General features: G+C 40.8%; 1 protein-coding gene across 5 annotated transcripts; it reads left to right on the top strand.

Annotated features, from left to right (window-relative positions):
• Positions 1-10,346: 10,346 nt before the first annotated feature.
• Ice2 (interactor of little elongation complex ELL subunit 2) lies at positions 10,347-49,760 on the top strand. Of its 5 annotated transcripts, XM_042687393.1 has the most exons (17): positions 10,385-10,442; positions 11,829-11,965; positions 13,598-13,702; positions 16,754-17,003; positions 18,112-18,231; positions 20,505-20,642; positions 21,477-21,593; positions 21,753-21,912; positions 23,149-23,330; positions 28,957-29,248; positions 29,666-29,947; positions 30,879-31,054; positions 36,374-36,503; positions 39,903-39,987; positions 41,911-41,961; positions 43,894-44,152; positions 49,174-49,760. In XM_042687393.1, exons 2-17 carry the CDS (start codon positions 11,925-11,927, stop codon positions 49,300-49,302), a joined length of 2,517 nt encoding a protein of 838 aa, XP_042543327.1. In that variant the 5' UTR covers positions 10,385-10,442; positions 11,829-11,924; the 3' UTR covers positions 49,303-49,760. The 5 variants fall into 5 exon arrangements, with proteins under 5 accessions (XP_042543325.1, XP_042543327.1, XP_042543323.1 ...); XM_042687391.1 differs by having other exon boundaries at positions 10,347-10,391; positions 11,839-11,965; positions 28,957-29,947; XM_042687389.1 differs by having other exon boundaries at positions 28,957-29,947.
• Positions 49,761-66,656: the final 16,896 nt, after the last annotated feature.

Raw genomic sequence — 66,656 nt, 5'->3', positions numbered from 1 at the left:
CTGAACAACAGGAACCAATATACAAGGACACGTGCACCTCCATGTTTATTGCAGCACTGTTCGCAATAGCTAGGATATGGAAACAACCTAGATGCCCCACCACAGATGAATGGATCCAAAAATTGTGGTATCTATACACAATGGAATATTATGCAGCCATTAGAAATGACAAAATAATGGTATTTGCAGGGAAATGGACGGAGCTAGAAGGAATCATGTTGAGCGGGGTAAGCCAAGAGCGAAGAGACAAACGGTACATGGTCTCCCTGATAAGTGGATGCTAAATCCAAAATGTTAGGTGATACGACAAAACTAACAGGACTTAAGAAACAAAGAACTCCCGCTCATCTGGTTGAACCACTACTAAATATCCCCATGCTGCTGATCACATGTATGGTGAATAACATGTGAACACCGTTATATGTTACAGACTGTGATAGACAATTTGCTCCAGGAAAGTTAGAATGAACTTGTGACTTTAAATGAACATCATTATTCCACAATACTGTGAAATTCCAGAAATTATGTAATCACTTAATCACAATCAAAAAAAAAAGAACCTCAGGGAAGGTAGGGAGGGAGGGGATGGTAGGGGGAAAACAATGGAGGGGGTAACAATGTTCAAGAGGAAGTGTACTCATTACCTCACTCACGTAACTGTAACCCTCTGTATAGTATCTTTACAAAAAAAAATTTTTTTAAAATGAATACCAAGAAGCAGAAACATGTTTAGTCAGAGACGGGCAGAGCTCAAGGGAAGGGAGGACAGATGAATGGATAAATGGTGGGTCAAGTCAGTAATAATACACGTGAAAATGCAACCAGGTAACTTGAGGGGCTGGGTGGAATTGGGAGAAATAAGGGGAAAAAGAACAGGGGGTAACATCAAGATGTATTGTCAGGGCTGAGAATGTGGCTTAGTGGTAGAGTGTTTGCCTAGCATGCATGAAGTCCTGAGTCTGATTCCTCAGTAGCACATAAATAGGAAAAGCCAGAAGTGGCACTGTGGCTCAAGTGGTAGAGCGCTAGCCTCGAGCAAAAGAAGCTCAGGGACAGCGCCCACGCCCTGAATTCAAACTCCAGGACTGGCAATAATAAGTTTTTAAAAAGCTGTATTGTCAACTGACATGTAGACTTCAAACTGCTTTGTACAAATAATTAAATCTTCTAAATTGACTTCATTGTTATTACAGAGGCGCTACGCAGAGGGTTACATGTACATGGGGAAATGGCTCAGGAAATGACTCCATCTCCTGTTGCACGGTGTCTTCTGTTCCCTCGTTCGCCCCGTTCCCTCCCTCCCGGCTCTGCTCATGAATTGAATAGTTCCCTTCCATAAATGTCCAGTGAACTCCACTGCTGCACTTCACCCTTTCCTCACGTTCTGTGCCCTCCCTCCAACTTTCTGAAGCGAAGGAGCGTCATAGAACTCGCTTTACAATTATCTCACAGGACAACCAGAAAGGACATAAATGTCAGGTCATTGAGAAACTCTACAAAGAAAGTAAAAGTCATCGCCACAGATGAGCCAGTGAGAAGGTAACACAGAAATGTCCAATCAACTGCTCCTGCTCACTTCCTTTGCGTGAGGCAGGTAGAACATGGCAGCCGCCACAAGCAGACATCTAATGGGCACTGGGATCCCATGAACACATGGGAAGGCCTCAGCTTCTCCTAACAGGTGTCTGTGAGAACATAAGTCTGGGTTTATGATGACAGGGAGACAAACTGCTGGGCATCTTTCTCCCCTCAAACAAGAAGTGGAAGATGGAGCCCAGTACTGTCCAAAACCATAGTTCAAAAGAAGCCATTAAGGGCTGGAAGCATGGCTCCAGCAATAGCGCAAACCCCAGTACCGAAGCTGGATGCTGGTGGTTCACATCTGTAATCCTAACTGCTCATAAGGCTGAGATCTGAGGATCGTGGTTTGAAGCCAGCCCAGGGAGAAGTCCGTGAGACTTATCTTCAGTTAACTACCCTAAAACGGGAAGTGAAGCTCAAAGAGGTAGAACACTAGCTTAAGCACAAAAGCGCTGGGTCAGTGCTCAAATCCTAAGTTCAAGCCCATGACTGATGACAAAACAAAAACAACAACAACAACAAAAAGTACCTCCACAAAAGAGAGGCTAGCAATGTCATAACTAATATCATAAAAGTCCCTGGAGAAAGGAAAAAGAAACCCCATATTTAAGGGTTTGAGAAACCTGGGAGCAAAGAGGGGAAATTTTTCTGTCCCTTGCAATAATATGGATGAGCCATGGGGCACGAGGGGCGGGGGGGAGTTACAGAGTACCGCATGTTCTTGTTGATGTACAGGAGCTAAAATTTGATCTCATACAAGAAGTAGTGTTGTTGGGGGCGGGGCAGGATGGAAAGAATGGGTATCCAAATACAGTTAGGTGTAAAGACTCGTTGTACCGTTCAGTCTCCCAGTAGGGAAATGAAAGCTGACAATTGTTTATGATACAGTCTAAATAGCTAGAAGATGGACTTTAAATACTCCAAAAATACAGAAATGGTCAACTTCCGAAGTGATGGAAACACTCAATACCTTGATTTGATCAGTACACACTGTAGAGCTAACTCAATCCCACACCGCGCGCGCCCCATAAACATGTATAGCTATTATATGCCAAAACTCCCTCACCAAGAGAATCCTTCTGTATCCCAGGGGAATTATACCAATGGCACCCACTTCCAATCCTCTCTACCCTTTAACTTAAAAGCAAGCCAAGTGCGGGTGGCTTACTTCTGTAATCCTAGGTACACAGGAGCAGTGCGGCTGGAAGCCAGACAAGGCAGACAAGTCCACCAGTCTCTTATCTCCAATTAAGTACTAAAAATGCCGGAAGTGGCACTGTGGCTCAAGCGGTAGAGTGCTAGCCTTGAGCGGAACAGCCCAGAGACAGGACTAGGCCCTGAGTTCAAGCCCCAGGACGAGTACACATAATAAATAAATAAATGCCTAGACTCCCGACCCTGGGGGAACTCTCAGGCCAGCCAGGAGCGCTGGCCTCTCATCACCAAACGTGAACTAAGAAAAATTCTAGTTCATTCTGAGATTATTTACTTCTGATGTTGGAAAGAGTTAAGCTGCTTTTCCTGCATTTGATTTGCTTCTGGATTTTTTTTTTCCTCCTTGGGAGAGTAAATATTGATTTCTATAAAAGCCAGTCATCTCTCCGGGTCCATTTGTTGTTTACTTACTTGATGGACTTCTCAAGCAATACAATTCTAGGAGGACTTCCCCTTTGTAAGGGAGAAGTTCCTTCAGCTATCAATTGCTCTGTGCTCGGAGGATAAAATTCTAATATTAAGTTCACCTCCAATTAATTAGGATAGTGGTCTCCTCACAGACCCCCCCCCCCCAGCCACCGCTCCTACTACCCCCGCTCTATCCTTCTAGCCTAACGCAGGGCATTCTTGCTCACAGAGACAAAGCGTGCGTGTTTTCTCTATGTGGAAGTTAAATCTAAATTAACAACACTGTATATGAAAGTATATACAGAGCCAAATGCATAGATACACAAACACATTGACTAAAGCATGATGTGTGCGGGGAGGATTCCAATGTGTAACTCCTTTGACCAACAAGTAACTTGCAGCTTAACCGAGTGAATACCAGGAGGCTGAAACAAGTGTTGCTGGTAGTTGGGGAAGTCGGGGGTGGGGTGGGGGGGATTGAAGAGGAAAGGTGACAAAATACAGTCATAATATTCAAGATACAGATGTGTAAATGGAACCAGGTAAGAAGCCAATGGGTGGTGTTGGGTGACATGTTGTACAGCTACTTAAAAGGTAATAAACAAACCACATTGCATTCTAAAAGTATTCATAATAATCACTGTTATCATCCACCTCTCTCTTAGATACTTATGCATCACCTATAAAAGATCAGTAATCATATTACCAGTTATTTCTGGGTCTTTCTTGTTCAGCCCAGTGCCCATGTAATACAGAACACAATACAGCATGTGTCAGAAAATAACTCCTAAAACAGAAACCTTTAAACGCTTCTGCCATTGTGTTCTGATACACCATATCCCAAGACCCAGAGTATTTCAATGGATTTCAGGATTAACGACTGACCCTCTCCCCACTTCAAAGCATATTTAAGTCCTGAAAAGCCAGATTTGAACAAACTGCTATGAGCAACAGTATTTCCCACCAAATTTCTGAATCAATTACTACACAGACACATCTTTGCTAGAGAGCTATTTCTGGATTCTCATTTTGAGAATGACTTATGGATGATTGTAGATGCATGAAGTAAATTACTGAGTGAAGTAGTTACCAATCTATAAATACTACAAGGCCATTGGTTCATTCCAAATCAACCAAAGGAAGCTCGTTAGCTGCGAGGTAGAAAAATGACTTAGTACAGATAAAAAGGAAGAAAAAAGATGATCTGACATATTTCTCTGTCTTGATTTGCTTCACAAGAAGAAATATACACCTGGCAACGATGATAATTTCACTTTAGCCAGTGCTTGCAGTTTTCAGAGCTTTTTTTTTGACAGTTTAGTCTAGTGAAATATTTTACACTTAAAACAACAAGTACACATCATTATAAGTTCCTTAAATTTCTTAGCTTCACATTCAACTTCTAGGTTTGTTCATTAGCTTAGCAGAAATGGAAAAAAATCAAACATTTCTTCTGCTTAAAAAGATGCATATGCACCATGCACTGGTGGCTCACATCTGAAATCTCAGCTACTCAGAAGGCTGAGATCTGAGGATCATAGTCTGAAGCCAGATGGGCAAACAAATCTCTGTGACTCTTCAGCAGAAAGCCAGAAAAAGAGGCGTGGTTTACATGGTAGAGTGCCAGTCTTCAAAAAAAATGTTAAACAAGAGTATGAGGCCCTGTGTTCAAACACACAAACATACAAACACACACATACACACACACAAATCATAGTAAACAAACAGTACAACTTTGGAAAGCAGGCAGTTCCTTGATATGCTAGACAGAAAAATCATCCTATCATGTGACAATTCCCTTCTTACATGTCTACTCAAGAGAAATAAACACACCAACTTCACATAAAGATTTTATGTCAATATTCATAACAACAATATATTTATAATAAGAAGAATGTATAAACCATCTAGACAATTGTCCCATGTCAAGTGGTTAAATAGAATGGGCTCTATCCATAAATGAGCTAGCTTGAAGCAACAACAACAATGAAAAAGAACCAATACACACTGAAACAGATGGTCAAAAAAACACAAAACCGAAACCACATGCAGAAGACAACGTGTTACATGATTTCATTTCTATGCATATATTCAGGCAAGAGACAGCACGTAGATCTGTGGCTGCCAGGGGCTGAAGACAAAAACCATTGACCGCAAGTGGACACCAGGAACTTTCCAGGTAGTGGAAATGTTCTAAAACTGGTTGATGATGATAGAGGCAAACTCTACACACTGACTAAAAATCACATGACAGTATAGTTAAAAACAGGCACATTGTGGCTTGTAGATAACTCAACAAAGCTCTCCTATAGAGGGAATACCAACATCTCAACCATGCTATAAATATCATCCCTGCCTGCCTTCCCTCTCCTACTCCAAATGGCCTTCTGCTCCCCACCCCCAAGGCCACAGCGGCTGCTTCTTCCCCAAACACAGGGTCCTAGCTTCTATCTCACTACTCTGGGCTGCTTTTTTTTCTTTTACACCTTAAAAAACACTTTACTCTTCATTAGCCGTTCGATGTAAGCAGTACAAGATGGCGGAACAGACGCTCCGGTACTCACCCACTCCTCTGTGCACAAGACGCAAAGCAAGGGAAAGTGACTGCAGCAGTGGCACGCTGGAAAGCAACAGGAGAAGAAGAACCTTGTAAGGCCCGCTGTCCTGGAGCAACAGCCTAGAAAGAAATGCCACCGACATAGGCCCTGTCATGTCAGCTACCGGGCCAGGGCGGGGGTCCCTCTCCTTTTCAGATAAAGGGTAAAAGAGTCCCAGCAAACGATCATTGGAGGTACTGGCAAGCTTCTGATACTCCAAAAATCTTCCTACTTGGAGGTCTAAATGGACACATAATCTGAAGGCTGCACAGTAGCCCAGGTTGGGAACAGAAGTTTACATCGTCTCCCAGCAATACCCCAGGGTGCTGTCGCCAAGAAGAATCTTCAGAAAGGATCTATTGTCTGAATTTGGACTACAATGGGGGTTAGAACTTCCTGTCTCTCTCTCTCCCCTCTCCCCTCAGTCCTTCCCCTCCATTTCTCTCTTCTTTCCTTCCTTCCTTCCTCCCTCCCTCCCTTCCCTTCCCCCCCCCCCTCTCTCTCTCACACACACACACACAGAGGGTAGAACTCGGGGCCTGGGCATTATGTCTTAGCAGTTTTTGATCAAGACTGGCACTCTACCAACTGAATCACCCTCATCTTTCCAGCTTTTTTGGTGGTTTATTGTAGATGAGTCTCAAACTTCACTACCTTGAGCTGGCTTCGAACTTAAATCCTCGGATCTCAGCCCTCATGGGTAGTAGGATTATGGGCCTATTATGAGCCATTAGTCTGTATCTCTTGACCTCACAGGCCCTCCACTGCACACAGGGTAGGCAGCTTCTCTGCAAACAAAACTTGGCCTGCTAGGGCGGCTCTCATCCAAACCCAATGAGAGTTTCTCTCTAGCTACCAGAGGATTTACGCTGCTAAATACAACGGACACAGGAACAGGGGCGCTGCCCTCAAGAACAACCCTGGAGACTCTTCTCCCTGGTCAGGGCTGTGGTTATTCTGTGGTTTCATACCAGCCAGGACTAAAGGCAGTTGCCCATGAACTTCTGCTTATCACCGCCTCTGATGCTATGTCATTAACAGGGTAGTGAAAGCACGGTGGCCCACTCCTGTGCATGCTGGGGCAGAAGAACAACACTCAGTTCCAACTAGGCTCCTGTGATGCACAGCCTATGACAGTTTGGAGAAACTGGGCACTGATGACTGTAATCCTAGCTACTCAGGAGGCTGAGAGCTGAGGATAGTGGTTTGAGGCCAGCCCAGGCAGAAAAGTCTGTTAAGACTCGTTAGCCACCAAAAAAAAAAAAAACTAAAAGTGGAGCTGTGGCTCAAGTAATAAGAGCACTAGCCTTAAGCAAAAGACACTCAGGGACAGTGCCCAGGCCTAGAGTTCAAATCCTTGGGATGGGCACAAAAATTAAAAACCTAAGTTTGGAGAAAAATGCCTTTTTTTTCCCTTCAATACTGGGGTTTGATCTCAGGGCTCTGCCCTTGCTCAGCTGATACTATCACTCCAGCCACACCTCTAGCCTGGCTTTTAGCTGGTTATTTTGGAGAACTGAATCTCCAGGACTTCCCTGCCCAGACTGGCTTCAATCTGTAATCCTCAGCTAGGATTACAGGTGTGAGCGCAGTGCACTCAGAGAGAAACTTTACTGGGCCTCCAGCCATGGTCAGCTTTCACTGGCTCCCTCCAGCTCATCAACTGAGAGCAACGGGGCGGGTTCCCAGCTGTATCCACTCCTACTCATACCTAGCACGCACGATGACTGAAATAATGGAGGGGAGACAAGTCTGAATTGTGCTCTATCCTGAGGCGTGCATGGTCAGGGAGGGTCTGGTGTCTGTAACTGGGCGCGCACACTCACACAGCGAGATGAACACAACTCGACTACCACCATACCTATGTGGATCCCACTGCCCCGCCCCCCCCCCCCCCCCCCCCCCCCGCCTTGTCTGATCACACACTCCTGACAGCAATAGGCAGGAATGCCACAGAGGCCCTAGGATTCCTGCTCCCACCTCTCCCAAACTTGCACCACTTTCTAATCAGAGGCCCCATGCTTCCACGCTCTCAACAGGACAGGTGCAACTAGTGCTGGAGGCCCTTCGCAAGGAACAGAGCCAGTAAACGCAGCGCCATGGTGAAAACGATGCAGCCTCTCAAAACACTAAAAGCATTCTGAGTGTGGTGATACACCTCTGCTCTCTCGTCACTCAGGAAGCTGAAGTAAAGAGGATTGAGCGTGCAAGGCCAGCCTAAAGCAGAAGACCCTGTCTTGCTAGAAAATATCAAATGCGTCAAAGTGTTAACAAAAGCTCATAATGCAAAAAAAAAAGTAATCACAGAGAGTAAATGTTCAATTAGTAGTGGTTATTAGTGTAAACAAATTAAAAATGAACAGCAGAAGTTCACAGAAGCCCCTGGTCTCGCAGGCCTCGGAAGTGGAGAATAACTGAGGCTCGTCTCTGCTCCACCATTTCAGGTGTGGTGGGTGCTGGGCATCAGCAGGAGTGGACGCAGCTGGGAACACGTTACAATTGCTCCCAGCTGATGAGCTGGTGGGAGCCACTAACATGGCTGGGTGCTGGGCAAAGTTTCTCTCTAAGCTGAACAAAGGGGGCTCACTCCTGAGGTCCCGGCTGAGAACTCGAGGATTCCAATTTGAACAGCAGTATAGGCAGGAAAGTCCTGGAAACACCATCTCCAAAATAAGCAGCCCCAAACCAGGCTGGCAGCGTGACTCAAGTGGTAGAGCAAAAGTGGAGCCGTGGGAAGTCCTGAATTCCAACCCTACTATGAAAAAGAACAACCCATTTCTCTCCAGACTTGAAGCTGTGCTCTAAAGGGGGCGCTTGAAATCTGAAGCACAGTGTTGCTCCCTTGACCCCCAGGTACACTTGTGGGAGAGGAGGACAGCGAAGTTTTTTGGTCTATCCAGTTAGTGACATGGCATCAGAGGAAAGGATAAGCAATCCCTGGCCAGGCCCCTAACCATGGAGTCGCTTGGATTCCTCCAGTGTTTGAGGACAGCGCTTCTGTCCCTGCCTACTCCGTTTAGCAGCATATATCTTTCAGAAGCTAGGAAAAAAACTCTCCTGGTTTGAGCCCACTCACTAGGCCCAAGTTTGGTTCCTAAGGAATCTACTCCCACAAAGCCAGTGCATCAGAAGGCCTGTGGAGTTCAAAAGATGGAGTCCTGACCCCAAAAACAGTCCAAACTTAAGACTTGGTAACGAACTAGGCCCCACTTTTAGTCCTGCAACCAATACAAGTTTTATTCCAAGAAGCTTTTCATCCCTCACACTAGCAATTTCCCTCCCTTGCTAAATTTGAAAAAATATTTTCTATATTCCTGTTACTAGATTTTTGTTAGCATGAGAAAATTGCCAACCCAATCAGCTTCAATGGTGAAAGATTTGTTTAGGCTTACCGTTTCAGTCCATGGTCACTTGGTTCTTCTGTTTCTGGGACGTAGCAAGCCAGACACTGCGGAAGCAGCTACCTGCATAGTGTAGCCAAAACACCAAAGACCCAGGGGCCTGATAGCCCCTTCTAGGCCACTCCCTCAATGAACACCCCCAGTCAAGAGGCCCCACCTCTTAAAGAATCTACCACTTCTTAAAAGGAACACAGGCTGTGAAACCAAGCCTGGCCTATAGACCTTTGGGAAATATTCAAACATCTGAAACCTCACATCTCTCTTATGTAGCTCACTAGTTTCATTTCATGTGTCATACAGTTTAAAGAAGAAAAGACCTGTGGAAAAACCAACATTCAGCTGGGCGCTGGTGGCTCATGCCTGTAATTCTAGCTACTCAGGAGGCTGAGATCTGAGGATCACAGTTCAAAGCCAGCTAGGGCAGGAAACTCCCTGAGACTCATCTCCAATAAAGCACCTGAAAATTGGAAGTGGCGCTGTAGCTCAAGTGGTAGAGCGCTCGCCTTGAGCTGAAGAGCTGAGGGACAGCGCCCAGGCCCAGAGTTCAAGCCCCACGACCGACAAAAAATAAAATAAAATTCGGTTGTAATTCTACTATGTGGATCCAACATCAAATAAACTACATAGGACTAGTGTAATCTTTCTTTGATGAGTTAGAGCAGAACTGGGTGCAACCCACAGGTGACCACCAGTGGGAACTGACATCTAACACTGATCACGTGGGCGCAAAAGAAATTGTAATGAGGCTGGCTACAGCTTCATCCTTCCTTTTAGGGCTTTGCAAAGCCTTATAAATGTGTGTGTGTGTGTGTGTGTGTATACTTTGTACTTTATAAGGTTATATACTCATAAGTAAGTATATATATATATATTTTACAGATGAGTAGGAAGTAAAAAGTGTGTTCACCATCAAATCTGTTCTGTTCAGTTCTTTCTAGGGCTGTATTAGTTACACACACACACACACACACACACACACACACACACACACACACACACACACACACACACACACACACACACCTAGAACCAGCTCCACCTGCGGTGGGCGTGGCCGGGAGCGGAGCCGCCCTTTGGTTACACGACTCGCAGGCCCCGCCCGCCGCGCGTACGCCCGTGATGTCATCGCGCAGGGCCGAGTCGCCGCGGCCAGGCTCGGGGACGCGCGCGCGGTTGAGCGGGGCGGAGCGTGAGTGGCGGGAACGCCGTGGCGGGGTCCCGTGGCGCTGCGGACGGCGAGGTGGGCGGCCCCGCGGCCCCGAACCCCCAGATCGCCGAGGGCGCGTTGGCTCGCGGGCGGGCGGGCGGGCGGGCGGGCGCGGACGCGGGGGCCCGGGGCAGGAGGCGTGGCGGCCGGGCCTGGCTCCTCCCGCGCGGGGCCGTGGCGTGGCCCGCTCCCACTGCCCGCGCGTCCCGCCCTGCCCTTCCCTCCGCCACGCCTGTGGCCCTCACCGCCCCTTCCCCTCCGGGTCCGAGTGTGAGAGGCGCCCCCCTCCCCCCCGGGCCCCCCAATCCCCGGCTTTGCCACGCGCCACGTGCCCAGCCCACCTGCGGGCGGAAGCCTCGAACCTGCGTTCCCAGCCAGCCTCCCCGGGCCTGGCGAGGCCGCTCAGCCATGCTGGGCCCGGCCGCAGCGGGCACTGGGAAGGCTGTGTGGGAAATCCAGGCGCAGGCTGTGTGACACCGGGTTGCCCACGGAGGTCGAGAACCTCAGACTTCTCCAAAAGCTCATTTGATCACTTAGGAGAGGATCACCAAGAGAAGTCAGGACAGGGGAAATGGAAGCAGTTCCATTTTAGCCACAGGGTTGTGGAGGAGAGCCAAGACCTGCACTGCCTGACCGTACGGTGATGTGGTATGTTAACCACGAGAGTACCGTTCTGTTTTGGTTCTGTATGTGTGTGTGCATTCCTGCCTGTGCTGGGGGTTGAACTCAGGAACTGGGTGTTGCCCCTTAGATTTTCACTCAAAGTTGGCACTCTACTACTTGAGCTGTACCCCCACTTCTGGTTTGGTTGTTTTTTGTTCTTGTTTTTTGGGGGGGCTTTTAGCTAGTTGACTGGAAATAAAGAGTCTCACAAAGCCTGGGCTGGCTTTGAATTGTGATTCTCAGATCTCAGCCTCCTGAGTAGCTAGGATTATAGGCTTGAGCCACCAGTACCTGGCTTTTACTCTGTCCTAAGAGTGACATTTCTTGCATCTCATTGCTGCTCCCAAGAACTCTGGTAAAACATTCATCTGTCTGCCTCTATTGTGTTTTAGGTGGCACAGTCAGTGGAGAGTAGACTTCAAGCAAGGGATCTTTTTTTTTTTTTTTTGGTAGATCTTGAACTCAGGGTTTGGGCTCTGTGTCCCTCCTGAACTCTTTTGTTCATGTCGAGCACTCTACCAGAGCCACTTCCGTTTTTTTTTGCGTGGTTAATTGGAGATCAGAGTCTCACTGGGACCTTTCTGCTCTGGCTGGCTTTGAACCGAGATCCTAACATTTCAGAGTCCCCAGTGGCTAGGATTACAGGTGTGAGCCACTGGCACCCAGCACGTGGTGATCTTTAACTTGTTGAGTTAATAGCCCTTGCCAGTCCTTTGGTTTTGATCTTAATCTTTGTTGTTGTTGTTTTCCTATCAGTTAAATGTAGCCTCTGGAGAGATCCTACCTACCATTCGGAGCCTTCACTGCCAGGCAGCAGAACTGTGAGCTACAGTTAAGTAGAAATCAAGGAAGATGAGTTCTAGCATGAGCATGGGTGAACCAAGACTGAACTGGTGAGTGTGTCTCTTCCATAATCCACTGAAGAGTGAAGCAGGGCTGGTAACTGACCTGAGAAAGGGGAGGTTTCTGGTCTGGAGAGGTCTGGAAGAAACAGAAGATGAAACAGGATTTATTTATTTTCATTGTAACAGACTAAACACAATTGCGTTGTAGTTGACAAGTACTCAAATAAAAGGTCAAGAATTGCTAGTTTACATTATTATAATAAACATTTCATACTGAGCCAGCCAAGGACACAAAGGTTACAAAAGGTTTGGGGTTTTTGTGTGTTGGTTAGTACTGGGTCTTGAACTCATACTTTTGCTTGGCTGTTCCACTCAAGGCTAGTGCTCAGCCACTTGAGGCACACCTCTAACTTCTGGCTTTTTGCTGATAAGTTGAACATTAAGACTCATGGATTTGTTTGCCCAGACTGGCTTTGAATTGAGATGATCGGATCTCAACTTCCTGAGTAGCAAGGCCACTTTCTCCCATCTTTAAAACATTTTTTAAAGTAGTTCCTGACTCAGAAAACATTAAACGGCTATGTTCAATAATACTTGTTTATTGCTAGCTGCTCTCCCATCCCTAATAGAGTTCATAATTCCTGAAGCCTTCTACCTCGTTGTGGAATGATACATGGAAACCTTAGAAATTAATGAGATGCTATAGATTCAGTACCACTACAAAGTAATAAACTTTACAGCAATACACAGCAAATGAGAAATTTCAATTTTATTGTTAATACCTTAGTTATAGGTGTTTGTTTAGGAAGGGCCTTTAAAAACAAAGATGAGTTTGGGGAAATATGCTAGAATTTTCCACTAGGGGAAAGGGACAGGCAGAAACTGGGTTTGATTAGAGTGGCCTGTTGTAGTTTTAGAGGTATGCATATTTGTGTTTCTTATGAGTGCTACAAAGATACTTTTACATCTTACTGTGAAACCAAACATGGTCTCGAGCCTTTGCACAATATCAAAGCCCTTGGAACTCTCCTTTTCCACAGAACTTCACTCATTGCTGACCCCCGAGATGAATGGTTCTCAACATTTTCAATTTTTTTGATTCCTTCACCCAGTCTCAATTAGTTATCTTACAAAACTATATCCCTCTTCAGAGGCAATATTGGTAAAGTCACACTTTTTTATTTTTTCCTCATTGAACCTAGGAAAGCCAAGCTAATAAACTTAGGTAGGCTATTCAGTCTTTAGGCCTGGTTCAGTAATGTAAGCAACAGAAATCCATTGGGAAGTATTTTCTTTCAGCATGCAAACATGTTCAACACACACACACATCCATTGGGAAGTGTTTTCAGCATGCAAACATGTACACACACACTCACACACATTCAAGATAAACTTGTATTTAACTCTCAAAGACCTTTATGCTTATTTAATTGAATACTACCCAATTAAAACAAGGGTGAATTTGGAGGGGGGGTATGGAGGGAATTCATAATTGGCCTGAAAGCTCCAAGAAATATAACAATCTAAGCACCCAGATTGGGCACATGAAATCAAACCTATTAAGAGGTGATTGTCTGGAAAACGGGGTTAGAGAGCATGTAGCATACATTGTAGTTCTTTCATCTTGTTTCTGTGTCTGACACTGGACTGTCAAATCACAAGTTCATTACTGTTTCACAGGGATGTTTCTCCCAAAAATGGCCTGAAGACTTTTTTCTCTCAAGAAAACTATAAAGATCATTCCATGGCTCCAAGTTTAAAAGAACTGTTAACTTTATCTAGCAGGTAATATCTTCATTTATTTGGCAATTTTAATATGTAACTGTTGGAATTTGGTATCTGTCCATTATTAAACATACTGTAGTTATAATGTGAAAAATAGAAGAAAAGTACTGTTAACACTTTCTCCATTCAAGAACACTTATCCATATACACAAATATATACAAAGTAGAATCATAATTGTAAATACTGTAGAATGCTATAAACTATTTTCCTTTTTTCATTAATATTTATATTTCATTTATATTCATAGTTTCCATTTATTTCCATATATACATATATGCACAAAATAGAAAATGAGCACATAAGTATATAATATATATACACATGTACATCAATATTTTATTTCCAGTCTTAATGGTTGCATATTACTTCTGTATGGATGTATTTTTAATTCAGCTAGTCTTTTGTGTATGTGCTCTCTTAGACATTGCTGCTTGCAATAACAATATAAAGTTTTTACTTCATCCCTTATCTCTCCACAAAAAGGCATTTAACCTTCAATTTTCAACATAAAACACATTCCTTTGACTGCATTCCATACATGTTTATAAACAAAGGGACCAGTGGAACTGTGTTTTTACACGTGAACAAAGTGAAAAGTTGATATGCTGTTAAATTTTTCTGTGAAATATTTTAAAAAATGAAAAGTTTTATGTAACAATAAATGAGAAAACTCATGTATCCTTTGAGCCATTCACGTAGAAATAGCCACTATAAAGATTTGCTTCTATTTAAAGGTTCTGGTCGTAGATATTTATGATTGAGTTTTAAGTCTATTTGGGGAAAGTAGTTTTTTTATTTGTTTGGTTTTTTTTTTTGTTCTGGTGCCTAGGACTTGAGCTCCAGGAGTGGGCATGTCCCTTAGATTCTTCTCTCAGGTCTAGCACTATACCACTTGAGCCACACCTCTACCTCTGGCTTTTTGGTTATTAATTGGAGATAAAGTTTCAGACTTCACTGCCCTGGCTGCCTTTGAACCTTGATCCTCAGATCTCAGCCTTCTGAGTAGCAAGGATTACAGGTGTGAGCCATTGGTGCCTGGTGAAAGAAAATACCTTTAAAAACAAAAACCCCTTTCACCCATTTAATATCTAAAGCAAACTGAACAGGGAGATTTGAGAGAGCCCAAACTTACCATTTCCAAATGCTTCTTTTTAAAGAGACTAGCAAACCAGTAGATATAGTAAGAGATCCTGCTTCCCCGCCCCCCCCCCCCCCATAGAAAACTTTAAGTAAAAAACATTGACAAAATGAAGGGAGGAAACTTCAAACTATCAGCTAGAATAAAATACAATGTTGTAACTGTGGATAGAGAAACCCTGTCAGATGCTTTTGCTTTGCACCCGATGAAGATTTTGACAGCACTGCACTTGGAAATGGTCTTGATTCCAGTCTTTGCTGAATGTAGCCAATTTAAGCCGCTAGATTTCTTGACATTCCTACGGTGGCATATCTGAGTCAGCATCTTGTTGCTGCAGCAGCTTAATTAAATTTGCCAGTGTGTGCCAGGAGGACAGGCATGTTCTCATATTCAGAGAGACAGCTGGGAGGCAGAATTGTTAAGAGCTACGGACACAATACCGTTAGGTTTGAATAGCTCTCCAGACATTTCCGAGTGAGAAATCAATTTGCTGGAATACATTTCTCCCAAGATCAGCAGTTAATATTCATTGTGTTAACCTAAAATGTGCTTATTTTTATACAGTTATTGCAGAAACTTTCATAGCTGTATATATGTCTTCTTTCTCCTGTATTTTCCAAATCAACCTGAGCTTCCTAACTTTAATTTCCAAAATTATTTTCCCATTAACTGATCAGCTCTTTTGATTAGTTTTTCCATTTATGTTTGAGCCCTAAGAAAGTTATCAATGTTTTGTTTTATTGTGGAGGACTAAATCTTCTTCTGAAGTAATTTGGCAAATTTTGGAATTTTTACCAGAAGAGTATTACAAAGTTGATTTAAAAGAAATTATTATTAGCGGCCAGATGCTAGTGGCTCACAACTGTAATCCTAGCTACTCAGAAGGCTGAGATCTGAGAATCATGGTTCAAAGCCAGTCTGGGCAGAAAAGACTGTGAGACTCTTATTTCCGATTAACCACATAAAAGAGGGAAGTGGATATGTGGGTAAAATACTACAGTATCGGCCTTGAGTAGACAAGCCAAGCCTGATCAGGAGGCCCTGAATTCACATCCTGCACATACAGAAATACACACATGAAAGTGAAATGAAAGGAAAATGATTTATACCTGATTTTAATATGTAAATACATAGACACTGCTCCACTAGAAATACTGATGCAGTGAGATGCAGCAGTTATTATTGAAGGGCGGGGCTTGGTGCTCTACCACTGACGATGGTGATAATGGTGGTGGCGGTAGTGGCGATAGTGGTGGGACTTAAGTCTCAAAGAGGGACTGACTGACTGACTGATGGGGGTGATGATGATGGGGAAAGGAGCAGGTAGTATGGGTAAAGAGGATCTGAGTGTGATATAGATGTATGTATGTATTTATTTGTATATGCATATGGAGAGAGCACAATGAAACCCACCAAACCCTGTTTAAAAAGTGGAGAAGGAAGGGAGGACTGAAGAGAAGATAACAGAGGATGAACTTGTTCAAAGTACCCTATGCATCTACAGAGTTACCACAATGAAGCCTACTTGTCCTATAAACGTCTGCTAATGAAAATAGTGGTTTTTTAAGTGTTGTAATAATATGCAAATACAAACATAAGGGCAAGAATGGCTTCCCACTCTTACTGAAAGGAAAAAAACAACCTATCAGCTGAATAGCTAGTGTAAGTTTCCCCTCTTCTTCTAGTCAGTCAGGTAGTGGAAGGTGAGTTTACTGTGACCCTTTCCTCCAAAAGACTTAGTCAGCACCGCATGACTGTCATCAAACCCAGGTGGCAGAGCTGGGTAACAATCCAGAGTTTATTTTACTCTGTTAATCAACTGCATTCTCCCTTCTGATTGAGAGCCGGGAAGTTCCGTGAGAGTAATCTTCATGGGAAAAGCACTGTAAATTATTGATTTTTTTTTTTCCAGACGTATAGGAGAAAATCTGAATGCCTCAGCAAATTCTATGGAAAGTGAGCCGACAGTTAGTTCAGCACCTCAAACAAAGGAGAAAGTTGGAATGGTTCTTCTTCCAAAACCAAGAGTTCCCTACCCTCGTTTCTCCCGCTTCTCACAGAGAGAGCAGAGGACTTATGTGGATTTATTAGTTAAATATGCAAAGATTCCAGCAAATTCCAACACCGTTGGTATAAACAAAAGTGAATATTTGCAGTATTTGGTATGTATTCTATTCTTCAGATATGGTTAAATCTACTGAAAATGGGAAGTATTTTCATCTTAAATTTTCTTTTATTATTTTAGGTGCAGTCATATTTACAAAAATGGAAAAGTAGGGAGTTTGATAGAGAAGTAGTACTTTTAATTCTTTGGTTGGTTCTGTTATGTATCATTTAGACATTTGTTCCACTTCTGGGCTTGTCTGTCCAGCTCAATGTAAATAACTTACAATAGTTCTTCACAAAGTGCATTGTAACAATTTTAAGGTTTTTGTTTTCTTTTGGTGCTGATATTAATACCAGGGCTTAAAATCAGAGCCTTGGCTATCCAGCTTTTTGCTAGTTAATTGGAGAGTCTCAAGGACTTTTCTAGCTGAATTAGCTTTGAACTTTGATCCTCAGATCTCAGCTTTCCAAGTTGCTAGGATTTATAGAGTTGAGCCACCTGTACCCATCACAATTTTAAGTTATTAATTACTATAAATTTTCTAAATTCTGAATTATAAATAAATGATGCTAGGCTGAACATCTAAATATTTATATATACACTCATGATTGTTTCTTTAAGATAAATTCTTTAAAATGGCCATGTCAGACACCATGCATGTTTTTAAAGCTGTTTTAAAGCACTATTTGGTGAAGTAGTATTTTATAACTATTTTCACTAATAATTGATTTATCCTTTTTTGCCTCTAATTGGATATGGGGGAAATGGTGATTACTTATTTAGCCTTAATTTAATTTGCACTGATTGCATATTTAGTCTTCTATTTTGTTTTTTGGGACTTTTTTAAGTGTTCATATTTGGTGTCTGTGTGTATGTGTGTGTGTGTGGTTAGGGATTAAGTCAAGTGCTTCATATGTGCTCAGCTTATACAAAGCTTATTCTCTGCCACTAACCTCCAGTCCCTGGAATTTTTAATAAAAGATACTTATCATTATTATATAGCAATTTTTACTAACCTCTTTTGGGGCTTGGCTTTGGTTTACTTCTTAAATTTTTTTGTAAGTCCAAGTCATTAGAACAGTAGTTGAGAAGTGGGTTTTTTTGTTCGTTTGTTTTTTATGGAACTTCTTATTCCAAGACATGTCTACTCTTTTACAAATCAGGACATGAAAAAGCATGTGAATGAAGAAGTGACTGAATTCCTAAAGTTTTTGCAGAACTCTGCGAAGAAGTGTGCGCAGGATTATAATATGCTTTCTGAGGATGCCCGTCTTTTCACAGAGGTAAACAAAATTCATTTATGCCACTGCCACGTGACAGGCAGCAGCATTTTAAACTATGACCATCCTGCCCCAAATATAGGAAACTATAAATATGATCAGTTTAGACAAGATACATGTAGCCCCTTGATTCTTAGTGGGTTGAAATCATAGAAATAATAGCATCTCAAAATTGTGTACTGGAGTATGTTTATTTTGGTATGTTTATAAAAGTGCCTTTCCCTTTATGTACATGCCTATAATAAAGTCAGTAAATTAGGAACAGTAAGAGTATAATAATAACAATCATACTCACAAAACTTACATGAATACAGTATCCTTTACTGCTGCATTCCATCCTTCCTGTGTTGATATGATGTGATACAGAGCCTGTATGATAAGTAAATTGAGGTGAACAAGGTATGCAGCTGACTACTATTGGCTGAACTTTACAGTACCATAGTGGTCCCTCTGTTAAGTGAAATGGGCAGCAGCCACAGTGTGGGTATGCTGGACAAAGGGGTCATTTCCATCCTGAGCGAGATGAGCTGGATATCATGAGATTTTACTGTGCTACACAAAACAAGGCACAACTTATTGGAACTTACAAATGCTTATTTCTGGAATTTTCCATTGAGTATTTTCAGTTGTTGGTTGATGTCAAGTAACAAACAAAAGTGAAACAACAGGTAAAGTGAGAGACACTGTACTTTAGATAGTGTATTGTCAGAGAATAGGTGTGAAGCCCATAGATTCTCCTTTCTTCGTATGTACTGAATTGCGTGGAATCCATTACAAAGCACTGTAATGGTCATCACTCCCAAGAGTGATGTGACAATAACTTTGTGAGCAGAATAGCCCCTGTCCCTTAGTTATGCTTCCCTTTGCATGCACATATCCTGGTAATGACTAACACATGAGGGGACCATTATTAGAGGTGGAATCAATTAGTATCACAAGTTCTTTGGGGTTTTTCTGGTGTTACTGGATTTTCTGTAATGTGTGTGTGCAGTCCTGGGGCTTGAACTCAGTACTTACGTGCTGTCCCTTAGCTTCTTTTGCTTTAAGCCACAGCTCTTCTTCTTTTTTTAATAGATTATTGAAATGAGAATCTCATGGACTTTCCTGCCTAGGTTGGCTTCAATCTTCAGACCTCAGCCTCCTTAGTAGCTAAGGATTATAGGCGAGAACTAGCAGAGCCTAGCTAGTATTGGGGTTTTGAACTTTGGGTTTCATGTTTGCTAGCCAGGCTGGACAATGTGAGTCCAGCCTCCAGCCCACTTATACAAATAAGGAGCAAAACTATTATGCAGATATGAGTTTGTCATTGTCTAAGGTTTTTATATGCACAAGTCTCCATTAGTATAATATCCTCAATCACATTGGAAACTGTAGATGGAGGGAGCAAAATGTAAAAGATATTAAGGCATAAGGACTGAAAAGGGGGGAGAGGGAAATACAAACCTAGAGCTAAAATATATCCTCAAGTTACTGATCTGTAACAAGATATTTTACAAATATCTGAAAGGAGAGAGGATATATATTATAAAGATATACTTGTTTCCATGCTTTTGCAATCCAAAATATATTCTCAAAGGTTAAGATAACATTCGTTGAAAAAAAAGTTATCTTAGAAGATAATGTATGCTTTAATTATTAGGCTTCTCCTAGTTGTTTGCTTGTTATCACAAGTGAAATATAAATCGTGGTAAAACTGAATAGTATGTCCTTCCTGTTTAGTCATTAGTATTTCGAAAACTGAAGAGAAGGGAACACTGAGTGCTTCATCATTTGCATTAGCTATAACATTTCTCCTTTATCTTTTTAGATTGTAAATTACAATGACCTCTAAGAACACTACTACTTTGTTAATTCACTCTAGTTGGGAACCTTTATAGAATATTAAACATACTTATTTCTAATCATTCATGTAATTGCTTTCAGTGCAGTACATTGTGTTGAAATTTTCATGTGGCTTTATTTCTTGGACAGTTTCTTAAATAGAGTGGAAAATATGACATGTCTCCTGTAACTTTAAAGTTTAATAAGACTGCTAATTTTAGTATGATTAAGTGCCAGTATTTTAGGAAATTAGGTTAAAAATTTGTTATGAAAACTAACAGATGAAATCAAATAAGCAGCATATAATATGTGAGGACTGTTAAAAGCCTGACTAATGGAATGGAACTATCTTTTGCAGTGACCCAATATATAGTCACATGTAACTAAAATATTTTGTGGCACTACTAGAGGAATACAATACTAACGAGTTTTTTTTTTTTCTTTTTGTTTCCTAGCAAATTTTAAGAGCCTGCATTGAGCAAGTAAAGAAGTACCCAGAATTTTTTTCTCTTCATGAAGTTACCAGCTTAATGGGATTCTTCCCATTCAGAACCGAGATAGGATTGAAATTAGAAAAAACCCTTCTTGTGTTGGTAAGGTCATCATATTGAAAGCGTAGGGTATTGGGGCTCAAACATCATCTATGTTTCATATTCATATTGTTAAATTTTGAGTAATAATGAGGTAACCTTTTGAATTTGTAACACAAATCTTTTTTTTTTTTTTTTATGGAAACAAAGATTTGGTGTTTGAAAAAACACAATAGCATCACTCATTTCTCCATTTTCCTTAATGCTCCAGAGTATAAACAGGAAGCTCTTTTTATTTTTATTTATTTTATGCCAGTACTGGGGCTTGAACTTAAGCACTTGGGCGATGTCCCTTAGCTTTTCTGCTCCACTTCCAGCCTTTTGTTGGTTAACTGGAGGTAGGAGAAATTAAAAATCTCACAGACTTTGCTGTCCTGGCTGGCTTCAAGCCTCAATCTTCAGATCTCAGCCTCCTAAGTAGCTAAGATTACAGGTGTGAACCACCAGTGCCCAACAGGAAGTTTTTTTTGTTTTTGTTTTAAAGAAATTTGCTCACGGACATAGTAAAATTGTGTAGAGAGACTATTTTTGTTTCCATTGTCTCCTTTTGATTAATGCTTCATATAAAGAGAAAATGGAATTGCATGCAAAATTCCATGAAACCCTTCTCTTGGACTTTGAAAAAGATCACAACAAAAACACTCTTGTAGTTGTTGTGAGCCAAAAACATGAATGAATATCTTGGCTTAAAGAAAGGTTCTAAATTTGACATCTGAATCTAGTAGAATGATGAGTTTTAGTTAAGGATTTCCTACAATGAAATTTACTGTTTTTTAGGGGGGAAATAAATTAAGATTTTTGTAACAGTGCCTTCTTTTTTTGTTGTTGTTTATTTAGGGCAATGTAAAATTTGTGAAAACAGTATTTCCTTCAATGCCAGCAAAGTTATATCTCTCAAAAGATGATATGTCTTCCACAGAAATACCAAAACAAATCGCTGAAGCTATGCACTCAGTAAGTATTTAAATGGGCTTTGGTATTCCATAGGAATCTCTTCCTCTGCAGACCCAGCCTGAGGGTTCCCAAGTCCCCATGTGGTTTTTCTTCCTTCTTTTCATTTACTTCATCAAATACATTTAAATGAGTGTAACAAAGTAACCACTTGTTTTTCAGGATATCAGTAAAGATCCAAATGCTGAGAAGCTTGTTTCAAGGTACCATCCTCAGATAGCTCTCACTAGTCAATCATTATTTGCATTACTAAACAACCATGGACCAAGCTACAAGGAACAGTGGGAAATTCCAGTATGTGTTCAACTAGTGCCTGTTGCAGGTTTGTGGAGTTTTAGTGTCAAGTAATGTTCTCTTGTGTTAAGACAGTCCATTTTTAGCTATCCAAATAGAGATGATCATTTGTCAGACTCACAAATGAAATCTTAATTTAAGGAGAATGTAAAGTTGATATTTAAACTCAAGAGTTTTTAAAAATAAAATTTTAAAAAATAAAAATAAAATTGACTCCTGAATGAAGTTTAGATCTGTAGCACCTGGAGGGAGAGAGAAAAAGTAATTGTGACTTAGTGTGGCCAGACCACATGAAATGAGAGGCTAATGTCTTTTGCTGGACCAAAGGAATGCAGTACTATTTCAGTGGGTGAGTTTCTAGGACTTATTTCCTTGTCTGTTAAAGGAAATCAGAATTAATGTAAGTCTATATTTGTAATCAGCTAAATAGTCTCTCCTTTGACAATAAAATTAATGTTTGCACATTATTTCCTCTACTCAAGACTATCCCTCCCCATTGTTATGGATGATATTTATTTTATGTGGCTTTTACGTTCAATTTTGTTAAATATAACATCACAAATAACAATAAGTGAAAAACTAATGAAACAGAAGTACAAATTAGATTTAAATGTAATGTGTTCTCTGTGGTAAGAATTTCATCACAAATCAGGAGTATATTGATGAAAACTAGAAAACCCTTTTGACCCAATGTTAGAAAGGAACTCTTGCTACTTAGGTTTTCTCAATTAAATCTCTAAAGAACAGCAAACAAGAGACATGTGCAACATTCCTTATCCAATGTGTCTGTTTATTGATCCTTCTGCTTTGTTTTTTGTTTTTAATCAAAGTACCTAGAGGTAGGTCTGGTGGGTGTATATTTGTAATGCTAGCTCCTCAGGAGGTCAAAGCAGGAGGATTATTAGTTCAAGTCCAGCCCAGGCAAAGTTAGCAAGTTCCTATCTCAGCAAACAAAATAGGAACAAAAGACGAGTGGTAGTGCAGGAGGGTAAAAACAAAAAAAAGGGCTGGGAAGGTGGCTCAGTGGTAGAGCGCTTACCTTGCATGCATGAGGCCCTGGGTTCGATTCCTCAGCACCACATAAGCAAAAAGAAAAAAGCCGGAAGTGGCGCTGTGGCTCAAGTGGTAGAGCACTAGCCTTGAGCTGAAGAGCTGAGGGACAGCGCCCAGGCCCAGAGTTCAGGCCCCACAACTGGACCACAAAAAAAAACAAAAAAAAACTACTAAATACTAATTACACCTTTGCTTCTGTTTCTACTTTAAGGTTCCAAACCAGTTAAAGTCATTTATATTAATTCACCACTTCCCTCAAAGCAAATGACAACGAGAGAGAGAAATCAAATCTTTCATGAAGTTCCATTAAAATGTATGATGTCCAAAAACACATCAGTTCCAGTCTCTGCAGTATTCATGGACAAACCTGAAGAGTCTGTGCCTGAGATGGACGTATGTAATGCTATTCTCCTCCCTCAGGAGAATGGACTTGTTTATCTTTTTGAGACATAAGGTTTTCTTGCAAGTCTCTGAACTTAGGTAGAAATTCTGTCTTTAGAATACAGTTTGCATGTACCAAAATGTTATGTGGTCCACTGCTGATATGATAGTTCTGATGTTGCACTTAAAAATGGATCTAGTTTTTTTTATGGGAAAATGATCTGAATAGACATTTCTCAGAACAAAATGTACAGACAGCTGACAAGTATATGAAAAATGTTCACTATCATTAATCTTCAGGGAAATGCAACCAAACCACAATGACATGACATCTCCTCTTGATTAGGATGGATGTAATCAAAGAGACCAATGCTGGTGAGGGTACAGTAAATCAGTACAACCTTAGTGGAAAACAGTATGGAGGTCCCTCAAAAAATGAGAAATAGGACTACCAGGGGATCCAGCAATCCCACTCTTCAATGTACATATTTCAAAAGATAAAAGAAACAAAGGAGATACCTGAACTCCTGTATTGCTTGCAGAGTAGCAAAGATATGGAATCCAAGTGTCCACTAATGGATAAAGAAAATGTGGTCTATTGATACAATAGAATACTATTGGACCTTTAAAAAGAAGGAAATCCTCTCATTTGCAACACCATGACATACCTACAGATCAAAATATTTAGTGATCTAAGGCAGTTATGGACAAAGGAAGGATGCATGGTTTCACTTCTGTGAAATCTAAAACAGCTAACCTCATGGAGATAAAAAGCAGAATTGTAGCCAGGTGCTGGTGGCTCATTCCTGTAATCCTAGCTACTCAGGAAGCTGAGATCTGAGGATTGCGGTTCAAAGCCAGGCAGTAAAGTCCATGAGACTATTATCTCCAATAATCTACCAGAAAACTGGAAGTGGCACTGTGGCTCAAGTGGTAGAGCACTAGCCTTGAGCTGAAGGACAGCCTTCAGGCCCAGAATTCAAGCCCCAGGACCAACCAAAAAAAAAAAAGCAGAAATGTGATTACCAGAGGCTAAGCAGTGGGGGTTGGGAAACATTGCATCATCAGTAAAAAGTCTGGAAAGTCAGGAGACGTAAGTTCTGGGTTAGGAGACGTAAGTTCTGCTGATCTGTTATGCAGAAAAGAGACTAGCTACAATTCTGAACAATGAGAAGAGAGTAATAATTTAATAATTTCATAACGAAGACATGTTACACGGTTGAAATGATGGATAACCTTTGTGTCCTTAGTGATCACTACACAGTGCATATAAATGTACACCGAATGTACCAAATGTTAACTGCAAAAGCAAATTCTCATTTCATCAAGCCTACATATGTCATCTATGAAGTGTATGTTGCACAGCTATAAAATACTTGGTTATGTTCCAAAGACTTATCCCAATGTCAAATCCTAGAATGACTTACAAAGGTCACAAAATGAGACCAACTAGGTAACAGATCCATTTTCTTAAAGGTTACAAATTTGGACTTTTGAAAGCTTAAAAACAAATGTGGTTAATTACTTGTTTTTAAAAAATGTTTTTACCTGCATGTACAAATCTCACTATGTTTACGTACCACTGGGGGACCGAGTAGCGATAGATGTCTGTCTGTAGACTAGAGCGCCCTCAGTCCTGAGGTCTGGGTGAATGTGATTGTACTTTTACAAATAAACACCAATGCAGAAGACTTCTCAGTCTTTACATTCAAACTTAAAATGGACTTTGAACTCCACAAGCCTTAGTTTTTTCCTTTTCTTTCCACAAATGAAAAGCTGAACAATACCTACTTGACTTGGTTATCATGAGCCTTAATTGCACAGTTGTAACCCTTAAAGTGTGCAAGCAGTTGTTTGTAGCATGGGTGTTAACAGCTCTGTGATGTGGTGATCTTGGTGGTGACTAATATGCGGGTTTAATGTGCTCTTATCCAAGAGTTCTTAAGTATGAAAAGGAACCAGTGAGTTTCATTGGTATAGAGAGTATTTGGCCAGATTGTTAACATTGTTCAGTATACGTATCAACATCAGCTGATGATATAATCTCTCTGTTTAGTTTACTCATCTGTAAGATGGGCATCATAGCAGCTAACGTGGTTGTTTGGTTTTAAATGAGTTAATATGTGTAAAACATTAGAATAATACTCGGTACTGTATAAATATCTGCTTTAACTTTGTGTATTTTAAAATATCTTCAATATGGTTATTAAAGTGAAGTATTCCTATTATAGAAAACCATTCGTTCCACAAATTTTTATTGAGTGGAGATTCTTTTCTATTTACTGAGGATACAGCCATGAATATCAGAATACAAAGTCTCAGAGCTTGCATTAATATTAGAGGACATTAAATAAGCAGCACCAAAATAAAAAACAAACCAACAACCCTCCTCCACTCATCCCCTCCCCCCAAAAATCGTGATAAATGTTGTAGAGAAAAGTAGAATAAGCAAAGGAAACTGAGATGAATGGAGATGGGCTCTTATAATCATGACGAAGAAGGCCTGAGGATAGGACATGCAAGCAAAACCTTGAAGAAGTAAAGGAATGAAATTTAAGAATAAAGATAGGTACTGGTGGCTCACAACTATAACCCTAGCTGCTCAGGAGGCTGAGATCCAAGGATTGTGATTCCATGCCAGCCTGGGCAGGAAAGTCCATGAGACTCTTTTATCTCCAATAAACTACTCAAAAGCCAGAAATGGCACTGTGGCTCAAGTGGTAGAATGCTAGCCCTGAACACAGAGATGCTCAGGGACAGTGCTCAGGCCCTGAGTTCAAGTCCCAGGATCAGCCAAAAAAAAAAAAAGGAAGAAAAAAGAGAATAAATAAATACGACAGTGTTTTTCTTACACTTCCTTAAGGAAGTTTTAAGGATAATCTCTGACTCTTATATCTGTTTATATGTTTTTCTGTTTGCCATTTTCCTCAATAGTTTTACAATGTGTATGTCATAAGGCCCTTTCAAACTCTTACGTTTTCTTCTTTTACATCTGACTTTTGCAAATGGGTTCAAGACTTCTGTTGGTGGTAGGTGAGTGTCGGGAAGTAACGAATGCTACAGAGGCACATAAATTAGGTTCAGAGGGATAGAAAGTGGCAGTAACCTGTTACTAAAGGTAATCTAGACTCTCCCATTACTGCTGGCAATTAAGGAAAGTATTTTTGGAGGAAAATATACATATTTCTTACAAGCATCAAAATGCAGATAAGAGAAATCACAGGATTGAGATCCCAGAAAGACAGGAATGTAGGAATAAGCCTGTCACTTAGGGTCAGCCTGGATGGTATTCACCAATTCTGAAGAAGCAACTGAGCAATAAGCTGTGCTTTTGGCAGATCATGAGACTAGGGGAACAAGAGTTACGCTGCAGTTTTTAATCAACAGCTTGGAACCCACAGAGCTACACCCCAGGAGTCATGGGGAACCAAAAGCCAATCAGTTTTCTCAGATATCTGTAATCTGACTTTCGGGACATATGTATTATTTTGGAGTAAGATACTCTGGACTGCTAGGATCTCCACCAGACTCTAGCAAAAGTAAGTGAACTAATGTATAGAGGAAGGCAATGCCATACCAGGCCTCATGTGATGATGCTTAATGCCTAGCAGTCTCACTTTTGTTGCTTGGTGTTTTGGAATGATCATTTTTTATTTCTTTCATCCAGTAGATCGGAATGCTTTTTTGATATCTAAGTGCTTGGGTTTGTGTTTAAATTTTCTTAATGATTTCTAATTTTATTTCCTTCAAAACAGTAAGAACTTAGCAGAGTCTACCTTGCACTATGTTGAGATTTTGTTTGTCTATTAACTTTAGTCCATTTTGGAAATCCCCCTCTCCCCCCCTCCCCATCCCCGTGGATTCTTGGGAAGGAAAAGATGTATCTTTGTAGTCTGTGTATCTTATGTATGTGTGTTTTTGGTCATTCATTCATTTGATTAATATCATTTATGCTTTCTATATCCCTAATTATTTTTGTCTACTCAGAGGCTATGTCAGTGGCCAAGTACACGTGTGTGTCTGGCACAATATCCTTTTACTTTTGAAGTGTCTCCTTTGCTCTTGGTATTTGGTGTGTCACAGTTCATGACCATTATCTGTTGGTCTTGGATTCCATCATTTTTTCAACATTGCCTTTCTCCTGTTGCTGTCTAGTGCCTTTGCATTCACTTCATTGTTATTCTTCCTCTTTTTGTTTCTTGGTGTCATGTCCAGTTATTTTTATTTATTTAATTTTTTGGTAAGTCAGGCATCAGTGGCTCACACTTGTACTCCTAGTTACTCAGGAGGCTGAGATCTGAGGATCACAGTTCAAAGCCAGCCCAGGCAGGAAACTCTGAGAGACTCTTATCTCCAATAAACCACCAGAAAACTGGAAGTGGTGCTGTGGCTCAAGTGGTAGAGCGCTAGCCTTGAGCTGAAGAGCTCAGGGACAGCGCCCAGGCCCAGAGTTCAAGCCCCACAAGCAACCAAAAATAATTTTTTTTGGTGATACCAGGGTTTGAACTCAGCCTCAAGCTGGCTCTACCACTGAGCCACACTCGACCCCTGGTGCTTTGTCTGTAACCCTCTGTGTAGCAATGCCCTCTTGTAAGCAGCGTGTAGTTTAACTTCACTTCCGTACTAAATTTGCTATTGTTATTTTTAGTAAGAGCTGCCATTTAATGAGAGACTACTTCCTATGTGCCAGGCACTATGCCAAGAAATAGAAGTAAATATATTCTTCTATGTATTTTCTCATTTAATCTTTAGAACAAATCCGAAACGTCATCCTACTTATCCCTATATTAGAGATGGGAAATTTGGAGCTCAGAGAGGTTCAGGAACTGAACATAGATTGATCTTTCTGATTGTTGAATCTTTCTCCCAAATCCTAAACTGACAGATTAGTGATATACATAGCCTATAACCGGATTTCAATGGTATTAGCTACACTACAGTGTTCTGCCAGATTGAGGGGACTAGGAGAACCTAGTACTTTCTGTCAGCTGGGGAAGGGATTTTTTATGTGTACATATGTATATATATCCCTGAATAAATTAAAGCAGTTGACTAGTTCTTCCATTACTAACACAGCATATAAGAAACTCCAACCTCAAGGTTGTCATGTCCTAGAATACAATAAAACACTTCCTGTCCAGTTCTGTCCAGTCTTGTATTACTCAGAGTTGTTTTCCCTGAGTACATGTGGGAAGAATGTCACCGAATGCTATTTCCTCAAAGCAACTAACAGACTTTCCTCTGTATCAATAAGTGCAAGTGTCTCCCAGGGTGTATAAAGTAGTAGTCATCCGCTGCCTTCCTGTTTGTCCCTTGATGTCCCTATATTTCTTCTTCTTGATGGTCCTATCTATTTTGTGACAAGTGGAAATTCCTCTTGGAATGTGGTAGTTCAAAGTGAACTCTTTCCTAGGCTGGTACAACTTGGTAAATTTGTCTTGTGTTCCTGGACATATCAAAGGAAAATGGGCTTAAATAATGGCTCATGGTTTATTGTCATCTTAAGCAACAATCTTTTAGAGCCATTAGAATTTTTGTCTATTTTTTTAAATATGAGAAATAAATAGGAACATTAAGAGATAGGTGAGATATGGCCAGAAATTTTTACTAATGATTTGCCAATATATTTTCTTCTAAGACATCCAGTGAAGTTAACGAGTGCCGAAAAATTGAGACTCATGAAAATTTGGATCTGAATTTTGATGAAGATGTCACAGAACTTGAAACCTTTGGAGTAACCACCACCAGACCACCAAAGTCACCAATTCCAGCCAGTACTTCCACGGAATCCATCATGACAGATACTCCTGCTGCTGCCAAAGCAGCACCTCTGCCTGTGGCTCCTGCTACACCAGATATTGCTACTAGTTCTAGGAGCTTGGCTCAGATTCTAATGGAACAATTGAAGAAGGAGAAACAACTGGTAACTGGTATGGAAAGTGGTCCCGAAGAGGGCAAAGATAAAGACAATCAAAGCCTCACACCATGTGGTAAACAGGTGTCCAGTTCCCACAAGGCTTTGATGCCAGATAAGGGCATGGAGACATCTGACAGCTTACCGTTGCAAAGTTCTAGAGAAACTAAAAACTCATCTGAAAATGGAATGGCCACAGATACACTGTGTGCTGATGATAAAAGACTAAATGTTGTAGATAGCACAGACACTTCAAAAGACAAGGCTACTACATCAGAAGCAGGTAGTGCTGAGAAAGTAGTTCCTTGCAGTAGCGATACCGATGAGGACTGCCTAGTGATTGACACAGAGTGTAAAGGTGATCATGATGGAAAGAAAGCTGTTGTGGGTTCTACTTTAAATTCTGGACCAGTAAATTCAGATTCTTCCCCAGGACAGGCTTCTGTAGGAAACCACACAACTTCTAATCCTGAAGACTCCTGTGTTTTAAAAAAACCTATCAAAAGAGTATATAAAAAATTTGATCCAGTGGGAGAAATTTTAAAAATGCAAGATGAGCTCTTAAAGCCAATTTCCAGAAAAGTACCAGAGTTGAACTTAATGAACGCAGATGATTCAAAACAATCACTTCTGTCTGAGCAAACCTCTGCTCCTTCAGATGCCTCTGGTTGGCCAAAGTCTGGATGGCCTTCTGCGTTCCAGAAGCCAAAAGGACGTAAGTAAATCTTTATGAAGAACTGAAGCTGTTTTATCTGTTCTTTTTCCTTGGCTCTAATTCTTTGTCATTCTCTCGCATTCTCTGTGTTAAAATCTGTTTGATTATCTTTACCTATCGATTGATGTTTCAATCTATTGATCCATATTTCCGGTTCCACAGTGTCTCCTCTCTATAGGTGGCCAAGAGAGTATAGGTTTTGTAACTTAAGTTTATTCAGTATGCACAGTGGCCAGTAAGCTATGTCAAGCTGGTAAAAGGGAAGTCCATAAAAAGTAATCATAAACATCAATGGGTCCAAAATTTACTTATGCTCTATGTGGAACTAGTTTTATACTTCTTAGTTTTGTGAAATAAATGTAAATCTCCTTAGCTTTGCCTAGATTAAAATTACATCACTTTTTAATAACCTTGCTTCTTAAACTGTTTTTCTTCTCATGTGACATAGTCTCTCTTTATGTTTTGTCTAAAGTTACTAAAAGTAAGTAAAAAGGAAAAGCTGGTTTAAGCTGAATATGGCAGTACATTCCTATATCAAAACACTCAGGAAGCCAAGGTAGAAAGACTACATTCAAAACCACCCTGGACCACATAGCAAGATCCTGTCTCAAAAAAAAAAAAAGTTGACAAAAGTTTTAGAAAATAGTTGAGGGCTGGGAAGGTAACTCCGTGGTAGAGTGCTTGCCTTGCATGCACGAGGCCCTGGGTTCAATTCCTCAGTACCACATAAGCAGAAAAGGCTGGAAATGGCGCTGGGGCTCAAGTAGAAGAGCACTAGCCTTGAGCTGAAGAGCTGAGGGACAGCACCCAGACTCAGAGTTCAGGCCCCACGACCGGACAAAAAAAAAAAAGAAAATAGTTGAGTGTTTTACCCTAGATTGTGATGGAAGACTACTGTATTTTAAAATAATAATGAGAAATGTTTTTAAAGGATTGCCATATGAACTTCAGGACTATGTTGAAGATACATCGGAATACTTACCTCCTAAAGAAGGAAATTTTGTCTATAAGTTATTTAGCCTGCAAGACCTGTTGTTACTTGTACGTTGCAGTATCCAGAAGATAGAGACAAGACCACGTTCTAAAAAAAGAAAGAAAATCAGAAGAGTAAGTTGTTACCTCGGGGGTTGTGTATTAACTATAAATAGATAATAAATATTTAATATGTCATAAATATTAGTTGTAATTTTAATTTCTTCACTCTTAAGCGTATTCTAGGCTGAATTTTTTTATTAAAATACTGAGATCAATTTTAATAAGAGCATAGTAGTGATAAATGTAGTAACCTATGGACTGTATAAACTGTATGGAAAACTGTGCTGTCATAGATTTGACCAACACAGATATATTCCTGTTTCTTCCATGAATTCAGGTTTCCATTCTGAGATTGGTCCTCTGATTTAAAGGCTTGTAATATGTCTGCTAATTTTCCTACCTCATCTGTATTTAATTGGGGTTAATTTAGGAACTATAATATTGAACATTCTTAATATATGTAGTATTGATTATTTACTATATAGATTGTGTTTTCAATGTTTTGTTTCTTATTTGCTTTCTCTCTCATTTATTTGAAGACTAGTCTTGTTTTTTTCACTTCCCACCCTGTGATTCTGTATCACTTTGTATTTTCCTTTTAACCTACCTACAGCATTTAGCTATTGTCAATGGTCAGTATCTCGTAAGTAAGAATACCCTAAGGAAATTTTGGATACTGGTTTAATTCTTGACCAAGACAACTTGGTAAGGACATTATCATTCACTTGCCCAAAGTGAAGTTAGTAAATATCAAGATATAATAGTATAAGAGAACATCCATTCTTCACCAAAATATGTGTCTAAATAGAAGTCTTACTTCTGATTTTATCAGTGACAGTAATATTCCAGTAGATGTTTCCTGTCTTGCAACTGTCATTGTTTGAGTGATTTAAGGTCTGGGGTAGAATCATGTTCTGTTCACCTATCCTTTCAAAAGTTTTATACCAAATAGGTCCTGAATAAATGAAAAAAACTGACAGTCGTTCCTCAGGAGTATTTTAAGGGATGGAACTTGAGGGGTTGACAACTAGTCTGACAATATTTTTAAGCTTAATTTTTTTTTTTTTTAATGCTGCTGTTTAAGTAGAAATGCAACTGGGGCTGGGAAAATGGCTTAGTGGTAGAGTGCTTGCCTAATATGCATGAAGCCCTGGGTTCAATTCCTCAGTACCACATGAACAGAAAAAGCTAGAAGTGGCACTTTGGCTCATTTGGTAGACTGCTAGCCTTGAGCAAAAGAAGCTCAGGGACAGCACCCAGGCCCTGAATTAAAGCCCCAGGACTGCCCCCTCACCCCAAAAAAAAAAGTAGAAATGCAACCTTATTCATGTTCCCTATTTAAACATTAGCTTCTTACATAAAGCTTTAAAATTCTTAGAAATTTCTTTGATCTCCTAGGTTCAAGAACTTTCATCTCCCCTTTGTTTCCCCTTGGCACTTCAATTCTATATAACTGAAGTAAAGATTTTTGTTCTCAGGGTAATTATGCTTCCTCATCAAATCTTTACTCAGAGAATCAGAGCTACAGAGCTACAGAAAGCACTGTTAGGCGCTGGTGGCTCATTCCTGTATTCCTGGCTACTTAGGAGGCTGAAATCTGACGATTTCAGTTCAAAGCCAGCCAGGGCAGGAAAGTCCATGCAACTCATCTCCAATTAACCACCAGAAAACCAGAAGTGGTGCTGTGGCTTAAGCGGTAGAGTGCTCGACTTGAGCTGAAAGAGCTCAGAGACAGCGCCCAGGCCTAGAGTTCAACCCCCATGACCCACCAAATAAACAAAACAAACGAAAAAAACAGCACTTTCAAATGATGGAATGAAATAAGAGGCTCTTTTGGACCACAGATCAAGCTGCAATTTATGAGTTCTGTGTATAATTATGAAAGCCAGATAACATTGGATGATTAGGTCTTACCTGTCACCGTTAACCACATACCCTGTGTTTTTAAAAGTTTTGACCCAGTTTTATTTAAAACTTACATTCATATTCTGGGGCCAAAATAAAGGTTCTTGAAGGTGCTAACTATTCTTTGTAGAACAGATAGAAGGTTTCTAGCTGTGAAATTCTTCTTTCAGGGTATAGGTAAAGGTGGAGGAGTTTATGTGAAAGGGTGGCAGAGATAACCAAAGAGTGTTGTTTTAGGGAGGATTGGGCCCCTATCAAGGAGACAAGGAAATAGTAAACGTATTTATTTATTTATTTATTTATTTGCCAGTCCTGGCATGAACTCAGGGCCTGGCCGCTGTCCCTGAGCTTTGGCTCAAGACTAGCACTCTACCACTTGAGCCACAGCACCACTTCCAGCCTTTACTGTGTGTGTAGTATTGAGGATTTGAACCCAGGGTTTTATGCATGCTAGGAGAGCATTCTACCACTAAGCCACATTCCCAGCCAGTAAATTTAATCTTTATATGAGAAAAAAGTTCCAAGTGCTAAACAAAGAGAAAATATTCAGGCTTTTCTCCTGGCTTCCTGGAGATGGCAGTAGAAGACATATAGAACTTAAAACCAGATTTAGGACTTTAGTTTTATAGATAAGAGTAGTAATTTTATCAAAAAAAGTTCTCCAGAATATGCACATAGTGCGCTTTTTAGAAATTACACATATGTATGTGTACATATATATATATATATATATATATATATATATACACACTTAGGCATGTATGCAATATATATCTTTAGGATATATATAAAAATGTATTGATAACTGCTGCTATTTTAGCTATTTGTGATTCAAGAGGGAATTTTTTAACTATCTGTAAGTGGTTTTGCAGTTTGCCAGTGCACTGCTTACATCTTATCAGTGTTAGCCTCTCATCGTTGTCACCAACTGTCCCACCCGTACCAATTCTTCTTTTCTAATTCTGTTATACATCAGATATGTCCTTAATCAAATTTCTTAACCCTCCCAGTCTTTAGTTCTCTATCTCTAGCTTCTGTTTATTCGAAAATGATAGGAAACAAAATCACATGCAGATTACCATTTGTCAAATAATTAGTATACAATAAATTTATTTTAACAATATTTCTAAGCATAATGTTGCTTTTTTTTTTTTTTGAAAAGACACTTTAGGGGTCTTCCTGTTCTAAGTATGATCCCTATAATAAATGTAAAACTTTGGGCACTGCCTACTTAACCAGTGTATTCATGTTCATATTGACAGTAAAATGACAAAACTCAAAGATAATTATATGAGCTATACTTTTCATGTACTGATAATAGAAACTTCACATGATTTGAGTTTTCACCACTGTACCAAGGCTAAGTTATATCACCCTCTTGAAAGTCAGGAATTCAGAAACATTGAAGAAATATTTTCACATCTGTTCATCTGTTATTTGTGGTTACCTACAGTATCTGGGTAGCCTTTTAAAGGGCTAACATATCACTTTGAGTAAGCTCTTTAAACTGTGTGTTTCTTCTGTGACTCGAAATAGAGTCTTGGTCAGAATAGAATTGGGGGCTAGGTGTGTTCAGTGATAGAGTGCTTACATAGCACACTTAAAACCCTAGGTCCAGGGGCTGGGAAGTTGGCTCAGTGGAAGAACGCTTGCCTTGCATGCCTGAGGCCCTGGGTTCGATTCCTCAGCACCACATAAGCAAAAAGAAAAAAGCCGGAAGTGGTGCTGTGGCTCAAGTGGTAGAGCGCTAGCCTTGAGCTGAAGAGCTGAGGAACAGGGCCTAGGCCCCATGACCGGACCCCCCCCCAAAAAAAACAAAAACAAAAAACCCTAGGTCCAGTCGCTCACCCACAAAAAAAAATGTTTTGACAGACATAAAGCAACATTAGCAAGTGAACATCAGTACCATATTATTTCACAGATAATGCATTTTTTTTTCATATCCTCCTTTAGACTAATGAATGTTTAGTGTCCTGACCAGTAAACTATTCATGGATAGTTTGTCTAATGCCTGTTACCTAGAATCCAGCCTTTTATATTAATGAAGATAATGATATCCACAGATAGTGATAGGTATTCTCATCCATTCATGGGGCGAAAAAAAGCTACTCAGAATATTTACACCTGGACAGTGTGACGAAGGCCTAAAAGGACCAAAAAAAGTCCTTCTTTTTCTATGCTTTTGAGAATTCTTGGTATATACAGCTATTGCTTCCCAGCATATACAGCATATACCACTGAAGCCTTGTGAGACTGGCAGTGGTCCAAGGATTCTGCCCTTCAGCCACTTTCCCTGACAGAAATGAACCAACCATACCAATGTGTTCCATGGGTGTGAGCAGTGTTTAAGCATCTTCTTTTTTTTTTCAAATAAATGCCTTTATTTGAAGAAATACATACTTTCTCATTGCTAATAATCATGTCATAATAGTAATTATTTTAACTAGCTATAATTTTATAAACTACTGTCAGTTTCTTTATAAATTTTGATTAGACTGATCTTTGAATTTAAACTTATTTTTTAAAAAAAACACCTCTCTAGGGCTGGGAAGGTGGCTTAGTTGTAGAGTGCTTACATAGCATTCATGAAGCTGGGGGTTTGATTCCTTAGTACCACATAAACAGAAAAAGCCAGAAGTGGTGCTGTGACTCAAGTGGTAGAGCACTAGCCTTGAGCACAGAGAGCAGCTCAGGGACAGAGCCCAGGCCCTGAGTTCAAGCCCTAGGACTGGCAAAAACAAAAACAAAATACCCAGATCTCTTCAGCTTTAGTGATGTTAGGGTGCTAAGACGAAGGCAAGGTGATCTCAGAAGCCCTTAAATAGATGTTCTTATTTGTAAGTCATTTCTCTGTATCAGAAGGGAGCATCTTTCTTCCATTCTATCATACTTTTCTTCCCTGTTATTATTTGAGGGAGCCTAATCTCAGAGTCTGGTACTTGCTCAGCTTGGTTGCTCAGCTAGTATTCTACCACTTGGGCCACATCTCTAGCCTGGTAATTATTTTGAAGATAGAGTTTTGCAGACTTTTCTTCTCAGACCAGCTTTGAGCTGTGATCCTCTGGAACTCAGCCTTCTGAGTAGCTAGGATAGCAGGCATGAGCCCCACTCGCTTCTGGACTTTTCTGATCAAGAAGTAGAGCCAGTATGTGATCCTCTTTTATAACTAGAAAAAGTTCTCAAGCAGTTTTTATTAGTGTATTGTTTAAGAATTATAAGACAGGTTCTTGCTATGTAGCTCAAGCTGGTCTCAGGCCCCTGATTCTCCTCTCAGGTAAGCATCTTCTTTCTCGACCCACCTTTTCCTGAGTCTGTCCATCAGACTTATTTATATCCATCTTTTCAGCCTGAACGCTTTTCCATATAAAAGGATGAAATGTGATTGCCTAAAAGTATTTTGAAATTGGCCAAGATTTATGTAGGCCAGTGTACTTATAATTAAAAGTAAATAAATGACATTTGAAAAAGTGTTGTCTTGCATTACAGCAATTTCCAGTGTATGTACTGCCAAAACTAGAATATCAAGGTTGTTACGGAGTTGAAGCTCTAACTGAAAGTGAACTTTGTCGCTTATGGACTGAAAGTTTATTGCATTCCAACTGCTCCTTTTATGTTGGTATGTTATACAAATCTTTATTCTCTTTTTTAATTCGCGCGCGCGCGCGCGCGCACGCGCGCGTGTGTGTGTGTGTGTGTGTGTGTGTGTGTGTGTGTGTGTGTACATGTTGAAATTTAATTGAAAATATTTCCATGCTGTACTTTCGTACTTTCCTTTTTCTGATTAATTCCCATTTCTGCACAAAATAGCAAGTGGAATTAGAGATGCTACATGGTTCATTATGAACTTTGTCAATTGTGGGGTTTGAACTCAGGGCCTGGGCACTGTCCCTGAGTCTCTTTGTGCTCAAGAATAGCTCTCTACCACTTTGAGCCACACCTCCACTCTGGATTTCTGGTGGTTCACTGGAGAAAAGAGTCTCCTGGTCTTTCCTGCCCAGGCTGGCTCAGAACTGTGATCCTCAGATCTCAGCCTCCTGAGTAGCTAGGATTATAGGCGTGAGCCACCAGCCCCTACCTCTCATCAGTAGCTCACACCTGTAATCTTAGCTACTTGGGAGGCTGAGATCTGAAAATCATGATTCAAAGCCAACAGGGCAGGAAAGTCCTTGAGAATCTTATCTTCAACTAACACCAAAAAGCTGGAAGTAGGGACTGGGAAGGTGGCTCAGTGGTAGATTGCTTGCCTTGCATGCCTGAGGCCCTGGGCTTGATTCCTCAGCACCACATAAGCAAAAAGAAAAAAGTCAGAAGTGGCGCTCTGGCTCAAGTGGTAGAGCGCTAGCCTTGAGCTGAAGAGCTGAGGGACAGCACCCAGGCCCAGAGTTCAGGCCCCATGACTGGACCCCCCACCCCAAAAAAAAAAAAACTGGAAGTAGTTGTGGCTCAAAAGCAGAAAAGCTAAGGGACAGTACTTAAGCCCACAGTACAAGCCCCAGTACCTGTACAAAAAAAGAAAGAAAGAAAATAGAGCTGGGAAGGTGGCTCAGTGGTAGAGTGGCTTGCCTCGCATGCATGAGGCCCTGGGTTCCATTCCTCAGCACCACATAAGCAGAAAAAGCCAGAAGTGGCGCTATGGCTCAAGTGGTAGAGCGCTAGCCCTGAGCTGAAGAGCTGAGGGACAGCGCCCAAGCCCAGAGTTCAAGCCCCAAGAGCGACAAAAAGAAAAGATTTGATCCTGTACATTGAATTGAATTGCTTTGAAGAATAGGAAATAATACTTTACAGTTTTTATTTTCCCTTTATATTTATAATTGATGAAGAATTTCTAATATTTTGACTAGATATTTAAAGGAAGTGCAATCATTTTCTCCTTGCTTATTAAAATTGTATGCATGGAGCCACATGTATGCTCATTTTTATGGACCTGCTATATGTCCAAAGTTAAGGCTGCTTGTATGTATATATGTATATGTGCTTCTATGTATAAATGAATGAATGTACATGAAGGCTTTCTTTGTACTATGTCAAGCAGTCCCTTCCAGCTTTGATATATCTTTAAGGTATTTGTACACTATACTGTGATATTCAAAAGAGATTGCTGACACTACAAGGCAGTGTGGCCAGACAGCTTTTATGCCATTCCAAACTTTACTCAGCTGCCCCTAGAGCCAAAGGAGATAAATAAGTGTCTCTGCCATACACAGAGCTCACTTGAGGACTGCCGGATAGAAAGCTCTGTTGCTAAGAGTGAGTTCTCCTTCAGGAGTCATTTTTGACACATGTAATTTGACTTATACTTTAATGCATTCTTTTGTCATTGAGTTTCTTTAAAAAGGTAAGAACTGTTTGTTAGTCTTCTCAAAGGCTTATTTAGTAAACATCTAAATATATATTACTGCACTAAATGTCCTGTTTTATGGTTATTAAATCATGAAAATGTGTCTTTATTTGAAATGTCTCCATATAATGAGTATTAGAAAGGCAGAGATAAAACGAAGCCTTGGCATTCGAAATAACAAGTAGGTGGGAACAAATGGGTTTGTTGTCTTAGAAGGAAGACATCTGGTAAAAATGTTTCTCATTAAATTCTTTTGAGCATAGAGCAAATGAAATTAAAGTGTGAGGTATTAAATTACATGCAATTTTTTTGTTGTTCCAGTGATTTATATCAACTTTTCAGGTAATTTGTTTTGACAACAAAATAATAGAAGTTTAAAAATAAATCCAAGCTGGTTATTATTTTCCTTTTATGTTAACTGATATTTTTAACCATGGTACACTAGCACAGTTCCCTTGTTGACTATGTAAAGTACCTTTTCTTTTCCTTCTTTGTGCTCATAGTGGGACTTGAACTTAGTCTTTGCACTCTCGCTTGTTTGTGTTTTTAAATCACTCAAGCTGCTGCTCAATCACTTGAGTCACATTTTCACTTCTGGGTTTTTGCTGTTAACTAGAGATAAGAGTCTCATGGGCTATTCTGCCCAGGCTGGCTTCAAATCAGGAGCCTCAGATCTCAGCCTCTCAAGTAGCTAGGATTATAGGCGTGAGCCTCTAGCAACCAGCTTGACTATATAGTTTCTGACTCTGAATATCTAATATGTAACTCTTCCTTCATATATTACAACATTGCAACACCTCAGTGTTCTGTCTCAACCTGTTTATTTAAAAATAAATAAATGACATTCTTTTAAAAACAAATGTCATTTTGAGAATGTGCTGTTTTGTTTTTTCGGAATTCTACATTCGTATCATGCTTACCTTCTTAGGTAAGACTTTGAGCAGACTTCATTACACTTGGAAAATCTTATGGTGTGCTTATATATATATATATATTTTTTTTTTTTTTTTGCCAGTCATGGGCCTTGAACTCTGGGCCTGGGCGCTGTCCCTCAGCTCTTCAGCTCAAGGCTAGCACTCTACCACTTGAGCCACAGCACCACTTCTGGCTTTTTTCTGCTTATGTGGTGCTGAGGAATCGAACCCAGGGCCTCATGCATGCAAGGCAAGCACTCTACCACTGAGCCACCTTCGTGGTGTGCTTATATTAATAATTGCTATCTAATTTTATCTTAAGAGCCACATGTGTCTAAGAAATATATTGAGCATGCCTAGTCTCTAGGTTTAGATTTTAGTTTGTCTTCGTAAGTACTTATTTCCTTTGTAAACTCCATAAAAATGCAACTTTAATAGGAATTGGCAACACCAATATTGAGCAGTTATAATTCCTAAATTGAAGGCTTAGAGATTATTTTGGATGCTTGGACATATGTGAAACTTTCTGCATTCAGCAAATATTTTAGAATGGACATGTTATTTCTTCTATAATAGGGATTTTGTCATTTTAAAATATACTTTTAGATTTAATAAAAAACGTGTATCTCTTTTAGAATGTAGAAATCTGACAGTTATTAAGCTTTCGTAAAAACATCTTTAATTAAATTCAGTAACTTGTTGGTTTTTTTTGTTTTTTAAATGCAACTGCTTGGGGTTTTTCAACTTTTCTATTTTATTTTAGGACACATTGATGCATTTACTTCAAAGCTTTTCCTGCTAGAAGAAATTACCTCAGAAGAATTAAAAGAAAAACTTTCAGCTCTCAAGTAAGAAAGCTTATTTTGTGGTGGGATTTGGAAAAACTCATTAGTGTGATCACCAGTTCTCCTTCAGCTCTAAATACCAGCTACGTTAAAACAGCTTATTCTCAAGACTTTTGATCATTTTATATAGTAAGGCTTCCCCCTGATTCCAGCTTGTGATCCTTTTATATTGTCTCTATTTCCAAATTAATTATGAATGCCATTACTGTCAGTCCATCTCCTTCAGACAAAGTAAGGAGGCTAGAGCCAGAGAGCAGTGCCACGATGAAGTGTATGGAAACAAACATTTTAGCCCTCTCTAGAGAAAGGGAGGAGTGAGAAGGGAAGGGACAGTCATGTGCTCTCAGCTCTCAGGACAGTGCACTGATTAGGCCTCTTAACCTCTAAACATTCACCCTTCCTGTTATAGACTTCAGAACCACATGAATCAATCTGTTGTACTATTGTACTCAGAACTCATTTTTTTGTCTCACTCTGTGTGTGTGTGTGTGTGCATGCGCGTGCGAGCGTGCGTATATGTGTGCACATGTGTACACATCTCCTGGCAAAGGAGTTTAACTGCCAGGTCTATAGCTTAGCCTTGCTAGACTTAGAACTTTGGGCAAGTTGTCTCACATTTCTAGTTTGGTTAGTTATCCCTAATTTATAGTTCAAAGTTAATGTTATGCCGCAAAAGGTTGCACATATGTATATAATATATATACTATATATGTGTGTATATACTCTGTGTGTGTGTATGTGTAGCCCAGATTGGCCTAAGGATCCTCCTGCCTCTGTTTCTCAAATGTTAGAATTACAGATGTTTGCTTCCATACCTAGCTGATACTTAGAACTCTTAAATTGCCTAAATGCAAGGGAAAATAATGTAAAAATGTTGTCTCATTTGCATCTCACAATGTGCCATGGAAGGCTGGTAGTGGTGTCCTTGCCATTTACTTATAAGGAAATGGGAACTTAAGAGTGACTCACTCCAAAGCACATGGCTGAGCTAGAGTCAAGAGTCTGTTAATCTGTAGTGAATCTGTTTAACTCACCACTTACAGTGAGAAATTGTCTTAACTTACATTAACTGTATAGTTCCGGTTTTAAGGGTTGACCTAGGTTAATTGTCTTATATGCAAGTACACCCCTTTAAGAATGAATCTTTCAGTAAGAATCTCTTGGGCAGTAACTTTACAAGTGTGATTAGAAAAGCTCCTCCATATCCCACTCAACCTATGTCACTTCTCCCAGGGAAAATCATTTTTCAAACAGACAAATACTACCAGGTGCTGATGGCCCATGCCTGTGATCCTAGCTACTTGGGAGACTGAGATCTGAGGGTCCTGTTTGAAACCAGCCTAGGGAAACAAACTGAGAGACTCATCTCCAATTAATCAGAAAAAAGCCGGAAGTGTCGGTGGGACTCATATGGTAGAGCACCAGCCTTGAGCAGAAAAAGCTAAGGTTATGAGACCCTGATTTCAAGCCCAGTACCATCACTTAAAATTTACAACTGCTCTGATACAACCCAATACTTTATCATTTTAAATGGAAATCAAGAAATGACAAAATGAGCAGATACAATTTTATCTCGCTATAAATTAGTTTGGCAGTCTTTGCTTTACATTATCTACTAGCTCCTTTTGTCTTTGAGAGCAGTTTTTCTCTTGAGAAGCTATCTTTTTTTTTTTTTGCCATTCATGGTGCCTGAACTCTGGGCCTGGGCACTGTCTCTCAGCTCTTCAGCTCAAGGCTAGCGTTCTACCACTTGAGCCACAGCACCATTTCCAGCTTTTTCTGCTTATGTGGTGCTGAGGAATTGAACCCAGGGCCTCATGCATGTAAGGCAAGCACTCTACCACTGAGCCACCTTCCCAGCCCCGAGAAGCTATCATTTTTAAGAGCTATCATTTTGGTTTTACATGAATTTCTTCTATCTAACAGGATTTCAAGCTTATTTAACATCTTCCAACACATTCTAAAGAAATTAAGTAGGTAAGTGTGTTTGGACATTTTGCATGTTCAGGTTTTCTTAGATGAAAATTCTTAGAAACTTTGAAAATGTGCTGTTAGGGTTAGATAGGTTAAAAGCCAGGACTGCAAGAATGATTTTGTCAGTTGATAAGTATTAGGATAGAGCCAGGCACTGGGCTCATGCCTGTAATCCTAGCTACTCAGGAGGCTGAGATCTGAAGATGGCTGTTTGAAGCTAGGCCAGGCAGGAAAGTCTGTGAGACTTTTATCTCCAGTTAATCAACAAAAAAAATGGAAGTGGTGCTGTTGCTCAAAGTGGTAGAGCAGTAGACTTGAGCAAAAGAGTTCAAGGACAGCACCCAGGCCCCAAATTCAAGGCCAACAACCAAAAAAGAAGAAGGAAAGGAGAGGAAAGGAAAGGAAAGAAAAGAAAGAAAGATATTAGGCTGCACAGTGTAACAAGCTACCACTAACTTAGTGACTTAAGACAATATACATTGCTTCATTTTTGAGATATTATGTCGTTCATGCTAACCAGAAGCTCACTGGGGCCCAGGCTGATTTTGAAGTTTGCACCCTCCAAAGATACAAGGTTTTCATTGATAAAAATATCAATGTTATACATACATCATTTATTTCTGCTACCCAATAGTTATTCATTTCTTCATAAGGAAATTCGTGGGCAGGAATAAAAGAAAACTCCCCAGAGGATAAGAATAACTCTCCAGACATCCTTTATCAACACCTATTACTTTGGGCATTAGAATGTTAATGAAAATATAGCTTTTTCGGCTTATTGGGAGATCTGTATAGCTAAAGGATGATTAATCTTTATTTTTAATAATGTAGGAAAGAACTGTTCAATTTGCCCCTTTGATCCAGAGGAGCGAGTAATCCCAAGAAAGCACCTCATATTAATCGTATCCCTTTAGCTCTTTATGGTGATACACTGAATCCCTTAAAGCTTACTAGGAAAGAAAATAAAATGAGGATTGGATGTTGACATAACCGATGACTGTGACAGTGGCAGAGGAGTCTGACTGCCAGCTCTACAGCCTAGCTTGCCAGACTTAGAACTTAGGGCAAGTTGCTTCACATTTCTAGCTTGGTTATTTATCTCCAATTTGTAATTCAAAGTTGATGTTATGCCTCAAAGGTTTGCTGTGGAAGAAGGGGAACAATCATTACTTGTTAGCTGCCATGTTACTGTGTTCTGGCTTCCTTGTTGTAATTATCCTATTAGTTGTTGCTACCACTTTAAAGGAGAGAACACATCACATTCCCTTTTATATCCCTACTTGCATCATGTTAGATATAAAATAAGAACAGTGTTGAATTTAATTAGAGAATTGCACATTTCCTTTGTTTTCCTATTAAATAATTGAAAATTGAAAAGATGGTATCACGGTAAAAAGAAAAGGACTAGATAGAACTTTGGAATCAAAATTAAAAGTTTACTCAGGAGGCTGAGATCTGAGGATCGTGGTTCAAAGCCAGTCCAGGGAAGGAAAGTCCGTGGGACTCTTATCTCCAATAAACCACGAAAAAACTGTGAAGTGGCACTGTGGCTCAAGTGATAGAGCACTTGCCTTGAAAAAGAATTAAAAGTTGGACATAGTAGCACATGCCTGTAATCCCAGCATTGCAGATGCACTAGCAAGGGGATATTGAATTCAAGGCTAGCCTGGGGCACTTACTAAGTTTGAGGCCAATCTGGGCTACCTAGTGAGACTTTGTTGCCAGAAACCAAACAGAGGAAAACAAAAATTAGTTGCCTTTTAGATGCAAAAATAACTTGAATCACTTAAATACTTTTATGAATCATAGAAGCATATTCCAAGGTGGTACGCAATTCCTGTAATTGGTTTGTTTTATTACTAGATCATGATTAAGGAAATGCTGTTGAAATAGACACAGTAAGCCAGTGAACTGAGATTCACTGTGTGAACTTAGCTTGCAGGAGGGCTGCTACCTGTTGTCCCATGCAGCAGAAGACTCTTCGCTCCTGATCTACAAGACCTCGGATGGGAAATTGAGCAGAACGGCCTATAATTTGCACAAATCACACTGTGACCTTCCTAGTATACCTTCCAGTCTCTCCGTGCCCTGGGTTCCCTTAGACCCCAGTCTCCTGTTACCATACCATGTCCACCATGGACGAATACCTTGTACATTCCCACCTAAGTCTCAGGGTCCTGCAACACAGCTGAAGGTAAGATTGCATTTTCAATGAAGATGTCTTTTGATTGTTTAACACTGATCTATCTCTTGGGTTCAGCGGGTGCCTACATTTGCCACATGAGTCATGGCACCCACCTAAAACCTGTATCCTTAGGAAGGGTAGCTAAAGTCAGATGCTGTACCAAAGCTCAGTCTTTCTGTTAGTGAAAGTTTACAATGTTTGTGTGTGTGTGTGTGTGTGTGTGTGTGTGTGTGTGTGTGCGTGTGTGTGTGTGTGTGTGTGTGCATGTGCGCGCACACATGTACATGCATGTGTGTGCATGCACAAGTCCTCCTGGGGCTTGAACTAAATGCGTGCTGTTCCCCAGCTTTTTTTTTTGCTCAAGGTTGACACTCTTAGCAGCTTGAGCCAGAGCTTTTTTGGTGGTTAATTGGAGATATGAGTTTCACAGCTGGCTTTGACCCAGATCCTCAGATCTCAGACTCCTGAGTAGCTAAAATTATAGGCATGAGTCACCAGCACCTGGTGAAAGTTTCTATTTTTTATAAAGTTTATAAATAGAAAAAAATTCTAGCAGCTTGTCTTCAGAGTATATGCACATAGTTAAATTCCTATGTTCCTATTTAAAGCAAGTGTTTGTAGTTTTTATTTATGTATTCTCCTTCATTAAATATTTGAAGCAATTTGCAGACTGTGTAATAAAATTATGATATAATTTAAAATTGATTAGTCAATATAGAAGTGCTAAGTAGCAAATATTAGTAATTAGTGAAATCCCTTATTAAAAATTAAGGAGCTAGGTGCTGGTGGCTCATGCCTGTAATCCTAGCTACTCAGGAGGCTGAGATCTGAGGATCATGGTTCAAAGCCAGACAGGCAGGTAAGTCCGTGGCTCTTATTTTCAACTAGCCACCAAAAAGCTAGAAGTGGCGCTGTGGCTTAAAGTATCAACCTTGAGTGAAAAAGCTAAGGGACAGCCCATTACTGGTACAAAACAAAACATTAGTTAAAGTATTAGGACTAGATTGTGTTTGGTGTTAAGCAATTCAATATTTACTGAATAATATAGTTAATGTTATTTTCTTTCTAGAACCCTTCCCAGAAATACCAGCTGAATAACATTTCTTTATCTCTACCATACCACCCATTCTCCACATCATATAATGAATTCCAATTTGAGTTTAGTTGTGGAAACAGTTTTATGGTCAACAATGAATCAAGAATGCAGTGTATTTACTTTTGTGCAAACCAAATTTTTGAGTCAAGTTGACTGTGTAAATTCTATAATCTTGCCTGTATGGTTGTTCCAAAGTCATTATTGTTGCTCTATCATTTGGATGTTCTGTCTAGGTGCCAATGTCCTGGTCTATAAATGTCCTCAAATCTTTTTTTTTTTTTCTTTTCCAGTGCTGAGGTTTGAACTCAGGGCCTTCTACGTGCCAAGCAGGCATTATACTACTTGAGCTACACTCTTCTCAAGTCTTTTTGATAAATAGCTTTGAAAATGCAAATAATCATTTTATTTTTGTTTTATTTTGTTTTGTTTTTTGCAGTTGACAGTGACTAGAGTTATATTTTCTAGTTCTCTGCCCTGTGTTAGTGTTTGGGAAGATCCATTTACGTACTTACGTATTTATTTATGGGAGATCTTGTGAATCAGGATTGAAGCTTGGGCCCTTGCAGGCTAGCGAGGCAGCCACTCTGCTGCTGAGCTCCTTGTTCATTCCTAGTTAACGTGGGCCCAAAAAGTCGTAAGTGTGGTTAACTAATTGAGAGGAGTGGAAGACTAGAGAAAATTCATTAGCATTATGTTATGTCGGTTGCCTGTCTAGCTTACATGTAGTAGTAGTAGTTTTTTTGTTTTTTGTTTTGTCGGTCGTGGGGCCTGAACTCTGGGCCTGCGCTGTTCCTCAGCTCTTCAGCTCAAGGCTAACGCCCTACCACTTGAGCCACAGCACCACTTCCGGCTTTTTTCTGCTTATGTGGTGCTGAGGAATCGAACCCAGGGCCTCATGCGTGCAGGGCAAGCACTCTACCATTGAGCCAACTTCCCAGCCCAGTAATAATAGTTTTTATAACTTAAGGAATTTTTTTTTTGCGGGGGAGGGGTCCATCATGGGGCTTGAATTCTGGGCCTAGGCGCTGGCCCTCAGCTCTACCACTTGAGCCACAGCACCACTTCCAGTTTTCTGGTCGTTAATTAGAGATAAGAGTCTCACAGACTTTCCTGCCTAGGCTAGCTTTGAACTGCAATTCTCAGATCTTAGCCTCCTTGAGTAGCTAGGATTACAGGCGTGAGCCACATATGCCTGGTTCTAAGGAATGTTTTAAGTAACAAAAATAATTGATTCGTTTTCCATATCTATATTCCAAGAGAATGGTTTGTTTTTTAATTTAGAAACACTGATTACAGTCTTTGTAGGCATAACATATAATTCTGTGTGGAGGTAGCTTATTCCTTTTTAGTGAAAATGAAGGGTTTCATACCTTGGCACCAAACAACTCTTAGTTGGAAGGAAGAATATTTTGTTTGTACAAGGTGTTTTTAAAAAAAGGAATTCATATTTTCCTTATCGATTTAGACTCTAAATTAATACTGAATGTTTCTTGCTTTGTAACTTTTTTTTTTTTTTTTGTCGGTTGTGTGGCTTGAACTCTGGGCCTGAGTGCTGTCCCTCAGCTCTTCAGCTCAAGGCGAGCACTCTACCACTTGAGCTACAGCACCACTTCCAGTTTTCTGGTGGTTTATTGGAGATTAGAGTCTCACGGACTTTCCTGCCCAGGCTGGCTTTGAACCGCGATCTTCAGATCTCAGCCTCCTGAGTAGATAGGATTGCAGGTGTGAGCCACCGGCACCCGGCTATGAAACTCTTATCTCCAATTAAGCACCCCAAATTCAGAAACAGAGCTGTGGCTCAAGTGGTAGAGTGCCAGTGTTGAGCAAAACATTCTCAGGGACAGCACCTAGGCCCTGAATTCAAGCCCAAGACAGGCACCTATATACACACAAATACCAACACTCACTGTATCTAATACACACACACACACACACACACATATTATATTAGAGTAAGGTCAGTGTGTTTTTTGTAAGAAATACCAGCTGAATGGAGAGTGACAAGAGATATCTCAAAACCACAGCACTCTTCTAATCTGAATGTTGGAAATGTTTATCAGGTTTGGACAGATTCACAGACTGAAATCTCTACTTAAGCTGTCCTTTCTAGTAATTTAACCCCTCTCTCCCCTCCCTCCACCACCACCCCCCCCCACCCCCCCGCAAGACAAATCACCCTAGAAGAGCTAGTAAATGGTAGTGCATGCTGGAGTCTGAGCATTCTTAAAGAAGCCATAAGCCCCTTGGAGCATTGCCAGTACTGCTTCTGTTGGCCTAGGATATGAGCCTGGAGTTACATATATGCTTGGAGTTACAGTATCATCCCCAGACATGGGCTCCGAAGGCAGGATATGAAGAAACAAAGAATGCAAGTGGCTAGGGTAGAGAACCAGATAGGTGTGGACCAGTTCTGGGGAAATGGCTTCAGGCCACACGGCTTCGGTCGTTATCTATGAAGTCTGGCCTGCTCCACTACCCACTGAGTGGCCAGAGAATTGACAGCATTAACAGGTCTCATCTTTAGGAAGGGCTATGACTCACATGGGAATCATAGGCAGACCTGTCTTCCTTAGACTGTGAGAGTTAAAGAGGGAGAGTTGGGGGCAGAGGAGTGCTAGCTGGGCTCTGGCTGTGCAGGGTCCCCCATCCTCCCAGATGAAGATTCAGGACTACCATCACAGTCTTCCAAATTTGTCATTCCCCTCTCTGGTACAGGAGGACCATGACCCACTAACAGGCCCCTCATCTCCTTCCTTGCTAACCTAGGTGACACACCTGAACCAAAGATCATGCACCAGTACAGCTCCTGGGAAGGCTGGGGCTTGGGAAGCTTGAGCAGGGCTGAGCACCCCCTTGTCACTAGAGGAGACCAGCAAGAGAGGTGTCAAGATCACTGTGAGAAAGCCACAGCACAGGGAAAGGGAAAGCCTCAGGAAACATCCAGGAAGTCAGAGTCAGATCTTTACTAAAAACCAAGCTACGTAAGCGTCCCGCTGAGGGCCGTGAGTAGTGCAGAAGTGGACGAAGACTGGGAACTTGAAACCAAGGAAGAGTACAAAAATTAAGGCAAAAGCTGGAAAGCGTGATATTGAAATTCTTGATGATGAAGCCGTATGAATAATTTTTAGAAATTGAAAGAGTTGAATCAGCAATTAAAACTGTTACTGATCTAAATGGGCGGTATTTTGGTGGATGGGTGGTAAAAGCATGTTTGTACAATTTGGAAAATTCAAGGACTTAGAACAAGTTTGATTTTGAGAACTAGATTCTGATGGCCCTCAAATGAGCCGCAGTGAAAGAGGTATTAGCTCCATTGCTGTTGATTGCCAACACTCTGGGGAGGCCTTCTTAAATAAATGTTGGTTTTATTATGTAGGTTTTTAAAGTATAGTATCAAAAAATACATTTCTTGCCCTTCTCTTTCAGTTTTGCAAACTTTTCTACCTTAAGCTGGTTTCTCTTTCACTTCTTCATATTCTTTTTCCTTCTTTCTCTCGGGCTCTTTTTTCTTATTCTTTTCATCTCCATTTTCTCTCCTTACCTTCTTTTCTGCCCTCATTTTCTGCATATAATTTCTTCTCCCTCTTTACCCACCTCTGACTGGCTTGTTTCTCATCCCTCCTTCCTCTTGTCCTTCAGCAGAATTACTGAAAACACATTCCCCAGAAGGCATATGATCTCTTCATTTTCCAATGTAACATTTCAACCTATTCCCAATTTATTACAGAAACCCTGTCTCTTCACCCTGATTGTTGTTTGAAAGTTTAGTATTTTAAAACTGTGTCTTTTCAAACAGCCTACTGACTAGGGAAGATTTTTAATCTTACAAAAGATGGTTTCCAAGGTGAGGGGCGCGTATGTCACTAATACAGAGTTGACGTGCAGGTATGTTGTAAGTGTTTTCAGCTGTTCTACTCTTCACTTGCTTGTCTAGGCTGGCGGACCAAGAATGCCTGCACACAGCCGCAGGAATCCTGTTTCTATGGAAACCAAAAGCAGTGGCTTGCCTGCTCAGCAAGTTGGAAATGAAGGAGTGGCTCAAAATAAAAGAAAACTAACCTAAGGGCTGTGCCACGGAAAACGAAATTTCAGAAAATCCAGTTACAACGCTGTCTAATTTGAAAAGTTTGAGAAGTATGCCCAGAAGATCAATAGGCACGAAGACCATTCTTCCTCCAATAGTCTCAGAATCCTTAGAAAGTGCCTTGGGGATTGCTGGCTGTTAGAAGGACTGTGTCAACTGAAGTGGAGAATTAAGCTCTTCACTTTTGATACTGGAGTGGAATCTAGATATGGTTAATATTATTGTGGCTGGGAACTAAAGAAAAAATATTTTTATAGTATATCTTTTCTAAAAATTAGAAATAGGAAAAAGTATCGGCTTTTTTTTTTTTTTGTTTTATTTGCAATCTATTGCCACTGTCAGAAATAATGAGGATTATAAACCCTCATCCACATTCAGTTTAGGGCCTGGGCGCTGTGCCTGAGCTTTTGTACTCAAGACTAGCACTCTTCCACTTGAGCCATAGCCCTACTTCCAGCTTTTCGGTGGCTAGTTGGAGATATGAGTCTCATGGACTTTCCTGCCCAGGCTGGCTTCGAACTATGATCCTCAGATCTTGATTTCCTGAGTAGCTAGGATTACAGATGTGAGTCCCCATTGCACAGCTCAAGTTTTTATACTACTTTAAAAATAATCATTATTACAGGTAATATCTTTAAAGTCCTATTGAAATTATATTGCAGAACCAAAGGTAAAAATAAAATCTCCCACTGGACCCTAGTGGTTCACACCTGTAATCCTAGCTACTCAGGAAGCTGAGGATCAAGGTTTAAGTTAAAGTCAACTGGGGCGGGGAAGTCTGTGAGACTCTTATCACCAATTAATAAAAAAAAAGTTGGAAATGGCGCTGTGGGTCAAGGAGTGCAGTACTAGCCTTGAGGAGAAAAAAAAAAAAAGGAGCTCAGGGACAGAGCCCAAGACCAGAGTTCAAGCCCCAGGACTGGCAAAACACACACACACACACACACACACACAAATTAACACATAGTAATGGACTCCCTTTAGTTTGGTTTTTTAAAAACCACATCAAAACCATTTTTGTGGTGTAAGATTTAGCAAAGACTGCAACTATTTTGATTTTCAGCACTTAATTCTGGCCCAGTGCTGAAATTTACTAGTGACAGCAGCTGACTTGGTCAATGTGCTGTAAAGCATGAGTTTTGTTTTCCCTTTCTATTCTCATTAAATACTCAGAAAATAACACGTACTCTAGCTGATTTGGATTTAAGAAGGAACAGACCATGAGCTGGGGTAAGCTCAAGTTGTAGAGTACCCACCTGTCAAACATGAGACCCTGAGTTCAAACTTCATTCCTCCCCCCAAAGAAGGGAAAGATCTAATTTTTGTAACACTGCTCATGAATGTATATAATTTTACTCTTTAATATATTCTAAGTGTTGGAAATATGTATATTATTGGTAAAATATAAATTTTGTGATCCAAGGCACTATTTTTGTTGCTTTGGAAACCTTTTTTTATATGTCCTTTGTTAATATAGAAGTTCAGCTTAAGACCAGGCACTGGTGGCTCACGCCTGTCATCCTAGGTACTCAGGAGGCTGAGATCTGAGGATCACAGTGTGAAACCAGCCTGAGCAGGAAAGTCCATGAGATTTTTTTTTTCTTTTCTTTCTTTCTTTTTTTTTTTATGTCAGTTGTGGGGCTTGAACTCTGGGGGCCTGGGCACTGTCTCTTGGCTCTTCAGCTCAAGGCTACCACTTGAGCCATAGCACCACTTCCGTCTTTTTCTGCTTATGTGGTGCTGAGGAATCGAACCCAGGGCCTCATGCATGCCAGGTAAGCACTCTAACACGGAGCCACCTTCCCAGCAACAGTCCATGAGACTTTTATCTCCAGTTAGCCACCAGTAAACGTAAAGTGGAGTGGTAGTTCAAAGTGGCAGAGCACTCTCATTGAGCAAAAAAGTTCAGGGACAGAGTGCCTAGACCCTGAGTTCAAGGCCCACAACCAACAAGAATAAAGAAGTGTAGCCTAAAAGTTTTCTAAATGTTTCAATCAACAGTTATTTTGGACCCTCAACTGCTAGATTTTGTGTTTTGAATTGAGTTTTTGGTTGGTTAAGTTATTTTGTATGAAATTATTAGTGCAGATTTTTTTTGTGGAGTTTACCATCTCATTTTTCTTATCCTGCTTTTCCTTTTTGAAACACTTGGCCTTTTTTTAATTATTTTGTTGCATGTCCACATATCCCAAAAATGTTTTAGTTGTGAGTCATTTTGGCAGTAAGACAGGAAGTGGCCAGAATTCCCATGGAATTCACTCAAAAAAAAAAAACTGGACAAAGATTACTTCAGGCATCTAAATACCACAAAGAATTTGCTTTTTTAATTTTTCATTTTTGAAACAGTAGCCTAGGTTGACTTTCAACTTGAAATCCTCGTGTCTCCAACTCCCACCTGTCTCACTGTGCCTGGCTCATATGTGTTTGTTTACTATTTATACAGTACTGGATTTTGAACTCAGGGTCTTCGCTGTCACTTGACTTGCTTTCCCTACCACGTGAGCCATGCCTTCTGTCTGAGAGTTTGCTGCTTAATTGGAGATAGAGTCCTGGATTTGTGTGCACAAGGCTGGCTTTCAGCCCCAATCCTCATATCTCAGCCTGCTAAACTGGCTCATTTTTATAACATTGTTTTTTATACTAAGATGTGTTTGCAAATGATTGACTTTAAATTAAGCCATATATTTGAATAACCCAAGTAATACATAATTTAGTTTTCCATTTGTGTTAATAAAACCTTTTGTAAACCCATATTTGGTAACATTTTATGCTCTTGATTTTCAGCATGAAGAATTTATAAGCGAGGAAATGACATTGGCAAGATTTTTTTTTTTAAGGCAAGGATGGACATGTAACTCAGTGGTGAAACACCTGTCTGGCATTAGCACTGTGGGGGAGGTTGGCTGGGTACCTGTGGCTTCTACCTGTAATCCTAGCTACACAGCAGGCTGAGATAGGATCTTAGCACTTGCACTTTTTTTTTTTAATTGGTCAGTTGTGGGCCTTGAACTCAGGGTGTGGATGCTGTCCCTGAGCTCTTTTTGCTCAAGACCAGTTCTCTACCACTTTAACCGATAACGCCACTTTTGGTTTTCTGGTAGTTACTTGGAGATAAGAGTCTCATGGACTTTTCTGCTTGGGCTGGCTTTAAACCACGATTCTCAGATCTCAGCCTCTTGAATAGCTAGTATTACAGATGTGAGCAGCACTTGCACATTTAACTGCCACCATTTGGGAACACAACAAGAAGGCCCACACTAGATGCCAGCACCTTGATCTTAGACTTGTTAGCTTCAGAACTAGGATAACTTTCTAGATTTTTTTTTTTAATTAGTAGCCCAGGCTATAGTAATGTGATGATATACAGGATCGTCTGAGACCTTCCTTCTACCTTCCTTGGGGCCTATGACCTCAGGATTGTCTAGTGGGAGGAATAGGTATATAAATGCATTGAGAATAATGGAAAAGGGAAAAGCAAGAATAAACCCTATGGTGTGGGGTTGGAATTAGAAGTGCCAGATTAAACTCATGATCCTTGGTGGCTACATAGGATAGGAACGGTGACTGTACCACAGTTCTGGCTGTGTATAAAACACATACATGCTGAGAGGATCCAGAAGCAGTGACACTCCCATAGCCATGAGAACACAAAGTAACCGTATTCTGGTTTCCAAATCCGAGTCCTTGAAGAAATGACAGATTTCAAGGCTGGGTCTTGGAACATCGTGTTGTACCACAAAGTGCACAAAGAATGATGAGGATATCAGAAGAATGCACAGAAATGAACTGACAAGTCTAAGAAAAACTGAGCATTAAGTGACCACACTAATAGCCTTTGAGTAAAATAATAATGGTGAGTCCATACTGATGTAAACGAATAAATAGATGTGAAAGAAGGGAACATTCTGTTCTACAGTACAATGCCAACCAATAAATGGAATGGAATTGCAAAAACCACTCCTATGGTGCCATTAGAGTAATAATTGTTGAGCAATTGGCAGAGTCTGACTTAGTGGGAGGAAAAAAACTGATTATAGGAATATGTACATTTAGCCCTAAAGAATCTTCCCTCCAAACTAATTATTATTTAATAATAATATAGCTATTAAGGAGGGCTGAGGAAACTAGCAGAAACTATCCTAACGGAAGGATAAAAGTTACTATCATAAATAATGAGACAAATGCAACAGTGTGTTTACTGCCATGTCCAAGAACAGCATGACTGCTGCTTTGGTATATTCCAGGCAATAAATCCAGATGTAACAGAGAAACCCAGACTGCAACAGGGCAGAAAACAGGAATCTTCAACAATTCCTCTTTCCTGGAAGAGGCAAAGAAACTGTGGGACTTTTCTGATTCTAGAAGACCAACTGAGTGCTGGGTGCTGGTGGCTTGCACCTGTTAATCTTAGTTACTCAGGAGCCAGGAAAGTCCGTGACACTTAATCTCCAATTAACCACCAGAAAACCAGAAGTGGAGCTGTGGCTCAAAGTGGTAGCGCACTAGTCTTGAGAAAAACTCAGGGATGGCACCTAGGCCCTGAGTTCAAGACCCATGGCCATAAAACAAAAGAAAAACGACTGAATGACTTGATCCCTGTCTGGATCTTTGTTCAACAAAGGACACTACTGGAACAACTGGCAAAGCTTGAATGGAGTTTGTAGATTTGTTAGTAGTGATAAAGCAATGCTGAGTCCCTGATTCTGATATGGTTACAGCAGAGTAGTCCCATTTTTAGGAAATGTCTAAGAAGTAATTAGTAATGGAACATTATATCTGCAATTTATTTTCAAGTTGGAAGCTTTGGGCAGAGAAATGCTTAATCATTAGGGAGGCTTGAAAGTTTTATAGGAGCTGTATGTCCTATTCAACATTTATAAGATTATTTCAGATTAAAAGTTTTCTGTGTGGGCATGGTGATAACACATGTACCCGTCTCCCAGCTGCTTGAGGGGTAGGAGGATCTGAGTGCAAGATCAGCCTAGGCAAAATTAGCACAAGACCCTGTCAAAAACTAGGGCTTCAAGGCACCAGTGACTCACGCCTTTAATCTCAGCTACTCAAGAAGCTGTTTGAAGCCTGCTAGAGAAGTAAAGTCCATGAAACGCTTATCTCCAATTAACCACCATAAAGCCAGAAGTGGAACTGTGGCTCAAATGAGAGTAAAAATGCTCAGGAACAGCACACCTGAGCTCAAGCCCTAGGACCGATGCATGTGTGCACGTGCATGTGCACACAGGTACACACGCACACACACATACACGCACAGGCTGAGGATGTAACTCTAGTGGTACAATGCTTGTTTGCCAGTTTGAGAACTATTTTATGACCAGAAACATCTCCCTCTTGTTGTCACTAAGTCTAGGGGTTTGCCAGATAGCTACTGGCTTACATCTGGGTTTCTATACAAATCCCAGGAGGAAAGGAAAGGGACTCCCATCAAGGGCCCCCTGGAGCTGGGGATGAATGAGCCAATTTTGCACTCAGGCATTGTAGCAGCAAGATAAGGGGATGGAAGAGCTGGTTCTTCTGGGGAGAGATGTCATTTATGACCATTTATGTAATTTCTTTATGATGTATTTATGACCTATCAAGATGGGCTATTCATCTCCTAACACATTGTTCAGACATGCATAGGAAAAGCCAAAGAATTGACTTGTAGTGAGGGAAAATTAGATTTCTGTTTTCAGGTCCACAGCAAGAAGCTCCCCCTAAAAGGAATGCTCCCCAAAGTTTTTCTCCTCCAAATCCCTACTACCCTTGCTATAACACCACGGATTCTATCCAACGTTATCTCACGTTATTCCCTTTCAAGTCTGAATTGTTCACAATAAGTTTCTAAGCAGAAAGAAGGCTGCTTGAAGTCTATAATGGTGTCCCCATACAACTGTGTGCTTGCCTAAGACTGAGCCAACTCTAGACACAATCAACATGTAGGAATTTCTGCTGACACCTAAGCACTCCCCGTTAACCAGCATGTAGCTAAGTTGTCTCCATTGCAACTTTGGACCATCACTCTGTTCCCAGGGATAACTGAGCAACTGATCACAAAGAAAGAATACAATTCTATGATTTGGATGCCATTTTAGACTAATGGCCAACGCACTTAATGTTACTCCTCCTTAAGAGTAACAAGGCCTAGAATGATCATGTGAACCTATAATCCCAACATTTGGGAGGCCGAGGCAGGAGGTCCATGAGTTTGAGGCCAGGCTGGGCTACATAGCAATACTGTGTTAACGAGAAGTAATAATTTTTTAACAGAAAGCAATTCAGATTAAATGTTTTGAAACCTTTCTCAAAACATTCTTCTTGGCCAGAAAACTTGTCTAGACCCACCGTGTAGTCTCACATTCTTCCTAGGGCAACACCAACAGCAGCAAAAAAAAAAAGAAAATCCAATGGCTGGTGTGCTGCAAACAACACACCTCTCCCTTATTTGACTCTGCAAGCCACACCATTTGCCTGGAATGTTCTCCAATGCCAAGGACACACAGGCCAGTCACACTTCTGTCTGGTCTTTCCAGAACTACTGTTTTCACCTGTCAGCAATTCATCCATCCAACTTCAAATGCTAATACTAAATTATAAGGATCTGGGGTTAACCTGTTAGATGGAACTCTAAATAAGTGAAGAGAAAATTCTGTCCAGGGGAGTTGCATGAGACTAGTTACATTTGTTCCACGAGCGTTCAACAGAAAGGAGAACTGTTGGTCAACAGGTAATAGGTTATATAGTAAGATAGGAGAGGTAAGTTCTGGGTTCTAGTGCACGTAGGGTTACATATATAATATACTGTATATTTTTTAAAAGCTGGAAGAAAGGATTTTGAATGATTTAACCACAAATAATGAATTCTTAAAAAGATAGATACATAGGGCTAGGAATGTGGCTTAGTGATAGAGTGCTTGCCTAGCATGCATGAGGCCCTGGATTCGACTCCTTGATACCACATAAAACAAAACAAAAAAAAATTTTAATTTTAAAGATATATTTACCCTGATTTAGACAATATATGGCATGCCATAAATATGTATATATATTTTTTTTTTTGATCCGGTCCTGGGGCCTGAACTCTGGGCCTGGGCGCTGTCCCTCAGCTCTTCAGCTCAAGGCTAGCGCTCTACCACTTGAGCCACAGTGCCACTTCCGGCTTTTTTCTTTTTGCTTATGTGGTGCTGAGGAATCGAACCCAGGGCTTCAGGCATGTAAGGCAAGTGCTCTACCACTGAGCCACCTTCCCAGTCCCAAATATGTATATTTTTAATGTGTTAGTTAAAAAATAAGTGGTGTTGGGCAAGGGGAAAAGTGTTGGGACTAAGGAAGTGCTGAAGTTATATACCTCATCAGAAAAGATCTGCAGTAATGGGCTGGGAAGGTGGCTCAATGGTAGAGTGCTTGCCTCGCAAGCATGAGGCCCTGGGTTCAATTCCTCAGCACCACATAAGCAGAAAAATCTGGAAGTGGCGCTGTGGCTCAAGTGGTAGAGCACTAGCCTTGAGCTGAAGAGCTGAGGGGCAGCGCCCAGATCCAGAGTTCAGGCCCCACGACCAACCAAAAAAAAAAAGATCTGCAGTAATAAAAACTGTAAGCTAGCTGCTAATAGCTCAAGCCTGTAATCCTAGCTACTCAGCAGGCTGAGAACTGAAGGACTGAGGTTTGAAAGCCAGCTGGAGCAGAAAAGCCCCTGAGACTATCTCCAAAATAACCAACAAAAAGCCAGCCTGGAGACATGCTCAGGTGGTAGAGCACCAAGCAAATGATGCAAGCACTAGGCTCTGAGTTCAAGCCCCAGAACAGAATCTAGAAAACTGGATGAATCCAGAATAAATGATCAGATCATTAAGATCTATTTGTTTCATCGAATAAGAAAGTTTATCTATTCACCTAGGAAATAGAATATGTTTTTTTAATGTCTGGTTTGTAGCCCATGGAGTTGGTGTTTTATTTTTAACTAGTGAGTCTTGAGTCGCACCGATATGCAAACAACGTTTTCACTAGTATGGAAAAATAAATAATTGAACACACTTTGCAAGTATAATTCCTGCCCTCTGCCCTACCAAAAGTGATGTGAATTATAATTCCCAAGAGACCTGGTGGGCAGCTGGAACTTTCTGTCCAGGCTCCCTTTTGCAGAATCTCAGAGAATTACACAACGGGTTACTGACTCTCTTTTGAGTTCAGAATGGGGGACGAAGAAAACTGAAATCACAGTGCATGGGGTTTGAATGTCTGTGGAAGACTAATAAAGTGGTAGGTCAGTCCCTAATTCGGGCTGGCTCTTTTTAATGCTGCACTCTGGTGCTGGAAAACTTTTACTCTTAAGGAGCAGGGACTGTGTAACTTAGTAAGTGCCTCAGGCCCAAAATGTCATTTTGCATACAGAGCAGTGCTGAGTTTGCTGTCAACCAAGACTTCTGCCTCCCAGGAGCCCAAATGTTACAGCTAATTCATTCCCAGAATGTTAAGGCTGTCACTTCCCAGAGAAAGAGATGTGTGAGAGGTTGAATCTAAGAAGTGGACAGCCCAGAGCAGGAGTTGGCTGGAAGAAGGAGCTTGATAAAGATGGTGTTCTTTCTCATGCATTGGAAGTAATCAGGAGTATTTTCCAGGGACGTGGGCCTTGGGGCTGGACACTATGGCTAACCATCTCTAATGGGAAGTATGGCTGGAATAGGAGAGATGAGAGGGGCAGGATAGAAACAAGGAAACTAAAGGCCTGCAGGCAGACAAGTCAGGAAGGCTATTTTTTAAACTGAAACCTAAGGGTTCAATGATTAGTCTCACCAGGCAAGCTGGTCTTCCCTGTGTCTGTGGTACCAAACAGATACCACATCTGTGAGAATGTAACGAAGCCAGCAAAGGCAAGAGGCACAAATGTAAATCCAATGGAAAGAGGTGAGTAACTAATATAGTTCTTGGTCCTACAGATACATGTGAATATCAAATTCCTTGAGCCCCCAGAGTAAAACAAGATAGGATTTTCTTTCAATTTTTTTCCCCTTTGGAAAATTAAATTCTCATTACATGATGAAGTGGATATACTGAGCTGGAAAAAGACTGGTTGCCTCCTAAGATTAACTATGGGTAATAAACATACATTTCAAAAAAAGACTCTCAAAAACCAGTATTTCCATGAGCAATAGAACAGGCAAGTGTGAGGGCTGTTTTCAATGAGCTGGGATAACTCATTTTGAAGCCACCTAAAAATAACACTTGACTTTTACCTACTTTTTAACCTGGTTTTTCTCCTAGCCTTTCAAAACAGAGACTCTGGAGATAGGAAAGAAAAATGAATGGAATGGAACAGCTGAACCCAGATGCCCAAACTAAAACCACAGTCACTGTCCCAGAAAGGCTGGAAGGTCAAATCAATCATGAGAAGCTTTTCCTCAGGTGCCTCAGGACTCGAACTCAGGACCTAATGCTTTTGCTTATTGGCTAGTATTCTACCAACTGAGCCACACTTCTAACCCTGGGACTCTTTTGTTGAAATGTATGCTTATTATTCATAGATAATTCATTCCTGAAGATTCCATTTCAATCCACTCTCTTGAATAATTTTATCTACTCCCAAATTAATTATTGATTAGATAATGTTACAAGATTATAGTCAGTATTGCAGAGATTACAGAACCTTGCTTTGGATCAATTTCTACTACTGACCTCATACCAAAATGATCCAATTTCCTCAAACTAGAAGATAAATCCTGCTGACTTAATGGAATAATGTTGTCAAATGAAGATCTGTCTGGTCATGATTTCTTGTACCTTAAGCCTTAGTAGGGCAGGATTCCATTAACTATCACCATTCTGACTCAGAATGACCCTTAGCTTCTCCTCAAAAAGACCTTTACCTGGTAGCTCACACCTATAGTTCTACTCAGGAGGTGGAGATTGAGGATCGAAGTTCAAAACCAGCCCAGGCAAAACAGTCTGTGAGACTCTCCAATTAATCACCAAAAAACTGGAAGTGGAAGTGTGGCTCAAGTGATAGAATGCCAGCCTTGAAGAAGCCAGGTGAGAGCTGGAGGCTCTGAATTCAAACCAACTACCAGAACATGGGAGAGCACACACACACACATGCACATACCTTTCAATGAGCAGTATTTGATTTTGAGAGAAATAAGTAGATGAGTTCCCAAAGATAGTCACACAATAGTGGTGGTAATCCTGCCTCTAGGGACTGATCCTCCTTACCAGTTTTTACACTGGATGGTTTATTTCAAAATAAACAGTCACACCTCTGCATTGCCACTTCCTGCCAGTAAAGAAAGAACACGTTGGTATGTGTTAAATTTCCTCTTTCAGGGTTGCAAAATGACATCAAACATGCTGAGTAACTGAAGGCCTGCGCCACGTAGGAAGGAAGGAATGGCTTACTTCCTTTCTGATGGCAAACACCTCTAGCCCTCTGGAGATTAGTCTTGCTTGTGTTCTCCTACCACTCTGATTTCACTCCTGATAACATTTATCAAGTTAAAATCCATAAATGCCAGGAGACCTTAAGGACAAAGTACCACATTTTATCCTGGTGTGCTTCTGCTGTACAGCTCTGCCCCAGTGAATCGAACAGATGGGTCTTGAGGGCTGGTATTGCCAGGTAGATCCTGGCAGGCTTCCCTACCCTCCCAAGGTTAGAACTCAGTTGATTTCACTTGGTTGCTCACTCCTACGGGTTCTCTACCACTTGAACCACACACTGCAGCTTGGCTTTTGCTGTTTATTTTGGAGATGAAATCTTGCACACTTCTCTGCCTGAGCTGGCTTTGAGTAGTGATCCTGTGGATCACAGCCTCCTGAGTAGCTAGGATTACAGGCGAGAGCCACCAGTGTCAAGCTGCCCCAGCAGCTTTCCAAGGAATGCAGATGATCAAAACCAACGAGGCTTGAAGTTGCCTAAGATTTCATGGAAAAAAAAAATATCTGTAAAACAACTGACTACTCAGGAGGCTGAGACCTGAGAACTGAGTTTCAAAGTCAGATGGAGCATTAAAGTCCTTGAAACTCTCATCTTCAATTAATCACTATAAAGCTGGAAGTAGAGCTGTGGCTCAAGTGGTAGTGCTCTATCCTTGAGGCAAAAGAAGCTCAGGGACAGCACCCAGGCCCTGAGTTCAAGTCTCAGGACTGGCACATATACACCTCCTCCCCCACCCCCCCCCAAAAAAGAGAGAAACAGGGAAGTTCATGTAATTGATAAAAGGGGGGAAAAAAGGGCACTTAGATACTAGATGGGTCTAGGAAATACTTCTGAGTTAGGAATGCTGTGGGTTGGCTATTTCTCATTCATTCTCATCTCCCTTTGTGTCTTTGGCAGTGCTAGGAATTGAGCCCAGCGCCTCCTCCACTCTAGACAAGGGCTCTATGGCTGAACTACACCCTAGCCTCTTTCCTCATTCCTTTACAGTCTAACAGTTTTCCTGATTCTTTCCTTCTGGGCAGTTAGTTACCTGAGTATTTGAGTTGTTTTCTTTTACCCCACCCTAGTTGCCATAGCGGATGAATCATAGAGACCAGAGAAAGGAAAGACCAGTGAAGTCATCTGGTTCATTTCCAAATTAAGGAGTGCAGCTCTGGGATTTGGGGAACACTAACCTCTCATTTTACATGAGGAAAGGAAACAAAAAAGTGCAGCTAGAGCCAAGGAGGAGAAAGGCTCCCTCAGTCTGCTGCCTTTGGCTCTAGCACAATCCATCTTAGAAAGCAATTAAACATTCTTACCAAGGGACTTGGGGAAAAACGGACGCCCGAGCGAGGAGGAGTTAAAGACCAAACCTACTGCCCAAGGAATGATGTCACAGTTCTAGCAAGGAATTTGCAGGGGGATCTGGGTCAAAATATCTAGTGTCTAAGCAGTTCCTAAATAGTGAGATAATTAGCGATTTCATTTGTCCCCAGGTGGGAAGCTCAGAGGGCTAGGACAGCCTACCTGTTTCCTTCTGTGCAGTCTCTGCTCCGCTCTGCCCCTTCCTCTTCTTTTTTCCCCCCTACCTGCTCCTCTTGCTCCTCCTTCTGCTCTCCTCCTCTCCCTCCTCCTTTTTTCCCCTCCTCCATCTTTTCTTTTGCTCCTTTCCTCTTCTTGGTCCTCTTCCTTCTCTTTTCTCTCCTCACCCTTCCACTCCTCCTCCTTCTCTTCTTCCTCCCCGTATTTGCCTCTTTTAGTATTACTGCTTGAAGAAATGGCAAAAATAACTTTGTTTCTCCTGACATGGTGCCTTGATTTTTTTCCCCTCCTGTTTAAACTCTGTCTTGACTTTCAGCTGTTTTACAGATCATCATGTCCTTGGATGGTCTCTTGGTATCTAGTGTAGCTCTACTTTGGCCTTTCATGGCCTCCCATGGTGTTCTTGGTCAACTCTGGCCTTATGGGCTCCATTCTTCCCACCAGGACCTGACAGAGTGGGAGGAGCTTTGTAGAAGTGAGAAGACACAAATGTCTACCATATCTAGTTACCTACCTGTGTTATGACAGGTTTACAGTTCACACCATCGGTATCTGATCTATTGATAAACATAAGTGTAACTATATCTCTGTACTGATCTGAGTCTGATTCTGTTTTAGTGTATACCCAGAACTGGTATGGACGGATCAGAAAGAAGTTCTATTTTTAATGAAAGTGACTTTTTTTTGTCAGTCGTGGGGCTTGAACTCTGGGCCTGGGCACTGTCCCCGAGCCATAGCACCACTTCCTGTTTTCTGAGTGGTTTATTGGAGATAAGAGTCTCATGAACTTTTCTGCCCTGGCTGGTAGATCCTCAGATCTGAGATCCTCATATATCAGCCTCCTGAGTAGCTAGGATTACAGGTGAGCCACTGGTACCCAGCTTGAAAGTGACTTTTCTTTGGCCAGTACTGGAGTTTGAACTTAGGGCTTGGCACTTCCATTTAGCTTTTTCCCCTCAAGGCTAGTACTCTACTTCTTCTGCCACACTTACACTTCCAGTTTTTTGTTGGTTAATTGGAGACAAGAGTCTCTTGGACTTTCTGCGTGGACTAGCTTCAAACTGTGATCCTCAGATCTCAGCCTCCTAAGTAGGTTAGGATTAGAGATGTGGGCTATTGGCAATCAGTAAAAGTGATATTTCTTAGTCACAGCTATGCCTTTGAATAACCTAGGGACTAAAATCATGCTGGTTCTGAAAGCTACGAGTCTGAATTAAAGCAACTATTTTATATCATTATATAGTCTTAATTCAGTATGCAAGGGTACTGAGTCCCAGGGTCCTGCATGGAGAATTATTTTTTGGATATCATCTTTTGTCTTTTTTGGGTTAGAGTCTCACCTAGATGATGATCCTCCTATTTATGCCTTCTGCAAAGCTGGAATTCTTACATACATGAACCATCACAGCCAGTTTGTTGGCAGAAATGGGCTCTTTTACTAACTTTTTTGCCTTGCCTGGTCTCTAACCTTGATCCTACCAATCTCTGCCTCCCAAGTAGCTAGGATTACTAATACTATATTTTTGAAATTGGTCTATGTCAGAACATATTGACCTACTTCATGCTCTTCATGCATGAGGTAGAGTTCCTCCATGGATAATTTAGCCTCCTTGATGGGTTTGAACCACTGATGTCTTCATGTACCTACCTACTGTCATCTGAACTTCTCTTTAGAACTTTCTAGAAATACCATCACTGACCAAGCCTAGGAGATATTTACCAAATCACTCTGCCACCAATAACATATGAGAATTGCCTTTCCATCCATTTCCACTACATTGGATACAACCAATTTTGGCCAAGTGAGCTAAAGTGTGACCTAGGGAGATAAATGCAATAGTAACTGGTACAAGGTAAGTCAATGTCAGCACAAAGAGGAAACAACCCAATGCCTGCTATAAATTGTTGCTGGGCTGGGAAGGTGGCTCAGTGGTAAAGGCCTTGCCTTGCATGCATGAGGCCCTGGGTTCAATTTCTCAGCACCACATAGGCAGAAAAAGCCGCAAGTGGAGCTGTGGCTCACATGATAGAGCGCTAGCCTTGAGCTGAAGAGCTGAAGGATAGCACCCAGGCCCAGAGTTCAGGTCCCACAACCAGAAAAAAAAAAAAAAAAAGAGTTGCTGCCTCACTGTAGAGACCCGAAACCGCAAGAATGACAATGGGAGCTGTGATTATTGTGAGAGGAGACATATAGAAAAATTGCTAGAAGTAGATGACCAAAACTGAAAATGTCTGAAGGGCTTGGGAAAAGGCTTTATCTTCAGAAAAATAATAATAGTATTTGTCCAAGAGGCAAAGCTCACCACCTGGGGACAATAGGAAAAATTCCATAGGTAAACAAAGAAGAGAGTTAGAGAGTATCATTGCTGTCCTATTTGAGCAGCTGCACAATGCAGAGAAGAGTAAAAGGGAAAAGATGTGGGGAAATAGGCTGGCCAGGCAGGTCATGGCCCTAGTGGGTAGTTTCAAGGGAAGGATCATGTGGTCAGAACTCTTGTCTGAGGAAGATTATCGCTTTGAATGGAGACCTCAGGATCTATTATCGCTGAGAAAGACACTGGCATCACCACAGACGTTTCTCTGAAAATATCTCCAACCAAAGCAGAAATTGTGATTTGTCCACATTGAGTCCTCTGTGAGGCTTGGGTTATGACAACTGAATTCAACAAGGATTTACTGAGGGCTTTTGAGTTCAGCAGGGCTGAGTGCTGAAAAGGGGAAAAAAAGAAAAGAAAGAGTCAGGATTTTCAGCACTTGCTACACATCAGGCATCCTTTATGGATTTTCTAATATTTACAGTAAGCCTTGTAAATGAGAAAACGAAAGTTTCCTAAGGTTTCACCTGGCTATGTAGTGTTGCAGATACTTTTGTCATTGAATTTATCTATTAATGAATGAGAGCTTTTCTTATTCAACTTTTTGTGGATTTTTTAAAAAATTATCCATTTTAACTTATTCCCTGGGATATAATTGATTCCTATTAATACTGAACTTAAAACTTAAATTGGCCCCAATTTTTATTTACTAGTGAGAGTCTTAAAACTGGTATATTTTTGATGTGTGGTTTCATATAAAGCTCACCTTGTATTTTCTCTGGGCCATCCTGGAAGCCAATATGTCTCCAAGGAATCCTATTTAGAAACTAAGATCTGTTCTTATTTCTGAGCCTTTATGTGTGACCTGCGTTATTTCTCTGGAGTCTTAGAAATTTCTCTCCATCCTCATGCAGTGTTCTGAAATTTCCTGAGAGTGTGCTTTGGATTGGTTTGCTTTTCCTTCACTGTGGCCTTTTCAATCTAATAACCCACAGCTGTTCTAGTAAATTCCCTTCAGTTATTTCTTTGTTAATATTCTGTCCTCCATTGTGGCTGGGATTTTTTTTCTTTCTAGAAGTCCTGTTATTTGTATGTTGAATTTCCTAGATTCATCTTTTTCTTCTTTTGCTCATATCTTCATACACTGATCACAGAGAGAAAAGAAATACTGGCTTATAGTTTGTGAACATCCCAATTAGACAACACAGCTGGGTGTTGGTAGCTCATGCCTGTAATCCTAGCTAGTCAGGGGGCTGAGATCAGAGGACTGTGGTCTGAAGCCAGCCTGGGCAGTAAAGTCCATGATACTCTTATCTCCAGCAAACAGTGGGAAATGGAGCTGTGGCTATAGTGGTAGAGCAAAAAAAAAAAAAAAAGCCAAGCGACAGCTTGAAGCTCTGAGTTCAAGTTCTAATACCAGCACACACACAAAAAAAAAATCAGACAACCAGTGGTGGACTGTTCACAAAGATCCCTTGTAAAGGAATATTGTCTCTTGTATTTTATTTTAGACTAATACCAGGGCCTGAACTCAGGACCTGGGCACTATCCCTTAGCTTTGTCACTCAAGGCTACCATTCTACCACTTGAGCCATAGCTCCGTTTACAGTCTTTTTCTAGTTAATTAGAGATAAAAATGTCATTGACTTTCCTACCCACGTTGGCTTGAAACCATGATCCTCAGATCTCAAGCCTCCTGAATAGCAAGGATTACAGGCATGGGCCACCAGTGCCTGGCATCTCACATTCTTTTATTCTGTGAGTCCTAACCTATTCCTGTTTATGATTAGAGACAGTGAGGTAGAGCAAAATGTGAACCAAAGTCAGGTACTCAGAGGACAGATTACACAGGAGATAATGCCATCATCTCTCCCACCAGGGAAAGAGATTCTTTAGATGACGATTCCAAAGTTCTTTTTTTTTTTTTAACTAATAAAAGAGGTCTCACATTCCTCAGAAATAACAAACCATGACTTCTCACCTCTTGGTTTTTATAACCTCACTACAGAGTTCTGAAGCATAAAGCAAAGCCTGGCCATTACACAGATCTATCTAAGCATGGATAAGCCAACAAATTCTTTTGGGTGTTTGACAACTGTTAGGTATTTCACATGATCAGAAGTACATGTCACTCCTTCAACACCATGTGGGGTAGAGGCATCCTCATGGAGTTCTGCCTAAGTTACAGTTATGAGTCATACGTGGTAAACCGTGGTGGGCAATTGTCTCCTGTTTTCAATGTGAAATGCTCTACAGAAGGATTCAAAACTCAAGGACAGGACTTGCTATAGAAAGTGAGAGCTGGGGACTGTGGGACCTGTCCTGAGAAGCAGAAAAAGAAGACTGACTCTTGCTAGCATCTACTCTCTTCCTCTGAAAGTTCCTCTTACATTCCAATATGTTCACTTAGAGTAGAAAGATACAAGTGGATTCTGTCTTTCAGGCTGTCAGGGGTTAAAGAGCTTTGCATGTAAGTCAGAAATTATACCACAAATGTTACTTCGTTTTTCTTTCTGCCCTTCTCTGAGGGCTTCTGTATAATTCCTAGGAAGGCAGAGTGACAGGGAACTTCTGCAGTGGGTGGTGAGCTCCCAGCTGAGGAATACTTGGCAGCCATGTGGCTATGTATGCCACTGTGAGCATAGCCGGATTGTCTACCGGCCTGCCTATCATTCTCTGATTCCCAGGAGTGACATGACCCTCAAGTGGAAAGCAAAAATGGATGTTAAAATAGATGAGATATAGCCTGACACCCGTAACACATGCCTGTGACCCTAGCTACTTATGAGCTGAGATCTGACAGTCACACTTCTTGTTGATGAAACTCTTATCTCCAATTAACTAGCAAAGAGCCAGAAGTGGAGCTGTGGGCTCAAGTGGTAGAACACCAGCCTTGAGCGACAAACCTAAGTAAGGGACAGTATCTCAATCCCCAGCACACACACACACACACACACACACACACACACTCACACACACACACACACACACACACACACACACAGAGCAAATGCTACACAGAAGGATAACATAATTCAAAACCAACCAGGGCAGAAACATCTGAGAGACTC

The sequence above is a fragment of the Dipodomys spectabilis genome, unplaced genomic scaffold (assembly GCF_019054845.1).
Source record: "Dipodomys spectabilis isolate Male_0828 unplaced genomic scaffold, ASM1905484v1 ptg000108l, whole genome shotgun sequence".
Classification (NCBI taxonomy): Eukaryota; Metazoa; Chordata; class Mammalia; order Rodentia; family Heteromyidae; genus Dipodomys; species Dipodomys spectabilis.
Note: the sequence above shows the minus strand (reverse complement) of the source record. Positions and strands in the feature narration are given on the sequence as shown.

Excerpts from the sequence above, each read along its gene's own strand:
- Ice2 (XM_042687391.1), top strand. The coding sequence starts at position 11,925 with ATGAGTTCTAGCATGAGCATGGGTGAACCAAGACTGAACTG. Across the intron at positions 13,703-16,753 it reads CTGTTAACTTTATCTAGCAG|ACGTATAGGAGAAAATCTGA; the intron begins GTAATATCTTCA and ends TTTTTTTTCCAG. Across the intron at positions 21,913-23,148 it reads TCAACTAGTGCCTGTTGCAG|GTTCCAAACCAGTTAAAGTC; the intron begins GTTTGTGGAGTT and ends TTCTACTTTAAG.